Here is a 67171-nt window from a genome sequence, read left to right on the forward strand (position 1 = left end):
GAAAGATGAGTTTAGCTGCAGCACTCAGGACCCCAGTCTAAACCCAAGATGTTCTTCAAAAAGTGGCATAAGAATGGTGTCTGTCCAAGGGAAGTGAAACCTCTTCGCAACTCAGACACCTTTTTACTTTCTCTTCTGTCTGTGAAATAGTGTTGTGCAGTCCAATCTGAAATAGCAAAACTTATGATGGAGATGGTTTTTTAAAGATTTTATTAGCTAATTATTTTCATTGTTTATGCTTTCAGAGGTATATTTCATCAATCAAACAAATAGCATTTGTACATGAAATGAGTACTGGAGTAGTTTACAAGATGTAGAAAGCCAGAATGATCTCTGTACCTCAAGTGTACTGACCTTCATAGGCGGTGTACTCTGATGTTAGGCACTAGATAAATAATGATGATACAGACTGAAAATAGAGCTGCACAAAACATTTTGTTTGTGATAAAAGCTGCTCAGTGTGCCAGAAACATAAGTGTGATCACATTCAGCTAAAAAATATCAGGATTCGAATGCCCTGCGCCTTGATTTTGATGAAAGACTTTTTCATACCACCAAAAAGAGAAATAATCAGTACTGCCTAGGGTCTGGCATCAATCAGGCTCAAAATTATTTCCTTGCCAAGGTAAATACCTCTTCCATATCTCAGGATAAGCTGGATGGCTGATGTGTTGGTACTAGAAGAAAACAAAAATTGGGCATGTTTAGACCCAGATGAGAAGTTTGAGTCCTACATGACAAAGAAAAAGGTGAATATTCTTGCTAACTCTGAGAAGTAAGATTTGAATCCTCATTAAATGTAAGAAAAAAATAACAATGAGGAAAAAAGATTAGCCAGATCATGCATTCGTGCTATTTTAATATGCCATTTAGTAGAAGAAGGAGTATTAACACAGTCCATGAGTAAATATAATATATTGCACTGTGGCTAGACATATCAGGCACAGATTTAAATGGGGAAAGGTGAAGGAATGAGTTATCAGTCTTTCTCTACCATGTGCATCATCACACTGGGGAAAATGCAGACAGCACAGTCAAGATCATGCAATTACCTCCCAGATCAGACAACTGGTCCTCAGCACTTGCTCTCCAACAACCTTCACCTCTCTCTGTCCCAGCACCACACTGCCAAGTGTCTCCTGCTTCAGCTCCACATCCACAGTATGGAAAGGCTTTGTCAGTCCCTCCCATAGGGGCACCCAAGTTTCAAAAAAAGCATCCAGAAAGGCAAAATTACCCAGCTACCATTAGCACTACTGTCTTTCCCTATTATGAGACCTGCCTGTCTATGGAGTGATATGCAGGATCTCACACACAGGCAGAGAACACCTTTAGCCACTGGATCATATTTTGTCCTGGACTTTCCTGGTGCTCCTCCTGCTCTGCATCCACCCCTGCACAAAACACTCTGCACAGTCAAAAGTTCTTAGCCTGGCCTGCATGGACACAAGAAGCATACATTTGGGATAGAAGTGACTGAAACTAATGAGACTCAGGAGTAAAGAAAACTCATGGGATCAAGGCTGAGAAAGGGTCTTACCTCTCAGAAGCAGATACTGCTCCAATAATTTGGGGATTGGGGAACACAACTGAGTGGTGAGCCTTGCATTGCCCATATCGCATAACTCAGCCCTAGACTGTATGTCAGCAGATAGCCAAAGGATGATATTTCACAGCTCTGCAGTAGCTAGGCTGACCTTCTGCAAGGCTCTTAACCTTGAGCTAATAAGTATTGTCCTTTAAGGGGTAAAACATTTAACTGCAGCTGTTTACTATTTACACAAAGGGACTGACATGTGAGCCTTCCCGTCATGCAGTTTGGCCCATGTGAACTCTGTTCAAAAAGAAAGGAGGAAAAAAGTTCAGATTTTATTACATTTGAAACTTACAGAGGGCAGACTGTCCTCAGCTGTCGCCTGTGAGCTCTTTCTTGAGCTTTGCTCATTGTCAGAGACAATATTAATTTTTTCAGTCATTTTCTTTTCCATTTATTGTTCAACACCAAACCATGAAAAATGAGCACTGACGTAATGATTGATCATGGAGCTGGGAGTTGAAAGTGAACACTAGAACTGTTGGGCTGTATATGAAAAGGGTTTAGGTTTTTTTCTTTTTTTTTTTAGATGATAATATATTGTTTGTGAATGGGTTATTTATTAGAGCCATGTGTAGCCTAAAAGGTTTGTAAAGATGATTACTAAAGCATATCCATATGTGGAATGTGTGTGCATATTTGTAAACCTGGCGATTTGTCCAGAATTTTTTTTTCAATGTTTGTAGAAAAAAGGTCTCTGAAATGGTGTAGGGTTATTCTTTTTCTTAATAGCAGGCAACATATTTTCAAAACTATTGTGCTTTGTACAACTTCTGCTTTAGTTCTGACAGCAGATGCATATGTAGTGTTGTATACTTCTAAAATGATGAATAATCTAAATATTTGATAGTCTGGCATCAATCTTAGCAGAAAATTGCTTCTTTGCCAGCATATTGTAGCCTCCAAATACTGTATTAGATCAGATACAGACCTCTTAAGGCATCTGTGTTGGAAGGTACCAAAAAGTGGACATGACTAAACTACTGTCAGAGATTTGAATGCTTTATCACACTGGAAATTGTCACATTTTTTGTTAAATTTTGGAACCCTGGAGCACTAGATTTTTCTTAAAGAAACATTTGGCCAGATCACACTCCCATGAGTTCTGGAAATGGAAGTGGAAGCTCATACAACAAACTAATCCTCTTGTTTCCTGCTCTTAACTAGTTGGCCCTGGTGGGGCTGAGAGCAGGACTTTTTCTGTCATATGCTCCAAGACACCCCAAATGTTAGCGGGAATGGGTTCTGTTGGGTCTGACGGCATTAAATCAGGCTTTTGCAAGATCTAAGCATTGTACAAAGAAGAACGTCCTGCAGCGCACCTCAGATGCAGGCTGCTATCTATTAATCTCATTTTAAAGGAAATGAGGAAAGCGGCACAGACAGGTGCTCCCTAGCAAGGCACCACAAACATAAAAGGAAACCCATGAGCTAATACTGCAGAGAGGAAATGGGCTTGTAACTCAACCTTGACAATAGACAACCAGTGGAGAAAAACTCAGGTACTTCTGTATGCAGCTAAATTCAGGCCCAGGGCTTGGTTGGAACTCTGCAGCCTGGGGAGCTGTGCCATTATCTTCAGTAATCTCCTCCCATCTCTGTTTGGAGCTGTGAAAATGCAGTAGGCTTGTCTCTCCGAGGTGGCCATAGCAGCAGTATGCTGTCACTCTGTGAAGTTCATGTCTTGAACTTCTTAGTGAATCTTTTCCAGTACGTATGTAAATTTCAAAGTAAGAAAAGAAGAAGGTAAAAGCAAGTTGGGAAAATAGTCTCAGATCCTTTCCATGTAGTTAAGAGTTTATATTTCAGGAAATAGGGATGTGATTAAATTATACATTTATTTAAGTGCCTTGTTTTATTGAGGCATAAATATTTATTTACAATACTCATATAAATGAAGGCAAGGATCATTTAAATTCACCTTCAGGTTGCCAGAATGCCTCACTGATTTGGACTGGAATTAAGAAAGATCAAAAAGTCATGTCACAAACCCACCAAATATATAAAATACAGGTTTACTAGAGAAAAAGATCTAGTAAACAGAGCAGTCTGAAACTAAATGAGAAACTTAAAGGGATTTGGGAAGTCAAACACTGGAAGCTATGATTTGCTTCTCATGTTAAAAATAACATCTCCTTCACATCTCCTTAGGATCAGGCTTATTTCAAACAATTCTAGTTTATGGAGACTATTCTATGGAAAAAATATTTAATATATTAATTTTCCTTTAGGCAGACATTTCAGCTGCAATAATAAACCATACCTGAATTTCATTAATAAATTAATTTTACATCAAAGCTATGGTTTGTGCCCATAAAAAGTTTTGCCTTATAGCCCAATGTGGAAAAAATATTTAAAACACAGAGTCATTTAATTCCTAAAATATGTGATAAATGTCCTTGAAAAAGGTATACAGTATGTTGTCAGTGATGGTATTATTTATCTTTGAGTAACTATTATTTTAGGGAGCAATTTAAGTATTTAAATAATTGTATATTTCTTTAGCTGCAAGTTATGGAAATATAACTAGGTTCTGATGTTTCAGTTTGGTCATAACTAGTCTCTGATTGTGTACCAACACTTTTATGGAGGAGAGTTGCAGGGGGCAAGGGGGGAGTGGTTATGATAACTGTGGGTTAGATTGATGCCAGTTTAGAAGTCTTCAGAGCTGGCTTGTTTCATTTTCGTCAAAGATCAGCAATAGTTACACAGGGTTTAAACCATTACTAAGTACTCAAAAATTTCCTACCTGATGTCTGTATGATTGTGTTTTCTAGCCTAATGTTTAATTGGGCATCTAAACAGGCCCTAGGATTCTTTACAATATTTTGTGTTTGCAGAAATGGAAAGTAAATCCTTACTAAATTCATCAAATTAAATCCTTGATACATCCCATTGCTTGGTGTTTTGCAATGTGGAAAATTTCTGTTTCTGTCTTAGATTTTTCTTTCATCCATCAGCATTTACTTTCGTAACTTTTTGCTTTGTGACTTGTCTAGGGCTTCATTAAATCCTTTCAATTCTTTAGACTCATTTATGTTAAAATTATTGCAGCTTGTCCTTTGTACACTGTGATGTGGACTTACATAAGACATATTGGTGGCTACTATACTGTAGTACTTGATCGACTGCTCCTTCCTCTGGGCTTTTGTACCTTCTGCATGAACTTTTATTACTGCCTCTTAAATTATGGCAGCCCCGTTAGTACCTAACAAATGTCTTTGTTCACTATATCTTGGTGTTCTCCTGGCTGCTGGTTACATAGTTCCCAATTTTGCCAATTATGTCAGATGCGGGTCTCACTTTGGTTAGATGGAGCACCAAAAATTCTCTAGTATATATCAAGGTATTTTCCTGTCTCTTCTACATTGTTTATTGAGTCCCCATTTTTCCTCTTGGCTAGTTGGCCTTGTATGCTGGGGAATGGATGTAATAAAGATTACTTTAGAAATGTTTTCACAAATTCTGTTTGTCACCCATCCAGATTTACCATTGTTTCCACTATGAACTCTAATCACTATATCCGTTTCTCCCTTACATACCACTTCTTCAGTACAACATGTATGATTTATTTTATTTGATTTGCTGACAGTTAAAGAGTTTTGGCATTTGAGAGAGTAAGTGTTGGCATTCCCAACCCTGTGATCATCAAATACAGATAAGTATTCCCCTGCAGATATTGTGTTGCGAGGAGAGTTGTTTCTTGCTACCTGAGTTGATAGGGTTGCAAATATAAATGTAACATAAATACAGGTTTTGAAAGAACGAGTGAGCAATTTCTTCCTATTTCCACTTCAAACTGTATGTGGGAATGTCTGTGCCATTATGAGTAGCTTTTTCACAACAAATACCAGACTTTTTTTTTAGACAGAAGTGGTATCAGGTAAAAAAAATCATTGGGTAGTGTCATAATCGAAGAGCGCTTTCTAAAGCATCATAATCAACATTTCTTAGAAGAATGTGACATTATTATAAAGTACCTTTTGGTATCTACTGTATTACTGGTAGGCTGCCTGTCCTCTTGCTGTGTCAGTAGGCAGTCCTTTTTTTGCAGAACTGCATCTTCAGCAGAGTAACAAACACCAAAAGTAATGAAATTCAAAACACATGAGATACAAATGTCTTCCCAGAGAGTTGCTTTACTTTCAGTGTCTACAGTCTTGTTCCTGAACCAAAGTTATGTGGCCAGGCTCTTGTCCATATATTGGACTGATGAGGACAGGTCACTGCAGAAGCTAAAAAGCTTGCAACTTTTAATTCCTAGTTACTACATTGTGATTATTTGCTCTGGCTGAGGTTTTTTTGTGGTCTTAGTACTCAGTGTAGGTCTTGCTTGGCTGAGTATTAATGGCATAATTTCAGGGCCACTGTAGGGCTGGGGATAAGAGGGAGTGAGACAGAGGAAAGAAGGAATCATTCTAAGCCTGTAAGGGATGCATAGTCATCCAAAAGGTGAGGAGAAAGGAGTGAACTATTTGCTAATGTCTAAAAATAAACATTTGGATGAAAGCAGAGGAGGATAGTAAGCTTCCCCAAAGTATGAGATCACATCAATGGTTTGATAAACAGTGCACTTTGCATCTTTAGTGATGGACTGTTTTGCAGTTGTCAAGTAGCCACAGAGTGTGAACTCACACTTGAGCTGCGCCACACTATTCTAGACACCAGTATGGGCAACACTCATTTAATTTAATTTAATGCAACAAATCATATGGATAAAATGAACATGTCACCAGCCTTCCTGAGAGACAAAATATTATTGACCCTCTCACTTTCTTTCACATACTCTAGTGCTAGTCCAAACATCTCTTCTCCACTTCTCGAGCAATAATTATCAAATTGTAGATAAGGGAAAGAGTGTATCAGGCCCGAGCACACTTCATATATTTTGTGCAAATGCTGGAGGGAAAACTAGAGAACACCTGAATGACTGTTTTATTACTGAACAGGACTCTTTGTCTAACCTGTCAACTACCTGGCTGGGAATCTCTGATTTTGACACAATAACAAGAGAACCAGTTTTACAAATGAATGTTCAGATGCTGAAAAAAGCAAGTCCCAACTCATATGCTCCAAATGTCACCTTTCTGTTTAATAAGGTGCAATTTAGATGCCAGTTCAGTCGATGTTTCACCCCTTGCTTTTTCACTTCCAGTTAAGCATGTCAGCAGGTTGAGATGTACATACCCTGCAGCTGTGGCAGTCTTCCCTGATAATAGCACAGAAGGGATTAACCACAAACACGTTTTCAAATAATTCCTCCCCTTGGTTGGTTAATTTTCCATTTAAAGTTCTCATTTTATTCATTTGACTTGCTCACCTGGTTTAACACTGCAGTAAGACGTAAAACTATCTCTTCTGGGAAGTGTGATAATATAGGTCTCACCATTGCAACACTATCCCAAGTTACATTTCCCCAGGCTCTGTCCCTTCATTTTCAGGAAGTCAGACAACAAAACTGCAGCTCTTTTCTTTTAAGCCTGAGGAGCCCTATGCATGTGTCAGTTGTCTCCATGTTGCTCCATTTAAGTCTAGCATTTGTACAAATAGCATTTGTAGTCTTCTCCAGAAAAATTATCTTACTTGTTCTGTCTGAGGCACCTTTTATGGCCATGGTTAGAATAGGTGTGCATGTGCAATCTCTGCAATTTTAACTGTCAAAGAAGAGAGTTGTTGGATGTGGGCCCAGCTTTAGAAAAATTAGCTCTTCAGTAATTTGTGGTTGCTTATGAAGGTTTGACAGTTCTGCAGCCAGAGGCCAGATTGTGGCCACTGTACACAGAGATGAATGATGCAAGAACCCTCCATCACCCCTGCCTGAGGCACTGAACAGTGCCTCCATACAGTGACAGTCCCCAAGATCCTTGAAATCAGGCAGCACTCCTCCCTTAAGGCATCAATTCTTTATCAGCAAAACAGGTGAAGGTATAGAGGGACCAAGAAAAATGTGGGAAAAGCTAATGGTGCTGAACATAGGGTCAGTTTCTTTGCTACCAAACAAAACAGGTCAAGAAGGAGGAGACAGTAACAGCAGCTTGAGTCAGTGACTAGAGTCCAGACAACAAAGAGGCACAAGAAGAAGGTGACAGGTGAGGGACGCTAGCAAAAATTGTGTCAAGACCAAAATGTCAGCATGGACAGTGGGGAGGCACACCAGCCATCCAGGAGACAAAGAAGGTCTGTTTAGTGGAGTAGGAGAGGAAATCCCAACCCTTTGAGAATGACAGACTCTTGGTGACAGAAGCACTTTTCCTGAGGAATTAGTTGATCAATTAGGGAGCTTTACTGCAGCTTTTCTATAGATGGATGAAGCACTAACCCAAGGTAAATCAATTCCTGACAGAATCCATGCCTTTCCTTAGATATTGGCACACATAGCTGTGCCCCAACAGGGAAAGAAACTTTGTCAGCATTTGGATGAAGTCAGTGGCCACCTGTTTCTCTGAGACCTTTCTTTGTTTCAAATATGGCCTTATTCAGTTTTATTCCCATCTCTCAAACTTTATTCCTTGCTGTTCCACTGGCCTGCTGTTTGGTCTTGGACACTCTTTTTTTATATAAATACCTCAGTTTGTACATCTTTACATTAAGCCTAAAACAACTTGTCCAAGGATGCTCTATCCACTAATATGTGGGAGCTCTGAACTTATAAGAGAGAAAACATTTTAATTATACTAAGTTACCTTTATAACAATAAAAACATTCTTCTAATGCATTTTCTTTCCATTTGAAATCCATTTTAACAAGTGTTGCATACAATTCATTAGATGTGCGTTGTCACTTATCTACCTCATTGTAGTTTTTCCTTTATTTGACCGCAGAACAATTTGAATAGAATCCAGAGAATATGTGGCTTATCTGTCTCTGATATTGAACAGCCACATTACAGGAGTTGTGCCTAGCCAACTAGGAGATGTCTATAAAGCTGACAGGTCCTGACTTTTTGAAAAACAAGCTTTGCATATCTGACAGTAAAATCTCTGGCTTTTACACCCAAAATTGAGAAGCACACTGAATGTCTGAGAAGCATATGTTCCAAATCAGCTGTCAGTAAGTGACCAAGCAAGTGCAGGGAACAACTTAGACATTCCTTGCACTTTGCAAATGCATATAGACTTTCTCTTATTTTTAAGTTTTTCCTTTACACTCATGTTCAAATGGAAACCTCTCCAAAAGCCAGGTAATGTGGTGCACAATGGGAAAATAGCACTGGGAGTGATTGATTGCAAAAAATGGAAGATGTATTGTGTAATCATATGCCAGGAGAAGGAGCAGGCAACATGACTTGGTTTCCATTTCAAATAGACAGTGGAACAGTCAAGAAACTGCCAAAGTAAATGAATTCAGCATGGTTGGAACACCAGCACATTGCTGCTTCAGAGAAGGTTTCTGTCACAGCATCAGTGGTGAAAGACACAGATCTTCTGTTTTATTTTTCACTTCCTGAGCCACACTCTGCTCTCTGTTATTTTAACTGACATCTGGAGGAATGCCGGTGAGTTCACTCAAATTAGTCATAGTTTAAATTATTGTAAGCCAGATCATATTCCTGCCCACTGTCCTTGAACCCCTGAGATATGCAAAATGTGTGATGGACTCTTTCTCATGGGGATTTACACTGATTTAACTGCTCCTGGCAGCTTCTTTACCACATTATAAGCTTTAGGGGAGAAGGAAAAAAAAATCTTCTAACTCTGAAAAAGTGATAGAAATAAAGAAGAATTAGTAGCTTTTCATGGAACTTGCAAGAGGTCCCAAGGCCATATCAAAGCACATTATTTAAATTCTTTAACTTTCACCAGCAGAGCAGAACTTCTCTTCCAACATGTCTGAATCCGCATTTGATCTTGTAATTTGAGATATGTTAAATGAGAGGTTATCATGCTCCTTTACTTTGAAATCTGTCACAGTGCATTTTGTAAAAGGCTTTGACTTTGCATAAGCTGAATATAAACATCACAACACACACAGCCTTGACTTGCACCAAACACTATATCTTTGCAAACTTCAACAGTGTTGTGCAGGTGTGTGAGCAAGGATTTACCAACACACCAGGTTAGGCACAGCTTGTATCAGAAGGACAGAGTGCTCAAACAGTATCACAGTCTAATACCTAACATGCTTTATGTGAAAGCAGGGCACTCCTTCATTAGCTGAAGGTCACAGATTATAATAATGCTTGGCACTTACAATCCAGAAGGTGTTGTACTCCATCTAATTAAAATTGCCAGATATGTAGGCTTTTATGCATAGGGAAAATAAAGTAGAGATTTCCCTAAAGGCATAGAGAGAAGAGAAAAGAAGTCATAAGCACAGAATCCTAATTCTAATTCAGTTGCTGGGTACCAGTGCTTCCTCAGATTCCTGACCCCACTTTCTAATAATAAGGGAAGAATTCGAATTTCATTTCAAAAGAAAAAGATGAAGTGAGGAATAAGTAACAAGTCTATCGTTTATGCTAAGCCATGGCACAATATTTTGAATAACAAAGAGTTTTTCCGGGAGTATGAGTAGAAGAGCAAAGCATAACACCCACTGGTGTTAGAATTTACAGGATTATTGCAAGCCCGAAATCATCCCTTATTTCTCTTGCTACTTCACATCTTATTTTCCAGAGCAAAATCTTAGAGTATCAGTGGAAGCTTTAAAGAACTTGATGCATTTGAGAACATCTCACACATTCATCTTATAAAGACTTTGCATGTAAGTGCATTTATTAAGCTGGACACCATAATATTACTGTTTAGCTTATATTAACCGTGTAAGCAGAAGGAAAACCCAATCTGACCAATTCTATTTTTATATTTTAAGAGTTTTTGTTCTTTTTTCTACCAAGTTTTACTAATAGATGCATACTTCATAATGAAATATCCAATTCTCCAAAAATTACATTTGCATGAAGCTCACTTCAGCTGGGAGTACAGCTATCTGTAATTCTTCACACTGGACTATGTGATGGGAGAGGTGTCCACAAAAGTCATCTCTCTTGGTGCTCTCCATCCTCATTTGAGGTTGGCTGTAAGTAAGAATGTATGTTAAGGCCTATGCATCTTATTAATCAATAAAGAGAGAGGCTGTAAAGTACAAAGTACATGCAGTTGACTTGCTGTATCTTGCAGCTTATAAAGTGTCCTTCCCTGATATCCTGCATGGCAACAGCATTAACTAGAAATGTTTAAGTAACCACATGTATTTTAAATTGTCTGCTCTACTGCTAAACTGAACACATGTACAACTCTTCAAAAGAAGTTTCTCCATCTCGTTCTATATTAGCCTAGAGAATGTCTTACCACTTAATAAATACTATCAACTTTTCAAATCATACTTCGCACTCTTAAACACTGTGCAAGCATTGTGTAGCAACATCTGAAAAATAAGCAGAGATCAGCATTCAGTAAAGTGCATTACATATGCCTCCTTATCTTTATTCACTGGCTGTAATTTCAATCCTTCGGAGCAGACAGAACAGGCTGCCACCACCTCTGTGTTATTTTGTTGCTATTGTCTTGATTTTTTATTCAAACTGGAGCAGTCAAGAAGGTCATTATTAATAAAAGTAGCAGCTATGGACAAGGTGAATTGTATCGAATAATTAATTTTTCAAGAAAGCAGGATGTTCTCTCACAGTGTCTTGTATTTCTCATTGTTTTTAAAACAGATCAATACACTGGAATAACTTTTCTTAATAGGCTACATTTGCTTTTGATAGATTGAAAACAGAGAAAATGATAGTGTAGAAAGTTGAGAAGTTTTTCTCCTCAGAGCACTAGCCAGAGAACAGTGTGGAAGACATTTTCTGGAGTTGAATAAACAAGCTCAGTTATTTATACTGAAAAATTCCAAAGATTAGGCTTCTGCTTTTTAATGTCTCAGCCCTAAAAGGTATGTGATGTATGTGTTCAGTTTGTTCCTTTTTACATTTGCCCTTTAAGCACAGAGTCCACTGATAGCCATTTAGAAAGCACCTAGGACTTGAGTGCCATGTGTTTAAGCAAAGCTAACAAGAGAGAGATTTTTAGATATAAGGACTAGTGTTTAAAACAACCTCATGAAATTGCTGGTTTCTATACACTGCCAGAAATAAACCTGGGGTGGGAGGGGAGCAGAGAAGCTTCAGAGGAAGTCTTAAAGAAATGAGCCATAGCCAATGTAAAAGGCTATTGTCATCTGTGACAATGAGACTCAGACTGGCAGTTTAATCAGGGTTAAGCTAATATCTGGAATTCAGATACCCCTGAACACAAATTCTTAATGCCAGGGAGCTCTGTAGCTGACTGGCACTTCAGCCAGCAATACAGACATGGAATGGCTGGCTATCCTGCTGTGGATGCCATGTTCAACCTTTGGAAGGAGTAAGGGCTCGAATTTGCATAGAGATGACAACTATTTGCTTTTTTCATCCTGTCACATGGGATGGCCAGAACCACATTTGTCCTTCCCTAGCAGTGGATTCACACATATTTTTTCATACATCTTAGTCCTGCAGGAAGTCATCTTTGCTGCTGAACAAGGCAGGATACTGCAAAATTATTCAGTACTCCAGAGAGATGTTTAAAATGTAAGCCACCAGGTTAAATGAGGGGACAGGTCTTTTCCAGCACTTACCAGGGCACTAGAACTTTTTCTTTACTTTCTCTGAAGCAATACGATTTTGCTTAGCCTTGCAAAAGACCTTTTTACGGCAAGGGTTGCGTGTAGCGCTAGAGTTTCTGGAGATGAATGCAGTGCCAAATTTGACCCACTGCTTTGATTGGAGTGCAGTATTCCTGGAGACTGAGGATGCCTGAAATGCCTGAAGATGTAGTTATCTTCTGTGTTACTATCTGAATTGGACTACCAAAGTCATGAAATTGAGGGTGTGAGTTCAGTGAGACTTGCCAGAGGCTTTATCAGCTGCTGAGGAACAGAGTTCCAGTGGGATTGATGGGAATTGTTGGGTCTCAGAAACAGATCTACCTCCCTTTAGGAATAACTATTGTTCCATTATTGATACAGCTTTCAAAAATTTAGACTATATTTGCATCCTTTTTTTTTTAATCCAAACTACAGTGAGAGCCTTGGTCTGGAGCACTTCAATAGCATGAGAAGCTGGCAAGAACTGGTGGTCTGGGGCACAAATTTGCACTATTAACCTCTGACTCCCATTAGTTCCCAAGAAATGCCTAGTGATCAGTGTTGCTTAATCAATTTGTAGTGAACTGACAGGAAGATGTGGACCTGGTGTCTCTTAATTGTGTTACTTTCTAAATTGTGTCCTTTAAAAACCTTATTCATGTTATTCTTTAGACTTTTGACCTTCCATTCATCTTTCTTCTGCCATACAACAGATGGACTGGAATCTAGCATGAATGATGACAAGTCTTCATCTAGTAGGAGCTCTCATCAGCATTGCTCCTGCTCGTTCTGCCTTGTTAATACCCTGTTTCAATAGAAATGAGAAAAATGCCTTTATTCTCATTTCTCTGTGAAATACCATGTATTTGGAAGATAAGCCTAGACCTTCATGCTAATCATAAATCAATTATGTTTATCCTAAACCTAGAAAGCATGAAAATACCTTCTTTCCTTATTGCAAAATCCAGTAGGATATTCACAGTAATTATGGCACTTTTTGTACAAATCATAAGCTCATATCATAATCATTAGAGCTACAACTGAGTAGTTGCCTATCTTAGAATATTTGAAATGTCTGTTTCAATTGCAGTGGACATTTGGGAATTTATTTGTTTTTAATAGCTGAAGTAAATCCTTTCATAAACTAGTTTTCCCCTTTTTATTCCTCATGTAACCTTTTGAGTTTAATGAAGAAAATGAGAAGGGAACTAAGAGGTTAAGCCTGTAAAATACTATCTGTGCCCAGTACCATTGACCATTGATTTAGCTGATAAGCGCCCTGCAAGATCACTCCTTACACCCTGAGTTTGTAAATAGATTATGTCAGTCAAGCTGTCCCCACTGTTTGTTATTACTATCACTTGAACCATCCAATGTGTTTATCAGATGGAAACCTCTCAGTGTTAAGGGATGTACAAGGACAGTATTAACATCACAAAAGGTGGGAAGAAAGAAATATTCTTATTTCTGCTATATGCATAAGTAGCTGTGATACAGAGAAAGGAAAGATAATTCATTGTCTTCATGCTCCTAATTTTTTGCAGTTGGGTTTTTGGAGGGTGTTTTTTTTGTTTGTTTGTTGGGTGGGTTTGGTGTTTGGGGGGGGGTTAGGGCGTGAGGAGGCGTCAGAGGGTGATATTTACAGTTCTGATCCCACCTGGTACACAGAGGTTCCAGATTATAGGAAAAATGGATTAATCCACAATCTGTGGCTTGCACATACCATTCTGTTCCCAACCATGTCTAAAAACTGGCTAGGTTCATCATGGGCTCTCAACTCCCTTAAACCAATTTACCCCATGTGATACTAAGGTTCTGGGTTTGGCTCACATTGTGACTAGCAGTGCCAGAGAATAAATTCTTTGCACCTTGCCTCACAGTTCACTTGACAAAATATCAAATAAGCACACTTCTGCTTAAGAGAGTGCACATTTAATTGTCAGTGTCTAGAACTCAACCACCAGAAATATCCCATTATTCTGTGTGCATTATTAAATAAGTGCCATGGACTCATTTCTACTGTTGGTCTTGGACTCTGTGGAATGTAAGCATGATCTTATGGTCAGGCCCTGCTGCCCTTTCCACATTAAGTACTAAACTGTCAGAATGAGTGGAAACAGGTGTATGCAGAGAAAGAAAGATGGCTATATCTGAAAGAGTGATTTTGATTGTTGCAGCCATGGTTGAAATTAAATCTGGCTGAGAAGTGCAACCAAAATTTTTCAGGCTCTTTTGTGCACCTTCATGACTAATGACCATTGTGCCAGCAAGCATGTTAATAAAAGGGCACTTCAAAAATTCTCCCTTCATGGCAGTGCCCATTTCAGTTGCACATTATTACTTTCTGAAGCCTCTGAAATATTTTGGCTTTGTTGTGTCAAAACTTCATAATGAGTAGGTCAAAAGATTCAAATATACCTTTTGTATTTCTTTCACTTCTGTAAAAATAGGTGACTAAAATCAGTCCCAGTGAGTTTGCATGTAATTGCCAGTGCTGGAAAACAGACACCTGAAATATTCCATTGTTTCTCATGTACTGTGAGATAGGCAGGGAGGTATCTGCTCTGCCTGGCTCAGGCACTCTAAGTGTAAAGTGCACTTTGAGATTACGTGCTCTTCCCAAAGGCTGAGGCTATTATGGCATCATGCATAAAAGCAGCTGCTATTTGTCAAAGTGAAAGTATGATAATTAATTTTATAGGATATATAGCGTAATGAAGAATTGAATCTCTACAAAAGGGTTTAAACTGACAGTCTTTTGTTATCATTTTGATGGGGAAAGGGGGACATCTGGTGGGAGGTCTTCGTAAAAATTGAACAAGGCAATTTCCTATTTGCAGCAGGATACAAATCCCTAGGGAAGTAGTATATTCTCAGTAACCTTTAGATTTTGCGTAATTTCTGTCTAAGAGGGTTGATTAATTAATGTGTATCAAAACAACAAACCAGAATGTTTTGCAGTGGTGCATACTGTAAAGCCCTCACATCCCTTTTATTCAGTTCACAAAGTATAGCTAAACCTGGATGAATGCCCAGTACCCTCTTGTAATGAGATTCTTACAAAAGATCTGGAAGAAAAGTGGTGGGATGAAGACTCATCCAGAAAAAACACTTAATACTTTTTGCTCAGGATTAGAAAATAAATATTAGAAATCTGCCAGCATTGCCTGAGTACATAAGAAAGCAAGACGTTCTGGCATTACTAAGCCTTAAGCAGACATCTTCTGAAGGATTATAACCTGCTTAATCAAGCCTTGGGAATGCAACAAGGCAGGAGGCAAAACATACAGCAATACTTGAGCATGACACTTAAAAATAAATTGCAGCAGATTAAAGGAAGATGTAAAAATGTGGCACATCCCAGGATACAATGCCCAGTATACTTTGGCCTGTCATGTAAATAATAAATAATCATTGCCTTTATTGATAAAGAAGAGGACAACTACAAATCTGTGTTGTTTACATGTTCTCCGATCCTTTCCTGGCAACAGTCAATCTGGAATAAGCAGCTCTGCTCCTTCTGCTGCCATTTCATAGCTTCTGTCCCATGTTGTGAATGATCCCCTTAAAAAAGCATCCTATGGGGAGGCAGCTCTGGGGTCACAGAAGCCACAGGGAGAGACCTTCAGTCTTGCTGTGGGAGAGGCAGTGCTGGAAAATCATTCCCTGTACAAGCATTGCTGCACAGGGCTTTGAGGAGAAGACAGCCAGCATGATGTGAGACCTTACCATGGCTGCTCACTCTGTCAGGCCTTCTTGCATTGTAGCTGAGCTATCTCACCCACTGCAAACTGGGTGAAGTTAATTTCCCGGGAATTCTATGGCAAACATAGAATATGGCACATTTCTTTTCACCAAAATCAGCACAAGAGATCTGTTGCAAGCTGAGAATTGAAGTGAATGTATTTCTTTTTCCCCTACTCCACTGCCATATTTCACTTCTTTGTCTAAATCATTCCATATTCTGTGTCCCATGGCAACGTAGTACACTTTTAGCCCATCACTGCTACAAATTTAGATTTTTTTTTAATATTTCTCTGTTCTTACTAAAACATTGTCTTTGAGCGCATTCCAGATTTATCTGCAGTCTTTAAAGTGCAGTAAGAGACTATCAGGGCATCTAATTTATGCCTGCATTTGTATTTAAGTTATCATTAGCATAAGGTATTAAATCAGATTATGATTAACTTGCTTTTGCAAAGCTATAGCAGAACTTTTTGCAACAAAATGTATCTTACTGCTATCTGAAAAGTTATTTCCATATAAAGTGTGTTTATTTAATGTGATGAGCTGTTATGTAGTTCCTCTAAATTTATGAAAAGACTCAAAAACTGCTTGGCAAGAATACTTGAAATGACAGTATATATCATAAATGCCTTTCATACTATAGGAAGAACAGCATGCAAAAAGAACAACTAAAAAGGTTTAGCATGTTCACTTATGCTCTGAGTATAACATAAGCCAAGCTGACCTCATTTTATATGAGGCCCTTTTTTACTCAAATATATCACTAAGCTTTATTTTATCTGTTGTATTTTCATTATTTTTGGCCAAATCTGAAGTGCAAGCATTCAGCTTGCCTGACAGAGAGGAATTCTAAGCTGCCTGATAGAGAGGAATTTAAAAATGGAACAAGGTTCAGAACTGACTCCTGTGATGGATACGTAACTTATTTTAAAAGATAGGCTTCTGGGCTAGCACAAAGATGCAATGCTAATATTGTGGTCCTATATGGAATACACATTTTAATTGTTTGGACTTCTACTGCAAGTGGAGTTTCAGTTTTCTCTCTCAAAAATTATTGATGTCATAGTTTATTAATTTTGGCAATCACTCTGAGTAGTTTAGTTTTGAAACATGCTACAACTTCCAAGTTAAGCCATTAGGAAAATTATTAGAGCTAAGTGCCCTTTTATTGTCAAACAATGAAGAATAAGATTTCTTGCACTAAATCTTCAATTTCCATTGGTTCCTGTAGGGTTTTGTAGCAGTGATGCAAAGTCATTTTTAAAGACAAGGTCTCACAGCTGATGGTGGAGAACAAAGCACCTCTGTGAAGCACCATTACTTGACAGTTATTGCACTGATCACTCTTCAGAGAGGTCCTAGTTGTGTGACTAACTTTTCCATTTAGAGATACGCCCAAACCAAGATTCTGGATTTGAATGACTGTTAAGCAGAGACTAAAGTTGTAGCATTGAATCTAAATTTGCTTCTGCATTTAATAGGTGACAAAGGGAATGGTAGGTCATCTGTGCCTTTTTTGAGAAAATCTCCATGAGATTGTTCTCAAGGGAAGTGTACAACTAAATTTTAAAAAGAACTGATGTGTTCAATTGCCTGTAATCACAGAGTTTAGCATATTCAGAAAGGTAGTCGAATTTCAGCATCAGCCTGGTATGTTCTTCTATTTCTATACCATATTAGTCTGATGGGATTTTCAACTTTTCTGTGGGGCATTTATTATTTACTATTTGCAGGTGAAAAATACCAGCTTTGATGGAAATATCATCTGATATCTTGTGATAGATACTGTCTTTTTGAGAGCCACAGTAGCTTAACAGCCAGGGTAAGTGCTTGCACTACCAAAAGTCCAGCTGGAAAGTCCAGCTTGGCAAGGTGTACAAACAGCATCATCCCTGAGGATTGCTGGGAGTTTTCTTACAGAGACCAAAAATTAAAGGTTTGCATGACTCTCTGTGTATGCGTGAACATACTTATTTTTTTAAATACCTTCAGATTATTTTTGTGGAAATTAATCCGTCTGTAAACCTGTTCTTTGTCTGAGTTGTGCAATTTTAATTGTCCCAGACTGTTCTATGAAATAAACAGGTGGCTGAGATGTGGTTGCATTAGGAAAAATTAGGTCCCTTGTGGTAATAGATTGCAGCAATCTCCAGCACAAAAAATAAGTGACAAGTGTTCGCAATAGAAAATTTATGGACATGTAAAAAAGATATTGTCAGTGATTTGGGTTAAAATTATACTAGAGTTAATGCTTATTAACAGTGAAATGTTAATGCTCAGGAACAGTGAAATAAAGAAGATATGTCTATTTTTTAATTAAGATTATATGTCAAATCTTGTAGAAACAAATCCAAACTCCCTTGAACTCTACAAACAGAATCCATGCCCGAATAATTTTGTATCGTTGCTTACAAACATCATACACAGCTGGACTTTCTGTAGCAGAGTGGCTCCCCAGTGTAAGTCAGTTGAGAACAACTTACATGACCTGTGTGCAACATATAGACAGCCGAAGGTGTGCAATGCATGCATACATAGTTTTCACTATGAACTGTGTGTAGGAGTCTTCCACCTTCCTGGAAGATTAACTATTTTTCTTTGACTCTAGAGAGGTAAAAGATACACTATGGGAGCATTCAAAAAAAGAAGCATTCATTTGAATTGAAAACACAGACAGGGAAGTACATGACATCTATAGAACAAGAGTTTATTTCCAAGGGATTAGCTGATGAGATTTTTAGGAATAAATACAATGTACATTAGGTTTAGGAAAGGCTTTTCCCTAGATTACTATAAGAACATTATGCCATTGATTTCTGACACTGGATTTGTAAACTTAAAATGTAGTGCTGAATCAGTAAGCACAGCTTTCATGGAACTTAAAAATCATCTCATGCAGTAATTGTTTCAGCTGTAACACTGACACCAGCAGAAGTGTGGGAACTTTGATTTCTGTTTTAATTGTATGAGGATTGGGCTGAATTTATTAATTTCAATGTAATTCCATTGAATTAATGAAGCTACACTGGAAGAAAATTCTTTTCTGGTCTGATTTTCAGCTGGGTTTTAATTCTTATATATTTTTACCCAAAGATAATTGTGGATGGCTGTACTGGTTGCATCTGTAAATGCTCATGCTAATTTAACACCTGTATCATCACCTTGTTTAGGTGATCAAAATATTTATAGACAGGAGGAGAACTCAAATACCTTGGAGATAGCCCTATGGTCATCGTTTGTCAGAAAATAGGATTGACACGTAAGATTCTTTGTGAGTGCTGGCATGAGTGTTTATGAAAACATCACTGAAACTTGTTCTTGATTAAAACTGGAATAATATTTTGCAAACAAGTCTGCTTGACACATTTTAAGCTCTCCTACTTGGCAGGACAGGAACCCTCCCTGCTTGGTCTTTGTTCAATTTTTTTCCATTTTAAAGAAAAGAACAGTCATTTCCACATCTTAGAACAGTCGTTTCTACATCTTGTGTGGACGTAGCAGTAACAATTCAATATTTTTAGTAATACTAACAGCTAGGGAGATGCAGGAATGATATACTGATACTGAAAACTCTCTAAGATGATTCTGCTTAGAGAGTGGATAGTGGAAAGATAAGGTCAAAGTACACACACAGTTCTCTTCCTGCATAGAAAAGCTAAACACTCACTAGCCTGTTTGTTGGGCTTATCTTGTATTGGAAGAATATCAAGGAAAATGTGCTGTTTAAAATCTTTGCACTGATTCAGTGAAACAAAAGCCTGATGTTTCCTGATGCTGCGAAGTCTTCAGTATTGTGAAGATAGAGTTGACCTTCAGTGAGCCAGAATCTGATCTTTCATCATTTATTGAAATATTTCTGCTTCTTTCATTATTTCTTCTTCCTATTCCTTCTCTTTTTCCTTTGTCCATTGGAGAAACAGATATCAGTCTATATTTCTACATATGTACCTTAGCCAGCTGAGAAGGCCAGTGGTATCCTGGAGAGCACTAGGAAGAGCATTGCCAGCAGGTCAAGGGAGGTGATCCTGTCCCTCTACTCAGCCCTAGTGAGGCCACATCTAGAGTGCTGTGTCCAGTTCTGGGCTCCTCAGTACAAGAGAAACATGGAGATCCTGGAGTGGGTCCAGTGGAGGATCTATGAAGATGATGAGGGGACTGGAGCATCTCTCTTATGAGTAAAGGCTGAGGGAGCTGGGCTTGTTCAGCCTTGAGAAGAGTTGACTGAGAGGGGACTTCATCAATGTCTGTAAGTATCTGGAGGGAGGGTGTCAAGAGGATGGAGCCAGGCTCTTCTTGGTGGTGCCAAGCAATAGGACAAGAGGCAACAGGAATACACTGATGCACAGGAAGTTCCACTTGAATATGAGAAAGAGTTTCATTACTGGGCAGGTGACCAAGCACTGGAACAGATTGCCCAGTGAGGTTGTGGAGTCTCCCTCACTGGAGATACTCAAGAACCTTCTGAATGCAACCCTGTGCAATGTACTCTAGGATGACCCTGCTTGAGCAGGGGGTTGGACCAGATGACCCTCTGTGGTTTCCTTCCAAACTTAAACATTCTGTGATCCTGTGATATGTGTTTAAATCTATGTATAAACATATCTATATATAAATAACCTTGCAAAAGAAAGCCATCATCAGTAACTAAAATTCAGTTCTCTGGATCAACTCTACTGAGTACCCACCAGGAATGAGAGAACCCCAAAGCGTAGAAGAATTCACAGACTCATTGAAGGCAACTCAGGCAAAGCAGGCCAAGTGCTATCTTAGGACCAGCTCCCAGGATACAGACAGAGAAGATGCTGGAGTGCCTGGCCCTTTCTCAAGATGCCACCAATGCTCTGTGTCATTCTGACTTACCACTACATTGTTAGGAAATATTTATATTTTAGTAGTGCACAGGAGCACAACTCGAGATAAAGCCCTACTGTGCAAGACTCTAAGGCAAACTTAGTAATAGCCTACCGACTGCTTAGGAAAACTCACATCAATTTAGAGAGCCCTCAGGAAAGTCACTCCTGTAACAGAAATTGCTCATCCTCTGAACACCAAATGCTCGGTTAAGCTCTGAGATGTGCAGTAAGATACAGTAATCGCATTTTGCCTTGAAGCGTTTGGGAGTTAATAATTCTTGTAGAGAAAATCCACCTCGTTCAATTCTCAGAGGAACTCTGTCCACACAGCCATCAGATCAGTCCAGTTTTCATCTAGAGATGTTGCTTCAAAGGGACAGCAAGTATTTCATGCTGTATGCTGGAATGTAATTCTGCATCACTAACTCATAACATGATAATAATAAACAGTGACATAAGTGACAAGGACTACAATAGCGATGGATAATATTTGGCCAATACAAACTGATAAGCATGTGGGGGGTAACAGAAGTGTTGGTTGCACTCTGCTTTACATGTACACAATGCTGGGTCCTGTTTCTGACACTCTCAGCTGCCCCCCAAGAGAACTGGGAACCAGGCACCAGCTTGGGGCCACTCACATCTCCCATTTCACTCATGCTGGAAACATGAAGTGCTTTCTCTCACATCCATGCCTCTGAAACAGTACCAGCCTACTTGAAGGGAAATGGAAATCAGGCTTTCACTCTCCCTGTAGCTCAGTTCCTTCTCTTTTAAAATATTGTGAAGGTATATTTATTTAGTATTGTTTTAAAGTTCAGGTGCCTTAGTGACACAGGCCTTTTACACAAATATTTGGAAGCTGTTCTTATGCAAGCTTTTAAAACTTAACTTCTCTGGAGTAGTCCAGGGGTCTAGACAGATTTATTTTCTTCACATATGCTTTCTTTCTCTCTCTTTCTCTGTTCCTCCCCCCTTCCCATGTTCTGTAAAACATATTAACTTCTTTATCCTGAAAGGTATTTACTTTCAACTTTTTCAACAGACGGCCCCTAAACTCCATAGTTACATGAATTAAACATTATCCAGTCTTTGGAGCTGCAAATGTTGCTATGCTGCCTTGATTCTGTAAGCGGTTGCAAAAAGGATTTTTCCCTCTTTTTCAGTGACTCATTGGACATTATTCTGTATGAAATACTTCTATCCACTGATCTGCATGTTTTATCAGTGGTTATAAATATGCTGAATAGGTACAAGCCAATCAAATAAATAAATACAGCTGATTGCTGGCTCTTGAATGAAGCAAAAGACAACTGTAATCAACCACTTTAGGTTTATGCAACTAACTCTTGAATTTTTGTTCCAATATATTTGTTAAAGAAGAGGAAGTGCTTTTAAGTCCTACCTTATGCTGCCCAAGTTGTAATTACTGTACCACTTCCTTGGATTTTAATGATGTTTTATGTCTCCATGTATCTAGTTCATAAATTCCCAGACATTTTTTCCCACTTTGGATAACTTTACCTTGTTTTGGAATGGCAGACCTCAGTACCATGGAAGTAAAAAATAAGCTGTTTCAGAAGAGACTGAAAGATTGATGAAGAACAGGAACTAATAAATTACATGGAGCGAGCATATCCTGCACTTATTTCACATAATTCTTTAAAATTATTATGATGTAATGATTTTTTTGTTCCATAAAAAGGGCTTTTGGCAAGAACTTGCCTAGTGAATACATCCTAGCATTAAACCTACACCCTTTTTTTTTCCTGACAGGAACTGGCAAAGAAAAAAAAAGCCCCATAGCTGGGAATGGGTCTGCTGGAAGACACCACTATGACCTGATCTGCATGCTCCTTTACTGAGGTCATCATCATTCAGGTAACTCTCATGATGTTTAAAAGCCCTGCCCCTGAAGAGCTGTGTTGAGTTATTTCACTCAGGTGACTGTTTCAGAGCATTCACCTCAGTAACTTGGTACCTTTCAAATCCAAAGCATCTGATCCTGACAACTCCAGGAACCAAAGGAAATGGAGCTGAAAAAAAACTATAGAAATATCAAAAGTAGGTATCAAAATTTATTGTTTTCAGGCATGGAGTAATCTGTAATAACAAGTTAGACTGACAATTCAACACCATTAACAGGAACTGATCCTTGCTAAAACAGCAGTGGAAACTAAGGCTGAATGGGCTTGTTATTTTCAGTTGCAATTTGTGTAACTCCATAACCAGTCTCTCTAATTTTGGGATAACTATCTCAGTTCTTCTGTCAATCATGCATACCAGGGGCTTTGCATTGTTTCTTATTAAAAAAGCTTCACACATTGTGTCACAAATCTCACCTTTGAAAAAATTATGCATTTAAAGGCAAGCACAAAGGACCTCAGCTACAGAGCTCCGAACAGAAGGTTTACATTGAATTAAGGGTGGAAATGGTTTGGACCCTTCCAGAAGCACCATCTGTTTCTACGGCTGGTCATTGTTTGGATTATTTATGACCATAATTTTAAATTTATCTGGTTAACCTTTGGATAGCCTCCTAAAATAACTATTAACTCTTTGAATTTTCAAGGTAATATATTAAGATGCGAGGGTTTAATATTATTATATTATGGAAAGAACCACAAGCCTTTTCATGTAATATATCAATACCTACAAACCCAGGAAATAGCTCTACTATCACATGGCAAGAGGAACTGCAGCATCACATATTTTTCACACCATGGCCTATGCAAGCTGAAATTTCTTCATAAGAAAAAGCAAAGGATAGCTTTTTTTTTTTGTAAAACTTCCCCTCCCCCCACAGTATCCATCTTCTTGTTACAGTTCAACAGAGAAGGGAGTTACATGGGATGAAGGTCCTCCAAAAATAATAGAAAAGAAAAAGGAAATGGGTCTTGAGGATTCATGACTTGCATCAGGCTTTAAATGGATGAAAGGAGATGAAAAAAATTCTTTTACGTATCAGCTTGTATGACCTCATCCTGAACTATTAGAGGTGCTGGGAGTCTTTCCATTTTCCTTGAGGGATCAGGTCCCACAATTCAAAATTACTGTGCAAAAATAAAAAATGGACATAACACTGGTTGGTTTGGCAAACATTCATCGAGGATGGTTCAAATTTAGGTTGAAAATAAGCTAGTAGAAATCAGTATCTGTGGGAAAGGTTTTGTAAAACTAAGGTAGGTTTAGTGGGAGTATGATTAGAGTTTTCATGCTCACTAGTTTATGCATACCAATATATAGACTTCAGAATTAAACAGCATTAACTTTCATGAATTTGTTTGCATTTAAAGGGCAGAATTCCAACTAAATGAGAATATTTATAGAATATATTCTTCAAAAAAGGTGAGCCCACAATCTCATGTAGCTTTTGGCTCCTCTCTGTATAACAGGCTAAAACAAACCCTGAGATTAAAACACCTTACTGTTTCACTTTGGACTTTATGGCTTATGTCCAGTTTTGGTTTAAAATTCATTTTACAGTATTCTGAATCCACACAGCACTGTACAAAATGTCCATTAATAAGGATGTTGGAAACCAGTTAAAAAAAAACCTCTTAAAAATATGCTGTAAGGGAAACTTAGTTTTTTCTTAGCAAAACAAGGATAAATTGAAAAAAACTTTTTAGTTTTCCTAATAATGCACTGCATTCCTCTTCTCAGCAGAGGAAATAGTCTTAAATTATGAAAATCTAAAGAAGGCATTTTTCCTGATTGTCTCCTTGTGTTCCTCTATCAACAAAAAATAAATCCAAGAGAGAGATTCCAGCACAGTGCTACGATAAACAGTAGCCTCAGCTATTTTAGAAGGAACTATAGGTATCTGGTAAAACAAAAGAATATTAGATGAAGATCTCAAAAAAACATGAATTCAGGTAGTACTGAAGGTACTCCCAGGTAGTACTGAAGAACGATCTGATTGTTTCAATTTTGTGAAAAAGAGCCAAAATGCTGCATACCTGGTCTTTTTGTTACTTACCCAAATTAATTTTGGCATTTTTAGCAATCAGTGAAGGCAATCAATCACATTATCACATGCACTGCTGAAGTCAAACAAACACAGCAGATGTCGTGAACCAGGCTGACTTATTTTATTACAGCTGGGAGCTTCCCAAAATTTAGTCAGTATTTTACTCTGTAGTCACGGAATCTTCCTTTTTATGGTTCTAAACCTATAAAATCAATTCGTCACATGAGACCCAAATTGAAATTTCCATATTCATCTTAAACACTAGCAAAAATTAAACTAAATTGTATCGAGGTGTATAAACACCTAATGAGAGGGAATAAAGAGGGAGCCAGGCTCTCTTCAGCCATGCTTACTGACAGAACAAGAGGCAATGGGGACACAATAAAAACCAGAAAATCTATAAGCAAGGAATTCCTTTTTTACTCTGCAGGTGGTCAAACACTGGCACAGGTTGTCCAGAGAGGTTGTAAAGTTTCCATCCTTGAAGATACTCAGAATCCAGATGGACATGATCCTGGGCAGCCAGCTCTAAGTGGCCCTGCTTGAGCAAGGGGCATGGACTGGATGACCTCCAGAGGTGTCTTTCAACCTCAGCCATTCCATGATTCTGTGAAAATAGGAACTTTTCCTATAACTAGTTCACCTAATTCAGCATCAGTGTAAGATTGATGTCAGAGTGTGAAGAATTTGATCATATTGTAGTTTTTTTTATTCTAAATAAGATTCAACAATGACTAAACTGTATTTAATGAACTTTGCTGATCACAAACAGATAAGGTGAAGGAAAAAGATGGGTAACTTATATGTACCTTTTGTCTTTGTGGTTCATCAGCTTCAAAAAACACATTTGAACCACTGGTAAGTGAATCTTGTGAGACATATTTTTGTTCAGCATCTTGCTGATTTGATAAGGAAACAGGAAAATGTTCTACAGTATTTCTTATGGTACTGGCACGTGTTTCGAAGTTTGCTACAAAATTAATACAAAACTAACAGATATTTTTATATGACCTGATCTTATACTACCACCTAGTGGGTAAGATCTAAATGAGTTGTTGTGCAACTCCACTATGGATGGGTATATAGTAGTTGTGTATGTTATAATATTATTTACGTCCATTTTTAGAAACTATTTTACATATATTATATGTCCACACAGTAACAGCGCTGCCAGACATAGTGAAGAGGAGAGAAATTTCCATGTTCAAGGACAATAATATTCATGTTGAGCACTACTAGTGGTCGAGTGCCATCCTACTGTCAAGAGGACCTCCATTTTAACATAGTTACAGTTTGAGATAGAATTACTTTCAAGATGAGCTTTAGTGAAGGACTTCAGCCATGACATTTGAGATATCTATCAGTTGTTATTATTAGAAAGAAACATTCTTGGGGTAGATTGTATTAAAAATGTCCCATGAAGAGTCTCTTGCATTTTCCTGCAAACTCTTGTGGCCCAAATATGCATGGGCTTGGTGGTGAATAATTTCTTGCTCATTTGAACACATCCACCTACATTAAGTCTTCAGGCATCTATTTCCCATTCATTGTTGTAATTCGTGTACCTGGCTAAGATCACAAAATAAAGCCCATTACTGTATTTAGCTTGAACAGGTCAATCATTCAGGAGTTCCATATTTTCCCATTTCATCCAAACCCCATACTGCAGATCCTAGCAGGAATATATGACTTGGCAAAAAATTGGGCTCTTCCAGGAGCTTAGAGGAAAACTACTAATAAAAACTACTTCGGCAGCTAACAGTGACAACAGCTAGTTGGAGGAAAGGATTCCTCCTCAGGAAAGTGAGTTTCCAGCTGCTTGCACTAAATGGCTTTTAATTCTTGGCATTCTATATCCCTGCCACAGAAGCTGCTCCTGCTACAATTGTCAACCCTCTTTGTGAGGGCAGGAATTATGGTGGCAAGGAGCAAGAGATGTGCACATTGACAATGTCTAAATTTTTTTTTTAAATCAACATATCTATATATAGAGCTAGATCTATAGAGATAAATTTAAAATTAATTGATCTAGGTCTCTTCCCTAGAGGCTTCTGTAACTCAGGTCTTGATGGAAGGAGAAATTTTAGTACACAGGTGAGGACAGAATAAAAAAGTCATTTTGTCCACAAGGTGGCACTTGGGCATCGGGCTTCTAGGTTTAAAAAATCACCTGAAGGCAAAAATAAACTTCAGGTTATGATTATACGAGGTGTAAGGTATTATTGAGCAAGGATCTGTCTGTTTCTGTAAATGTAATCTACCTAGATCTTTTCTGGAGAGGTCATTTTGATCTTAATAAAGGAAATGGGATTTCTGTCATTGACTTAAAAGAAAAGTGACTTAGCCTCAACTAGGTGGAAGCATTAAGGAAATAGAATCTCTTTGAAGTGTGCAGGACAGAATATTTTTATTCTCTCTGGTTGTTAGAAGAGCCATATGAGTGATGGTGAGTGAATTGTATCTAATTCAATAGAGAAGGGAAGTGGAAAATATGACAGTCACTGAGCGGCACAAACTCAAGAGTTTTGGATGATGAATAAGCCAAGCAGGCAGTACAATTCATTCTGCAATAGTTTCCTGCACCGATGGAAAACACCCAACTACAGAATTCATAAACTTTTTTTTCATGCAGTTTTAATCCAACACACACATTGCCTGAGGTACCTTTTCCACCATACCAGCTGGAAGTTAGGCTGCAGACACTGGTATACTGTAAAGACATTTGTACAGTGTAAATAAGAAAAAAAAATATCTGTGGTGGAGCAGCACAGCTGGAGTTTGGAAACTGTCCTTTTACAAGTCATCTGCACAACAACCTTAGCTGAATGTTTTTTAAAAATGTTTTATTCTATTCTGCAGTTTGCGTGATTACATATGAGTATGTTTAGTTAATGTAGAAATGTTAAGTGTATGTAACATGCAATATACTGATGGAAGCTGAAACTCTTTCCTCAGTGGAAAAGATCCACCTTATGTGGCAGCAGCCAGTGCACCCCAGTACCCCTAATCAATACAATCCTGGACAACTTCAGGCCCTACCTCCAGACCGTTTCAGTCCTTTCCTTGCTTTCTGTAGCAGCTCTCTGACAGTAAGAACTTTCCCAGAAGCAACACAGGGAGATCATAGAGAGGAACTGCCAAGGCTTTTGTGTTAGGACAGGTCTCTGACACTGTCTCAGTTGCTGATGAAGGAATATTGTATTGATGACATAGAACTAGTGAAGAGCTTTCATTTCCTGACTAGCCAGTTCATATTTTGGCCTTATATTTCTTATATTTGTTCATTTTCCATCAAGGGTCATCTAGAACCATTTGTGTTTTGCTACTCCATTTACTTTCCAGGCTTCTCAGGGACTGCTGAAAGTGCCTCAGTGTACACTACTTCTTGTTAAAATAAAGGAAGTTCCTGTCTCCTTAATGCAGTACATGTACAACTATTGAACATTTCCTGAACCCTGTCTAGTGTTGTTTTGCTGAAAAGCAGGTTTTCATTTCAACAGCTTGTAAGTGAGCTGGGAAAGGGACAAGTAATGATTTTAAGAGCACTTACAAGAAAACAGTATATGAAGTATCTAGTTCTCTTTCTTAGAAACAATAAAAGACTGTCAATGCACAGAATTGGCTTAGAAGTCCCATTTGCTATGACCAATTTGTTTCTGCTAAGGAAAACTGTTTCCAGGGTATTTGCTTAAATCAACTTTTCTAGGAAGTGCAATTATGTGCTAATCTACACCATGCAGTAGGAATCTGCCTGACCCCATACCACCACTGGAAGAAGACACTGCACTGGAAATGATAGGTCCAATTAGTTTACAATTGTAGAAACAAGCTGCTCCAGTAATAAGCAATTCCCAGAAACATAACAGCATCCTGGAATCACGCTGTTGCTATTTTGGATCTGAAACATGTTGCTAGTGTTCTCATTATGAGTTTTAGTTGAGTTGTTAAAGACAAATACTGAAATGAAAACTGACACTTCTGTCTTGCCTACAGAGATAAGCTTCTTCTTTTAAAATGTGCTCCATCTGCTATGCCTTAGAACCTCAAGATGTAGTTGTATTATTCTAATTGTCCAGCCACATTGGAAGTGTTTGAGGGCCTCTGCACAGATCTTCATTTTACATCTCAGAGGAACATCTTCTGATGTCAAACCTTTCTGCAAAGGAAAAATTTCTAACCTTCTCTTTGCTGTCATCTCTACCTCCCTTACTACCTCCTTTCCTGTTAGTTCCACGCTACTTCTACTTCTCCCTCAACCCAGAATTAATATTGGAAAGCTTTACAAAAGAAATTAGACAGGGAAGTGTCTTACCTTTACCAAATTAATTCCAAAAAGTACTACAGGAAAGGTACTCCAAAACTGAGAATAAGACTATACTTTATCACTGTTGCCATGGTAACCAAAACTAGGACAGTAACCTTTTTTTTTTTTTTTTCATTTTTCAGCCTCTGCTTCTGATATGCTAAAGAACTTGGTTCCCAAACAGGGGTCTGATTAACTGCAAAATAGCAATCTCTGAGCCATGAAAAAGAAAAAAAGTTAAATGGCTGAGAGTTTTATGATTGTTCCAAAGAGGAAAGTGAAAAAAAAAAAGGCCAGGGATAAGAATGTGCTCACATGTATACCATAGCCATCACTAAATAATTGCATAAAACAATGAAGACCATAGTCAAAATTCAGTGCAGCTTTTTAGCACACAACCTCATAATTTTATACTGTAGTTTGCAGAAGCACCTCTCTATAAAGTTCGTCAAAACCTCTCAGCTGATATCAACACAGAAGAAGCCAATCAGACAGGAAGGACAGGGAATTCTATTTGAAAAACTAAGGACCATATAACTTGATAAGAAATTCAAATGAAGAAAATAAGTGGGAAAGGCATTGAATTACACAAATAATTTGAATTTGAATGGGGTTTAGTTTAATTCCACAGAGCTTGCATTTCCAAATGTAAAGATCAGAAGCTTTATTAGGTAATACATTTAGGAACATTTCAGCATAACCATTTCTTAAAATTTCTCACATTTTCTCTCTACAAAAATTCTTCCAAAATAAAGGATTTTTTGCTTTACACAATCAGGCTTTGCTGCTTTGGATCAACACAAGTTCGCATTATTCTTTCGCTTGATCATACCCTCACTCATATGATAGTGATGAAACTGGGAATTTCTACAGTCGGTGAATTCAGGTTGAGGTTCCACGTGTAGTACTGCAGGTAAAGTAGGAGTGTTCAAATTGTGAGTTGGAGTGTCAAAGGTACTGTAATGTCACATCAGACTTGTGCAATGCACCTAGCTTTTAGTTGTCAGTTCTCTTTTCTAACAAACACGCATCAAACATTTCCTTCAAGCCCCAAAATATAGTGCTGTTGCCAACCACCCCTCTGATTGCTGTTGCTGCAGCCACGTCGAGCATGAGCAGCACGGTTCTTCCTGGCAGCTGGATCTCCGGACGTACTGGAACTGCACTTAGAAAGAAAGGCTACAGGATGTGTCCAAGAGGGTCATCATACACTTTAAACAAAACTTTGGGTTCAAAACAGGCAGGGGTTCAACAGCTTGCCTCTTTTTTGACTGTCCTAATTTAATGAGCGTCTCTCAAAATCACTGCCCTCAGTTTGTCTAAATTGAGTGGCTATTTTAGCACCTGTTAGATCAGCAGAGCAGGTCTGACAGGCTGGTCTCCGTGAGATTGACTGGATTAAGCTGTCCTACTATGAATGTTCCAGGACAACTGTCCAGAGTGGAAACTCCATTAAAAATAAATAAAATAGCTTCACTCGAGTACTATTATGAAGGGAATAAGGACATAAATAAAAACATGAAATAGCTTTAGAAGAAGGCTTTCAGTAACTTCCTTTTCCATTGTTTTTCCCCCTGGAATTAGTCATTTTCTTTCCTTTTTCTTAACAAGCAAAACAGACATGCAGCACTGGAACAGCCTTACAATTCTTTGGTAGCAATTAATTTGCTTCCTTCTGTTTGGATGTCTCCCTGAAGTACAAAAATAATCTGATAAGGGAAAAAATCCTAGGATATTTTAAAAGCTAAAAAATTCAGTTAGTTTTTTATTAACTATACCAGCTCTTCATAATTAGACAATAAGTCAACTAGGCAGGATAAATCTTTCTATTGAGTCTAACTACAACCTTCATTGAAGCCAAATCATGATCCCTGAGCAGCTTTAAAGACTCAACAGCTTCTATTTTAAAGTAGGTTCATAATAATCGTTTATGGTTACTCTCCAACACTGGTGTGGAAGGAAAAGTTAAAAAAATCTTAGTAATTTCAAAGCAGAACTCATTCAGTATTCTCAGTATCTTAGTAGGTAATATTTAAGCCAATTTGCTCAGAGATAAGGAACAGAAGGCTTGACAGCTACGAAAAACTCAGTTATTTGGGATTTGTTTGGGGACGGTTCCTTCATATGTCAGTTTCTCCTTTCCCACTTACTGTGTTTGTCTTTTGTTGCCCCAAGGAGAAATTGTAGTAGCAATAGTAGCTACTTTGCATTTCTTTAATTAAGTTCTGAGAGGCACCAGATGCTTCCATTTGCAATCACCCTTTCTCTTACTAAAGCACAGGGGAGTTAATCATATAGTAGGCTTTAGTTTATTCTAAACCCAGGCTGGGGCAGAGTTAATTAAGTCTTGCCATTTAGTTTAAGTATAGCCTGTCATCGCATCAGGTCTCTGTTGCATTGCTTTGTGTTGTTTTTTCAATCCAAAAGAGAAATCTCAGATTTTATTACTCTCTGTAGTTTAAATTATTAAAGACTTGATCTGTAATCATTTCTTCTTGTCCAAGAACTAAGTGTTATAATCTGGCCCTTAGGAAGAGCCTGGTTCAGTCATACTGAAATGTAGATAGCTTAAAACACATGCACACACAAGCCCCCCAAACAGCAACATACTATTCTGGTCTGCCCTTACTTGCACTTGGATGAATGACAGCACATTAAGGAAAGTTTGGGTTTTATTTTAGCCTAACAAATTTTACATTATTAGCCCATACTTTTTAAAGTGTCCATTGTCCGAATATTCTTTCTTGTCCTCAAAACAAAAACCAACAAAAAAAAAGGCATTTTTTTCATGTAAACACAAAGAGATTTTCAGTGGAGGAGAGGAAGCATAATTAAATGTTGGGCATGAGGTCACAGATCCACAGTATAAAGTGTTCAGCATCAGTGCTTTATTAAGGAGTTTCCTCTCCCTTCTCTTTCTCATGCTTCAAGCTGTTTTTTCTGTTCCTATGACTCAAAGCACCATCCTGGCTTAGTGGCACAAAAACTGTTTGTGAGACTGGGCTAGGAATGATCATAAACTCTTTGTCATACTTGTCCCATATGTTTCTCTCCAGGCCCACATCAGGGTCCTCTATGCACCTGCAGCTGTGGGAGGGCAATGGGCCAACAGGATGGATGAGGAAGGGAGAGGCCGGGAGGGACCTCTGAAACTGGCATGGTACTGTAAAGACAAAACATCATATTAGTAACCCATCAGACTTATTTCAACTTACATATGAACCATTGCTATTTGACACTGCAAAAAGAAAAGGCTCTAATCCTGTAGAGAACTGCTGGAAGCACAAGACCTTTGTGAGTGGCAGCAAGCAGCAAACTGGACCCACACTTCCATCATCCTGAAGTAATAAACAAATAAATAAATACACTGCTGTGAATTTGGACTGTCTATACATTGTCAAAGTACTTGTTTGCCTGCTCTGAGGTTATATGCCATGGAGTAAATGCTTATAAAAGGCTCATGGCAAAATAAAAATATAAAACTCACTTCTCAGGTGATAGCCAAGAAGAAAGGTCATAAATTAAGAAAGATCAGAGCAATTGAAGCAAGCAAAATTAAGGTTTTGTTTTGAAAGCTTGCTAATCCTAATGGGGTTAGAGGTAAATATTGATCATGCAAAGAGGCTGTGCAGAAAATCAGGCTCTCATCAAGGATAGTAAATTAACCTAACTTAAAAATAGAATTAAACAAAAAAGGGAAAATTTAGATTTGATATCCAGGGAAGAGCCTCTTGTCAAATTTTTTTATACTGTGAAATAATTTCTAAGGAAATGGCAGAATTCAATTGAAATGTTAAAAAAAAAATTAGACTGGTAAACGCATTAGAAAAGGTACTACAGAAAACTACCTTGCAATGCCTAGTACTGCTCCAGGTGACCTTTTTTAATAGAACTTCTCCATGACTGTTTTGTTTCTCCCTTTCTAAGCCCGTGTATATGAGACCATGTATATTTTGCTTTGACCCTTAAATGAGATTGCATGATACATATCAACTGTTGGAGAATAGATGTTGCTAATGCGAGGTGATCTTCAATGTCCTTTTGTCATTATACATAGAAGAAAAAGGAACCAAATTAATTGTTTCATTTCATTTTTATTCAGTATACTTTAATATATTTTCATGGTTTGAATTCCAATTTCTTCCAGTTCACTTTGTATCCAGTGTTGGAAAAGCCATATCATGTATTTCTTAATATGCTTGAAGGATCTAAGGAAATTACAGAATTTAACAGCTTTACTTCAAATATCCATGTAAAAGCTACAATGACCATCGTAAGCTGCATGGTCATACTGGGCAAATTGTCTGAGAGTTTAGAGAATTTACTTATATTAACATCTGGAATATAAAGTAGATAAAACCCATCAGAGAGTTAGAAATGTTCCATTTGTCAGTAAATCCATTATCCTATATAAAACCACATTGACCTCTTTCCAGTTAGGACAAAAGTTTCCATTAACAGGGGTTTAAAGAACCTCTGTTTTTTCCAAGCCTTTTAATATTTAGATGAACTCTAGAGCTTGAAAAGGTTCAGGATTAAACTGTGCAGTCAGCAATCTGAGTGAATCTGATACTGAAGTCAGTTACATCTATTAGATGCACATAAAGAGGGGGGGGAAAAGAGGTTGGTTGTTTGAGTTTTTTTTCCCTGAAGTCTTTAACCACCTACTTATTAAAGGAAGTTAGCTGAGTTGCCACTGATAGGAAGTGGCAGGTAGCAAACAGGTGAGAACTCTGGACATCCATTAGATCTTATTTCTGCCCCTTCTGAGTCCCCACAAGAACAAATTTTGTGTTGGGAATAACCCTGAAGGCTTGGTCTGGAGCAGATGCAGGCACACAGTTGTGTATCTGTTGGATTGGATAGTACATGGTGCCCCATTTTAGGTTGATGGTGGGTGTTCATGCCAGCTTTCTGTCAGGTAGGACAGAAGACACAATACCAGCTCTGGCTAAGACCTGTATACACAGTGCTAATCCATCAAAAATGTTTGACCTGTTTGAACAGACACAGGAAGGGGTGTGTGTGCTACACGGCGATGGCCTTTTCAATCTGGAATTAAACAGCCAAAACCTGGGTTTATTGTATGGTCATACCAAAGCCTGCACTCTGGCAGGCTTCAGTTTTGCCTTCGTGCCCTCAGGCAGGTAGCTGAGATGGGGAAGTCCTGAGAGCAGGAGCAGCTGACATCCCTGGAGAGGGGGCTCACTGCCCCAGCCATAACAGCAGTCTAAGGAGGCATTAATGAAGGCCAGGGACATGAAAATAAAATTGCAGGATGAATGGGATACATTCCTCTGGGCAACAAGACCAGTATAAGCACTCTGTGTGACTTGGCTGCATGTGATCCCTGTGGTAGAGGGCCTTCCTCTGCTGCCTTTGAAATACTGTTCTCACTCTCCAACCTGGAGCCTAGGCTCAGGAAGTCTTTGAACTTCAGACTACCAGAAGCCACAAGAATAATCTCAAGAAATATTAAGAAGTTTCACTGCAGCATCTATTACCCTTTCCCCAGTACCTACTATTGGCTTTGGTTAGAGCACAGATACCCATCTAGAGGGAGTTTAGTCCCACTCACTCCAGCTGTGTCTACGTTTTGCAGTCTTGTTTCAGCACTTTGTTTCAGCAAGGCCAGTGGGCTCAGCCTGTCCTGGCTCTGAGCAAAGCTACAGCATTTAATCTTCCTTCTGCTGCAAGTAGTTCTTTTTCCCAAAAACCCATTAATTACAGATTTTTGCATGAAGTTCTGACTCTCTTTAGTGACCCCCAAATAACAGACTCTTGCAAGGCAACCTCTCTTTATTCCTTGGGAGATATTTTGTCTGCACATGTATTACAAATGGACTACAAGTTGCCTTGTGAAACAGTTATTGTGCAGAAATCTACCCTTAAACTTGCATTTTTGCAAAATTTTTTGGCACGTGGTTTTTTTGCCTGTCACTTAAGTCATGCTGGGGATTATGCTGGCATTTTCTGAGAGTATTGCTTCTGGGAGAAGACACCATCAGCAGAAGGTCAGCCATGTCCTGAGGGCTTTGAGAGTGGGAAACTTCACTCAGACAGTGATCTTGAAAGGAAGGTTCCTAAGTTGTGGTGATCTCTTTTGGTGATATAGATCCTTGAGCTTGTTCTTGTGATTAGATCCTTATGAAGCTACCACACAGTCATGAATGTTAGGAAATAATCCTGATTTCAGTAAGACAAAGGAGATACATCACTCACTCAGAGAAGTTCACAGCAGGTCAGCTACATTCACAGACTCAGGGACCAGTGTGCAGAGCACATGAAGCCTCAAAAAGTTCATCATAAGAAGAGCTAGAGGTTGTGATGTGATTGTGGCATTGCCTTTACTATGAGTGTTTGCTATGAAGGGGAATAGGTTTCTTTGAGGTTACCGAAGTTGCACAGGTGAATGCATCCTAAGAAATCTCAGTGAGGGCTTCTGAGTCCCTGTTCTTCCCCTGGTTGCTGAGGCTATTGCCCCAGAGGTGCTTCCCCACATAGAGAGTGCCAGGGACCCAGAGGCAGTTCCAGTGCACTGAGTTGCTCAGTGTGTGAAAAAGCAGTCAAAGGCCAACAGCTGCAGTAGGGAGGATTGTGACTTACTAAGAAATATGATAAGCTTTCCTTCACTAAAGAAGCTCTGGAAGAATATTCGTCTGCAGGGAGATCAACATCCAACCAGTAGGACTGCAGATAAGTGAGGATGAAACCATAGCACCAAGCCAGACAGTACATATTGTAGTACTCCTGGCAGAATGGTTGCTGATGGCCAAGAGGCAGCAGGGATCAGAGGCTGTACTGTGAAGAACAGTGGTGGCCTCAGCATAAACTTTCCCTAAAAAAAAATTCTAATGCACTTTTTTGTGATTCACAAATCAGCAAAGGTTTAAGTGTACTAAAAAGCTCACTGAAAGGGACACCTAATCGGTACTTCAATTAAGACTTTTTTTTCAGAAGGCATTTACTGAATGTCACTACTATATGTGACACTTTATTTCTTCACAAATCGCCCACAGAGCAGAGAACCTCGGGGATGTTTTACAACGCGGCTGCTGAGCAGTCACATCGTGATATATATCACCACAGCCCTTGGTGGTGAAGTCCATAGGATTTTTTTCTTGTGTCCAGTAATTTTGCATGCCAACAAGACTGCAGTGGTGTATGGGCACTGTTTCAACAGCTTGATACTTCATCAAGCTTATCCCTGTTCCTAAGAAACACTACTAAGAAAAAATGGGCAAGCAGTTAGTCAGGTCTTCAGGGCAAATTCCTTTTGGCCACCCTGTACCTCATGGAGCAGCCAGGTCAGCTGCTCCATTAGGATGAGGAGCCACAGCCAAGTGGAGCCCTTAGGGCAGAGCAGTGGCCCCTTCCCCAAGTGCGCAGTCCCAGCTGTCCCACGTTGGCCCTCAGCCCCTGCAGCCAAACTGAGGGCCTGGCAAGTGCTGTGGCTTGTTTATTGTTCAACACTTATGAAGAATACTTGCTTGTAGCCTGAAGGTGTGACTACACCATAGTACCCTGAGCAGTTCTTTTTTATGGTTTTAGGTTTGCTACAACTATTGCTGATTGTTGGCAACAATAATGACAGAAAAAGCAAAGAGCAGGTAGAATTCACTCCAAATGACAGTGGGACCTACACACAGTCACCAAAAAGCCATATAATATTAATCTGTCTGATTTGCACATAATCCTACTATCTTGCAACCTGTTAGCACCTCCAGTAATTGCTTGTGCAAAGAAAACTGAGCCAAGCAGACCCGCCACCCGTAATGCATGAACTGGCTTCTGGATGAGGAGAAAAGATGCGTAAAGGTGATGACAGTGGTCCCACTAGAGTTTGGGAATGCCATGCACTGAGATCCAGCTGCACTTTCAGGCTCCGTCCTTCCTGTGCTGTGCTGGGGTTGACAGCATGGATAAGATGTGCAGGGCTGGCAGGAACGAGGCCTCTCTATAGAGGTACAGTTGTGCTTGGAGCGGGAACTGAATACACCCCTGTGCAGCGGCACTTTATTAATGTAGAATCAGAGGATCATTTAGATTGGAAAAGATCTTTAAGACCATCGAGTCTGTTAACCCAGCACTGCCAAGTTCACCACTAAACCATGTCCCCAAGTGCCACATCAATGCATCTTTTAAATACCTCCAGGGACAGTGACTCCATCACTTCCCTGAGCAGCCAGTTTCAATGCCTGACCATACTTTCAGTGACGAATTTTTCCCCAATATCCAATCTAAACATCCCCTAATCTAAATCTAGTCCTCCATACACCAAGCCTCATCTTCTGGGTTAGCTGTTGTGTTTCCTTCTTCCTAGCGTGTGTTAGTTCCTTCTAAAGAAAGAGGACCTGATCCAGGCACCTTCGGAAGAGCGAGGCCAATGTTTCCTCTTTCCCGAGGGAGGAACAGCAAATGCCACACCTCACACTGCCAAGAGGCAGCCGTTCCTCCCCAGGGACATACCAACAGGGAGTGGTGCTAAAATTAACGCTTTATTAACACCTGGCGCTTCCTGGTTTTAACAAAAGCTTGGGAAAGTGGGTGTTTAGGTTTCGGTAGGTTTGGGGGGTTTTTTTCAGCTTGAACTAGCAGCAAGCAGCTCTGCTGTCCCACTCGGGACCCGGCAGCAGGAGGTTCCCCGCCCCGGGCCCCCCCAGTCCCGGCGCGGGGCCGTGCCAGGGGCCGCCCCTCGCTCCCCGCGGCGCCGCCCTCCCGCCGCTCCCCGCGCCCCGTGACGGCCCCGTCCCGCCCCGGCAGCGGCGGGAGCGCGGGCTGCGCTCGGCCGGAGGGGCCATGGGCTCGGCGGCGGAGCTGCTGCCGCCGCCACCACCGCCGCCGCCCGGGGAATGCGAGCGGGAAGCGGGGGCGGCGGCCGCCCGGCACCGGCGGCGCCCGGAGGAGCAGGTGGGTGTCAGCCGGCGAGGGGGCTGGGAGGGCGGCCCCGGGGCTGCCCCGCCGTCGGGCAGCGGGAACCCGTGAACGCCTCTTGGTTCCTCTCCCGTGGCGTTCCCGGTGCAGCCCACGCGGGTGAATCGCTCCCGGGTAACGCTCCATTGCGGCGGGGCTTATGCAACCCAGCCGAGCTGCGTGGGGCTGCCCACGCGTGATGCTGGAGGATCCCCCCGGTGGGCCCGCCTGAACCTCCTTCTTCCCTTCGGGACGCTTAGTTCGGCTGGGAGAGGGTGGGAGCAGATGGTTCCCGCACGGCATCCACGTGTATCTCGCTGGAAATAACCGGGGTGCTCTTGTCATCCCCGAATTCCCCAGTAGTTTAGCTCTTGTGTTCCTTCACTTGAATATTTTAAGCTTTTAGTCTTTTTATTGCTCCTGAAATTTAATAAATTGTAATTGGAGAAAACCACCAACTCTTTTTTTGCTTGCTTGGTTGGTTGGTTTTTGTCTGCTTTCTTCAGAATTTATGTCTTTATTGCACGGAAGTGGGTTTTTTGCTTAGGGAATGAAAGGACCGTTTCCCTATTGTTAACTGTAAACTGGCTTTCCATGTACCCTTTGTTTTGCAGACAGCATCGTCCCGGTGTTTAGACAAAGGCAGTGCTCTAAATGCACCTCTACTGATGTTTTATTTAAATAAAAGAAGAATATTTTTTGTTGAAGATTCTTTTAAGATGCTCTCCCCTTAACCATGAGTGAGCCCTTTCACAGATAAAATAGCTTAATATTTGGAAGTGTCTGGTAGTACTTGCCAGACATTACATCTAGAAGTGGGCCAGTGAAATATGCTGGTACTTGAGAATTCACTGGGTCACCATTTACGTAAGTCAGTGCATCTTCTTGTCCCTTTCTCTAGAAAAATAGTGCAGAGCAGGACACATACCTGAATGCAGTGTAAGGACAAACTCACCCAAGAGAGGCTCAGCAGTTCCCGTCTCTACATCCTTAAGTCCTCCTGCAGGATATCACAGGAGAGTCAGGAATACTTGCTGGTTCTTGTTGCTGTCTTCCCTGGAAAAAGACGTTAAAAAGTTGCATTAGATCATCTCATCTGTTCTTTCTCTCAAACTGGTTGTAACTCTTTGCTGAGGAGATTGCTCCCTGCAGGTTACCACTGCTTCTTAGTGACCAGTGTGATGGTGTTTCTCGGGGATGGTGCATGCTGAAGAACTGCCTTCCAATGTTCCCTAAACACATTTTAAAATGAAGTTGGTATAAAGGTACTCCTTGGTTGGACACAGGCACACGTGGTTGAGAAACTCTCTATTGGCTTTTCTCAGATACAGGTAGTGATCCTGGCCCTTTCTGACAAGTTGGGGCATAACAATAGGATACCAAGGCAGAAATTTTAAATAGACCACAAGGAAGGAGGAGAAAATCCTTCCTGTTTACTGGAAATATTTCACTGTTGTAGCATGGAATAGTTTTTCTGCATACTGAGGTGCCAGCAGCTGGGCAAATAATAAACTAGATTTAGAAATAAGGAATATGAGTTCCCTTTATTTAATATGCATAGAAAATGTCAATGTTGTATAAAATAGCAGTAAAAACTAATCATAATTTGATAAATAAATAGGAGTATTTTATTTTTATGTGTGGGGAAGAGCAAAGCTAGGTGAGGAGTTGGTGGTGCGTTCACTTGCTGCAGACTTTGACAGAAAGTCCCATATTCTCTTGTTCAAGAAAAGAACAGACATGGAGCTTGACTTGGAGGTCTCCTGTGTCACCGAGGCTAGTCACGTGCTGTACTTCTTTTGCTTTCATGAATGTGTTGATATTTCTCTCAAAATAATCAGTAGCCCCTGCCCTTTTTGTGCTCTCATGGAAGGGCTGTTGCTGAACACCGCTGTTCCAGCGGGCAGGAATCCTGTTTCCAGGCTGAGTCCTTACTAGAGTACCTCATGGAGGCCCAGCAGTGTCGCTGTGTTTGCTGAGGGTGTTTGCACTGTTAACAGACTCTGATCCTCAACTCATGTTTTCCTGTTTCACATTCTCTCCTGAAGTATAAATGCGTGCGCCGCCTTAGTGGTATGTGCAGTGCAAAAGAAAGGAGTCAAAATCTGCTCTGATGGTGGTGTAAATTCTTACTTCTCTCAGCTGGTGTGAAGTAAAGCCTGCATGAGAGCAAATCCTTTGGCCTTATTTGAGAGGATTTTTTAGGTGAGGATCTGAGGCTACAAACCTGGGTATGATTTGTTTTTCCCGTTTCCTGCAAAATAAGCTCAGTTTGTGTAAGATCATATCTTGTAGCATAATGCTAAAAGAATACCTTCCTGACAAGCAGGACCTAAATAATAATGTATACACCTTATAATATTTTCTAAGAGAGAGTATTCTGTAGGAAATGTCTACTTATTTAATGCCAAACCCTCTGGGTTTAATTTTTTATTTATTGTGTCAGCAAGGACGTGCTTAGTGAAATTACTGACATGCACTTTTTTAAAAAAATGGGAGGATATGTAACTAAATTTTATACATAGCCTTTGGAATTCATTATTTGAATAAACTAGAATTACTTCAGTGATTAGATTTGAGAGCTGAACTGGATGCTAATTTGATTAATATCCTTTGTAGGTTTGCATGCAAAGATAAAAATAATTACACTTACTGTAGTCTTCAAAGCACTGCAGAACCTGGGTAGTTTCTTCCACCTCTCCTTTATTGCACTGCTGGGCTTCACAAGTGGTACATGAAAGCACCAAAAGCTTTAGCTGTTGCTGAAGCTGTGGGAGCAGATTGCTGCTTCGCCCTGCAAGTTCACAATTTTTTCCTAACTGTTAATAGTTATTAGTCAGACACACACATTGTCCTGTATTCTCAACATCACTACAGATAAGGATCAAATCTCCTTCCCTAACCCACTTTCTAAAATAGGTTAGCCACTGTCACATTAGTGCAGTCTAAATCTCATCAACACCTATAAATTAAACCATGAAATAAGAATAGAAAAGTATGTGTTATAATAATAAAAGGTGATGCAAAACTCCTGCATTTGTGTCTTCTGCATCTTGCACATGCCATACAGCAAGGGATGAGGTCGTGTTAGCAGCAGACACAGCACCTGCTCTGTCTATAGGCAATTTGAAGCCAAACTGTGTCACAGCAGAGTTCCTGAAAGCTGTGGCACTGTGACTTCCTTCAGGACTGAAAACTGTCTGTCTGGGAAGTAATGGGATTTAGTTTCTCATAATCAAAGTTGAAGGCAATGGCAAAATCCCCAGTTGCTTCAGTGAGGTTGGGATCTCCACCTCACACTGGATTTGCATACATAGAATCCAAAGTGCTGTTAAAACGTAAACCCAATGCTTCTAGAAAATGTCTAAGTGCAGAGTTAATATGTGATACATGTATTCAAAAGTAGATTAAATTAGCTTAGATGATCACCTTTTCATTAACCTGAGTTTGTAACTCTTTGGTATGTTTTATTATTATTTTTAACAGTGTTTTATCTCTATAAGCGGAGTATTTTATCTTCTAATAGATGACATCAGATTTAGAGGTCTGTTACAAAAGGGCTTGGGGGTTTCCTGTTGAGAATTTTGTTGAGGAGGTTTGGGTGTCTTAACTTTAAGTTCGAGTCCTGAACTTTTTGTATAAGTCTCGAGTATCACTAGTATTTCTCCAGTATGGGAAGAATGACCAGAAACAGAACTAGAGGATAATATCAACACATTTGTGGTATCCCTTGTGTAAATGCCTAATTGTTCATCAGACTGTAGAATGGATGTATGCTGTGTTGCACAGAATGGTATAGTTTGTCATAAATCAGTAGTGGCCGAGAATGTTTTAACGTGCACTTGTATATGTGGAAACTGATGCCTAAGGCTAGAAACCTATTCCTGATTTATTCTACAATGAGATAATCTGAAAATTGAAGTTTTTTCCTGCTTGCCATTTGGGATTTGTTTCTGAAAATAGTCATACCAGACAGGGAAGGCTTAATCCCAAATTTGTTCAGGCTCTACAAATAATTTAAGTCTGCTGCAGAGGTTCATATCTACAAAATAATAAGTGATAGTAACTTTCTAAAAAGCATTAGTCGGTTTTCTGAGGCTTGACAGCATTTGAAGAAAAAAAAAATCCAACGTTTCAAACATAACTGTAATAGTAAGCAGGATAACGTGCTCTGCTTGAATGATGTGAAGATCCCATTTTCTTAAAGAAAAAAGTATTCTGGAGATAGAAGCAAATAGAAATCCTTTCTTTGTAAGGCAAAATTAACAGCTGTTTCATTTTAGCAAACCAGTGCATTGAAACCATGCTGAACATACAGGGATTGAAAGCCTTTTGCTGGGTCAAGCTGACCAGTTTTAGTGGGGGAACCCTGATAAACAAAATCCTATGGAAATTTAGTGTTGCAGGTGTAAGGAAAAGATGAATTAGTACTGCATTTGATCTCTAAAATTGCAGCATGGATGGGATCAAGTTACAGGGACAGTAGTAGGAGCATAAGGAGGAGCATAAACAGCACCCAAAAATGGAGAAGAGAGACAGTAGATCTTAACATGGAGGCAGGCAGGTTTCCTCTCCCACAATGCTTCTGTGCTAGGTTCCCATCTGTACACTTTCTTATCTGGTGCTCTCTTGGTGGGGAAATTTACTCCCAAAATTATGGGGCTCCAACACTTATTTTTGTGTTTGAGAGAAGCCTCTTTTCCTCTTGAAGCCATCTCTGCTCCACCCATGCACAAGTTAAGTATCTGGAAAAGCCTTTTCATCTCCTGTGCACAAAACCTCTCCTGGTATTTTGAAGTTTGTTCCAGCAACTGTTGATTCTAAACTTGAGTTGCTGTAAAGGCTGACTAAGGGGAATCCAGTGCTGTTGCTTTTCTTATGTTATTGCTTGTTTCTATAGAAACATCTTGTCTCAATTTTATAAATGATGTCTAGATTCCTGCTGTAAAATGAATGTTAACCCAATCTTCGGTTTGGAATCTTTCTATTTAAACTTCTTCTAAGTATGTCACTTTTATTGGTAGCTGCTGTACAGTGCTTTTGGTATAAAGGTTTTTTGCTACTTTTCTTGCATTTGCTTCTTTTTCTCAGAGGAACAAGTTAAACTTAGTTTTTTTCTATCTTGTTTTTCATTTGGAAGTGAAGTATGTTTTTTTGCTCATTTCCTAATCTATTAATCTTTTCATACTTAAATATCAGATTAAAATTAGCCCAGAGAAATGAACCTTGTTTGTTGTTTTTTTCCTCCAGACAGTTGAAATTGATTTTGTTGTCTTAATAGTCTGTTGGCTGAATATCAAGATCTTTTTACTGCTTACATTTCCAAGGTTAAATACTAATTGTTAGTTTTATGCTAGCAAAGGATACAAAGGGATACTGGTTTTTTTCCTGCTGTAGTGGAAGAGGAAGAAAATCAGAAACTTTTCCAATAAAATTATTTGCCCTTCTTGGGCAAATTTCACTTTCTTTTATTTGAACATAAGTTACCTTTTAAGTGTAGGAAAGCAGGGTGAAATCCTGATCACATGCCAGGTGTTACTAGTAACGAAACTGTCTCTTTTGCATATGTGGAGGAGTAGGAAGCAGAAAGCCTGCACCCACCCAACCAGTGCGTTGGCAGGGTTTTGTGCTGGTGCCCTGCGATGGGATGAGGCGGTGGCTCGGAGAAAGAGGAGGTCATGACCTGGGAATTTGCTGTTCACTGCAGATCTCCAAAGCCTGTCCGTGGCAATACACTGGACAGTCAGATGGCTGAGTACCAGCAGGATTTTAGTACCAAGTGATTCGTTCCTCCAGGACTAAAATGGCTGGTTATTCAACTATCAAATACTTGTAGCTGTGTGTTGGCTGATACATATCCCCATCTGCACCCAGCAGAACTTGGTCTCTTTGTTTTGGAGGGGAGGGAGCTTGTGGTTTCTTCCATCCTGGTCTCTCTCATCTGCTCACTTTCATCTTGTATTTTCCTTAAGGTTGGTCCTAAAGTGCTTTCAGTTTTAATTTGCATCCTCTAAAAACAGATGACTCTGTGATGCAGTCGCTTCTGAACATTAATGTCCCAGCTTTCAAAAATATACGAGTATTTTCCAGTAAGTTAGCATGTCCATTAAGTCGTATCTCACTGGCTTTTTTGACATTTAAATGTCTGTGGGCTTCAGCTAGCAGACACACCACCTGTTCCCTGGAGTAAAAATAACCACAACTGGAGTAAAATAGATAGTGAGCAGTTAAATCGTGCAGAGGAAACCTTTTACTTGAAAAAAAAAGGTGAAATGTGCATGTGGGTATGTAAATGTGATATCCCTGTGTTTTCTTTATTGCAGTTTTTTCTTAAGATTTCATTTAGATGATGTTAAACATGTTTACTACAAAACTCAAAAGGGGTTTCTTTTCTATCTAATGTGGAAATAAGTCTCTTAAATGTGCCATTCCTTTTTCTTTCTTTTATAACTGTACATGTGATGAATTGTGATCTGAGGTACGTCAAACAATTTGGAGATGCTGCTACTTTTTTGTGTGGGAAGATGGATATTGTATATACCTTTGTGTCCTCTCTCTTTACCTTCTTTGCCCAGCAGCACTTTTTGACTGTAAAATAATGTTTTTACGTGGAGAGTAATTATTTTCCCAATCCATCGGACATTTCTCCCCCATTGTTGGAGTTCACATTTGTCTAATCCTGTTTCAGGCAGATGATGCAGGAAAAGAGAAAATGATGGACTTGTACTCAGCTTAGTGCTATTGTTGAGTGTGGGGGGGAATTTTTCAAGTGTCTGAGCAAGAGAAGATTGTTGAGGTTTCTTCAATTCATTAGTCATGAAAAATAGAAGAATGCTATTTGGTTTGGTTTGATGGATCTTATACCTTCAGAGTAGTTGAATGGATTTTTATTTTCTTTTTCTAACAAAATACCCTGAATCTTCTAGTGGCACGGGTTTCTTATGTTCATCTACTTCCTCCCACAGAACAAAAGCAGTTGAACTTTATCCAATTATTTCACTCAAATCAGTTACTTGGTTTTTTTTTTTCCACACGCACAAAAAAAATCCAAACTAAACATGCCATCACAAGATCCTTAGGCTGAGTGTGGAAAACTGTGGACCAAGCTGCTGCTTCATCAGGTGAAATACCCAAAAGACCATAACCATACCTGTTCTCCCCACAGCTAGTGCAGTGATGAGGTTACAGGACTGAGACTCCTTGTGGTTACTTTACAGCTGTTCAGTCCTCCCAGCAGAAAAGAATAAATGCTAAATCTGGGCTTCCATGCTCTTTTTGATCTAGCCACAGGAAAATAACTTCCCAAGTGAGGCTCTTGTCCCCTTCAGATCCATTTGTGTTCTGCATCCTCCAAGAGCTTGGCAGACTTACTTGCCTTGGTGTGATCTGCAAATGGTCTGAGGCAGGAACTGTGTGCTCCCAGCAATTTGAGAGGAAAAGACCTTGCACTGGTTACATTACACTTAGGAGATGCAGACAGGGATCAGTCTTAAGCCATTGTGAAAAGTTCAGTGCCTAACTTTATCCTTCTCTCCCACTTAGTAGCACATGACTCCTTGCAAAGATGGCTTCTTTCCAGGGGGACGATGTTCCAATGGGATCTCATGTGTCTCTGCATGATCAAAACACCCCTTGATAGGAAGGGAATAAGCAAGAAAAGGATCCTCCTGTCAGACTGGTGTGAAGCAGCCTCTGCTCTTGACATACCATGTGCTTTCCTGAATTTAGGAAGCAGTGACTTTGCGTGAATGTGGTGGAAGTTTGCCATAAGCAAGGGTAGTTAGTGGTCAGAACACAGGGAATTTTGTGTGTTGTGTTGATGACAAACATAACTGGTAAAGCCACAACCGGATGTTAGTTGGGTTCAGCAGGATGAGTTGACTTTACCTTCTCTGTTGTTTTAAAGCTAGTCAAGGAAAACATTCAATTACATGGGGGATTTTTTCAGAAGCACTTCAGGGATGTAGGAACATCAGCTGTGCTGGAAGCAGACAGAACTTGGGCTTAGTATCTCCTCTCTGACATCCTTATAGAGTTTAATTCTGAAAAGAAGGCGATTTTATGGCATCCTGCATCAAATCTGAGAGGGCACGTTATGGTTTTCCCTAAAGTATCAAAGCCCCTAAGCCATTTGGCCATAAAAACTGGGAAAATTTAGTTACCAAGTTCCTGTATAAAGTTTTTTGGAGTTTGGACCTTCAAGTTCTGACTTTCTACCAGTAAACAGTGGAAGACAGCAGATAATGGCTTTGCTGATGAAAATGTGCCATTTCGAATACGGAGGGAAATTTTATAATACCAAATATCTGAAAAGACAAGAGGAAATGGGGGGCTTGATGGGCACATTCGTGTACCAGCAGGCTTGCAAAGGACATTGTGTATGCTAAGCAGTAAGGCAGATCAGATTCTTCCCCTTCTGTTCCATATGATAACTCTGTTTTTAAGTAAAGTAAAAAAACAGAAACCAAATATGAAATTGAGTATGGAGTACTGCATCCAGCTCTGGAGCCCCCAGCACAGGAAAGACATGGACCTGCTGGAGTGAGTCCAGAGGAGGACCATGAAGATGCTTTGAGGGCTGGAGCACCTCTCTTGTGAAGACAGGCTGAGAGAGCTGGGGCTGTTCAGCCTGGAGAAGAGAAGGCTCCAGCGAGACCTTGTAACACCTTCCAGTACCTAAGGGAGGCTACAAGAGATTTGGAGAGGGACTTTTTACAAGGGCATGTAGGGATAGGACAAGGGGGAATGACTTCAAACTGGCAGAGGGTAGATTCAGACTAGGTGATCCCAGTAAGTCTAAAATAAAATCTTTGATGTAAAATTTATTTAAATTACAGTAAGAAGTAATTCATTACAGTAATTTGATGAGAAACATTAGGTTAGGAAACAAATGCAATCAGCATTTCTAATACATTTTTATTTAGATTTATTCACTCAGGAAAGCCCCATTCTCCTTTATCCTTCAGGAATAATACTATATGTGTGTATTTAGTGTCTTTCAGCCAACTGGAGGAAGGAGAGAGAAGTTGGGGAGACAGAACTGCTCTTTTCAGGAGATATTTTGGGCATGCATTAATCTATATCCATCTATATCTCTGGCTGCACTTCTGTTCCCCAGTCCCTTTGCATTTCTTTGTCGCTCCTGTGTTCAAAGAGTGAGGAAAGGCAAACAAACTAGTGCAGTTGAAGTGTCTCTCTCCTACATTTCCTCCTGCATTGTGGCAGATGAAGTCTGGGGGTGTCCCCTGCAAAGTACATGTTAGCTATAAGGAGAAGAGCTGCTGGGAAGGCCTGGAAAAAGCATGCTTTCTCTGGAGCTACTTGCAGGCAAAGAAATTCCCTCACAGAAATAATTCTTAAAAGTTATGAAGCCAAGGCTGGGTTGTTGATTTTTAAAACTAGCAACTTTGAAACAGAAACTTCTTGTGCTTTTAAATGAGGAAGTTTTGTTTTGTAGGGGCGGGGGGGTGGGGTGCAGCTGCTCGGAATGGGTACATTTCTCTCTCAGCATTTTTTCTTTATGGTAGTGTCTGTCTGGCTTCAGGCTGATTGATTCAGCAAGATTTAGTATGAAAATAGCCCTGTGAAAATAGTTCTGTAAAAATTAAGAGTCAACTGGGAACTGCGTGTTTGCTAAAGATGGTCAATATCTAAAAATGTTTAGAAAAGTACTTTTGGGGGAAAAAAAAAGTATTTGGTTCTGAGGCTATGGTTTGAGAGCTACTGGCACATATATGGGATTGTGTGCCATTTTACTGTTGCCCTGAAAATTAGTGAGAAAAATTTTAGCTGCGGTGTTAAGCTTATTTAACAATCTTTAGTGATCTGGAGTATTTGCCCTAATAGCTCTATTTTAGCTACACCTCAGAAGAAAGGTATTTGCTCAGCATGTAAATTATTATGCAATAGCAAAGAACATGCCATCAGTGTTTCACGGCTAATCATGTTTTCAGCTTCGCTTGCTTTTTGCTGAGTTGCCTGAAGCAAGATGTATTCAGCCTGAATTAACTGAAGCAGACTTTGAAGTCTTGAGAATCTTCACGATCATTTTGAAAGGTTTTATAAGCTATTGAAAATATTTGGGAAAATTTGACACTTGTTCCGTAATTAAACACGTACTTGTCAGTCTCTGCACCTGGAAGCTGCCTTTGCATAATCGCTTTAGGAATTAATGAATCTACCCTTGTTTGAGAAGGCGAGGGTGAGGTAAATAAAAAATCAAAAAGACCTGGACTGCCTAAGTGAGGTGGAATTCACTCTGTACCCTGCTTAAGAGACTGCGTGCAGTCCTTGCTGTTACCTTATCAAAGCAGGAGGGGCTGCAAGCGAAATCCCATGTCCTACAGTTGCCTCGTACCAGGAGAGATGTTGTCAGCGTGGTCACGTAGAGTTAATCATGCTTAGCCCAGTGAGATAGAGCTTGCAGAGGAGCTTGCAGACACATTCCTGCTGGTGGCCTCCTGGCCAGTGCTGCACTGGGCTTGCTCTTTGCAAAGGCTCCCAGGAGCCTTTGTTAGTACCACTAGCAATCCAGAGGCAAGGAGGTGATGCATTTGTTTCCCTCTCACTGGCTACTTTGCTAGAAAATGTAGTGATTTCTCCTGCAGACTGTTTCTCTCAGAAGTGATCTCTGCAGCACTTGACACGAGCTGGGAGCTGCGCTCTGATCCCCTCTGCCCTCATCCCACAGGCATATGCTCCCGCTGGTCTCTGCATGCAAGATGCAAATAAATATATTTTCCCTTCCTGGCACATCCTTTCTCTTTTCCCTAGTTGTTTTGATCAAAATACCACTTAGCTTGTTTGGCTCCCTGTGCTTTTTGGGAATGGAGAGATGAGAGTTCCTGTAGTAACATTGTGTTCCCAGCCCTGCCTAGTCTGCAGGAGCTCACAGGAGGCTCTGCCTTTCCGGAAGAGACTAATCTTGAAACACTGGAATTAACGAGTCAACATTTATTTGAATTAAATAAAGCACAGTTAAAGCCAAAATGCTGAAAACTGGAGTTTCCACACCCAGTAAGGAGGAGAAAATGATCTGGGTTTGAGAAGCAGACTGAAAGGAGACGAGGGGGTGTCTGGCTGTACGTAACCTGCAGTCCTGCAGTTCTCCACACTCAGGCTCTTGTGTAGAACCGCAGAAAGAGTGAACACAATGTTAGTTATGAATTAGTTATGAACATGTTACTATTTAGGCTTCTGCACCCCTCCCTTTCTGGGATTCTGTACTAAAGCTTAAACCAGACTCTTTATGGATAAGCACAGAAAAAAATATCCAAGCACTCTCAACTGAGGGACTGTTGGGGTTTTGTTGGGGGTTTTTTTTCAGTAGCAGCTGTGGAGCTTCACCCAGCCTTCACTCAGCAGGCAGGTTCTGCATCGTGGCCTAAAGTCTGGCCTAGAAAAACAGTAGTCTTCCTTTGGTCTTTGCTGGATGTTCTTCTGTGGGAATGGGAATTCACTTTGTTACTTGCTCTCTAGTGGAGAGCCTGGCACTGCTGTGGGAGGGAATTTCTGTTTCTCTACCAAGGCCATGCCGTGTAACAAGGGATGCAGAATAGCTTTCATCCTTGAAGACAGAACATGTTTGCTTTGAATCTGGGAGTAGGCTAATTGCCCATAGAGTTTGCAGGCAATTTGTAGGACCCATTGATCAGTCGACTGAAATATTGATGAGTACTTGCTTCATGTGCTTTCATTGCTGCCTAATGGAAACATTAGGAGACTTACGTTCATCATCTTTAAAACACGTTCGTCTTGTCATACGCAAACACAAGACAATAAGGTTTTGTGCAAAGGATCTCTGGACACTGGGAAATGAGAGATCTCAACCTCTTATCTAGTTGCAATTTACATGTTGAAACATTCACATTTTCTGAAGTGATATTTAACTCTGTGATATCTTCATCTAAAGATGGTCTTCTGCCTTCCTATGCGTTTGTTCCACCACTGTTCACTTTGCAAAAAGTCCAGCACTTATTTCCCCTCCCCTTTGCTTTTTTGTACCACTACTTTGCATCTGTGCAGGCCTTTGGTCTGTCTTCCTTTGCCTGACTTGCATGGCTTCTTACATCAACATTGGGATAGATGTTTGTCACCTTGCTAGTTGAGTCCTATGCCCTTCTTTCAGCAGTGATAGTAGCCCTTCAGTTCCCTTGTGCTTCGGTGTGAAATACTTCATAGTTCATGTTTAATAGTTTTGTATCATTCTTGTGGTTCTGAAGATATTCTGGAAATAATTTATAACAAATCTACTTCAACTAAATCCCCTCCCTGAAATTACTGGCATTTCATTCCACTTTGTTTGTCCTGACAACCACAGACAGGTTGCACAGACAGGTAAGATGTGTGACCTGCAGGAGAGCTTTACCCCTCTAGACTGGTGTCTCAAGGGGAGACAGGCTATCATATGTTTGTAGCAGTACTTTAGTGTCCCAGGTTTGGAAAAGTGACATCGTTAACATTGTGCCAAAGTCACAAGCTACACAGCATTTTCAATATCTTGATTTAAGGAATAAATTTATTGCATGTGTATCTTAGTTTTATGCATTCAAACAGAAATAGATGAGACTTGTTCATAATGAGACAGCAATAAGATTGTACAACATATTTCCTTATTTTGTCTTCTGTCTACAGGTCCAGCAAGAGCAAAGGAACCACACCACAGAACCTGTAATAGATGACTATAAAAAGATGGGGACTCTCTTCGGCGAACTAAACAAAAGCCTTATCAGAATAGGCTTCACAAGGATGTACTTTGGAGAACGGATAGTAGAACCTGTAATAATTATATTCTTCTGGGTTATGCTCTGGTTTCTTGGCCTACAAGCTCTTGGACTGGTTGCTGTTCTGTGCCTTGTCATTATTTATGTACAACAGTAAAATTTTATATAGATACTGTTCAGATTATGTATTTCTACACCATCACTATGTCAGTGGATTTATGTGTTTAAAGTAAATGGGCAGCATATCAAAAGCTGCAATGCTTCAAATTGCTGAAATTCCAACATTTGAGGTGAGGGGGACTAAAATTATGCATTTTAAGCCAAATCAGCAGTGCCCTCTTACATCTTTAGGGGGTATGGGGAAAGGAGATGTTTGTAATATAATGGTGTCAAATGTACTGTTTTCTGCACTCTTGGGGCCTTAGCCCAAACATTGGCTTTTTGTTGTCCACTCTCGTCTCCCCATCTTCTTGCTTTGTATAGTGAAAATTTCCTGCTGATTTTAAGAGGATACTCGATGTGAGTGTCCTCTTTCACTGTTGGGGGAGGCTTATGTTCTGTTTGTTCCCTGAATCTGCATAATTTGTTAGTGTTCTGCTGAAAAGCTGCGTCTGCACAAGGGAGGTTTAGTAACAAACTACAATGACAAATATTCACAAAAGCATCTTTTGTTTGTATAGTTTATAGTAAGCTTTCCCCTAAGAAACAAGCTATACCAGCAAAATGCTCTTATACTAATATTAGTGACTGCACACAAGGCTTCAGCTGTTGTTAAGGAGAAATTGCAGTCCTACATTGGCCAAGTGGTCTAATGCAGCTCTGCCTTGTTTTTTTGAAATGTACTCAGCTCCTGCTGCTATTTTTCTTTCTTTATTTTTTGTACTTGCTCTTTCCCCCAGCCCTCCTTCTTAACATAAATATTTGGATAATTCATGGAGTTTGTAGGTAGTTTCAGCTGCAGTGTTGGAGAGTTGCCATTCCAGACAGCAGTGCTAGGATGTTGTCTGCTTCCTCTGGGTGGTGTGTGAAGTGTCTGAACAACCAGATATCAGACTAGATCTCTTAATGCTTCCCTGGTTTTGCAGTGTGGGCCCACATCAGCTAAAGCCTTGCTCACGTCAGCAAACCAGATCTGTTTCCTCATGCAGGGCAAGAATGTAGTTGAAACCAGGTGGTCATTTTATTTAGTAGTCTTAACTGATTCATTTCCACACTGGGCAACAAAAAATGCCTACCTATAGGTATATGTCATGGGCCACACAAATTAGGGAATAGGGTATATACTTCACTCTGACTCCCCAGAGGCCACACCAGGGGTGTACTGAATATTTCCAGGTTTGAAGAAAAACAGTAAAATGAAACAGAATCTTTAGTACTTCTACTTTAATACTACTACTAAATAGGCTGCCAATTTAATAATTGGTATACATTACTTTTACTAAGAAACTTAAATTGCAAAATTGACTTAATCTATGGTCCAGTGAAATTATATATTTACTGAAAGAAATGTAATAGGAGATGTGAAATTTACAGAAAATTACTTAAACTTTTGCAGTGACTTTTTCCTAAAGAACAATAAATTAGATCAACAATCAATTAGTTGAAAATGCTGTCTTATTCAGAGATTTTTGAAGTTAGGGGAAGTTTCTGTATGGTCCCAGTCCTGCAACTGGATTCTCAAGACCAGCTTTATGCCTGCATGGACCATGTTGACTGCTAGGCTCTATTTCCAGGGCCTCTGGCCCCAGTCCTTATGGACTTTCCTGTTAGGGAAATAATTGTTATTTAGGGCAGTAAACATGAAGGCCCAGCTCCTTTAAAGTCTTTATGTACTGAAATGCCATCTGCAGACATGTCTCTGTGCTTTTCTAATGAACATGTAGTTACCTTCTGAGGAGCCAGGTTACCTGTCTGGATCTTCAGATGACCTTGACTGTGGATCTGAGAGGCTTTGCTGAACCATCAGAACTGCAGGGAAGTGGGACTGAGGCCCCAGCTCTGTGGTCAGATGGCAACCCGTGTTGATTGGCACATAGTTAAATAGTTACACTTGTAGCAGGGAAATGTTGGACAACAGAAGGTGTTTCTGGATGCAGGGATTTGTTGTTCTCATCTGGAAGACCCAAAGCAAACAGCAGGTACAGGCTGAACTCAGAGGCAGGAGCTCTGTGCTCTAAAGTGCCTAGGGGTAAACTTTGAGTTTGTTTCAAGTCCCCTAGAAGCAGAACATCTGTTTACACCTCTGCGTAATTTGTATAGATAGAATGGTGGTTTTATGTGTATTCTTCTCCTGTGTAAGGACTGTACTACAAAAGCATCCTGTCATTAAAAGTAAAAAAAAAAAAAAATGTTCTTTCTTTCTTCCCACAATCCAGTTACTGTTCAGAGGGTCTCATCTAATTCCTTTCATCCTGTAGGAAAAAGTGTCTCTGTGATACTCTTTTTGCAGTAGTACTCTTGTGTATAGAGGCTGTGCTGTGAGATGGCATGTGGTATTTCCTTGAGGTGGTGATCTTGCTCTGTACATATGGAATGGGGAACGGTGAATCGTGAGTGTGACCAACAGGTTCAGTGAGGACATTGTTTATATGTGTGTAACCTTTTAATATATGCATAACTGTGACTGTTGCACTCATGAATTCATTTCAGTTGGTTGTTCACTGTTCATGTTATACATGTACTGTGGGGAAAAGTAGCTTTTGGACTGAGATTGTGTATAGTGAATGTCTTGTGTGGTTTCTCTTAAGGGTAACTTGCTATGTCTTGTTCTTCATGGAAGTTTTTCATTTTTAAAAATATGAAAAAATAATCCTCCTAATAGTGTTAGGTTGACTGAAAGTGGAAAAAGAAAAATAATGTATTGCATGGAAAATACCCCTCTTCTGTTCATACATTCCCTCATATATAAGAACTTATACTGAATTGTCTGTCCTAATTTTGTGCAATTACTATATTATCTCCCTCTCATTTGCAGGAAAGGAAAGAGGGGCTAAGGAAAAAGGGGGACTGAGTTAGAATCAGACATAAAGAGTGCAAAATGGAATGCGGTGAAACGATGCATATATGTGTCCAAAAAAATCTGGTCATAAATGTGTGTCAAAACAAAGAGGAAATGGGTGAACAGTCATTGCCTTGTATTCTTCATTCCATCCAGATGTAGCTGCAAGGCAGAGGAAGCACCAGTGCTCAAAGGATGTCCCTAGCTAAAAAGCAGAAGGTTAATTTAAAAAAAAAAAGTCAATTTCACTGTTGCCTATAGAGTAAAAATTGATAATGTTATTTATGATGTTAAATGTTATTGTTCTTGATAGAACTGAAAGCACCTTTATGCATCTGTGTGTAGGACTGTATGAAGGAATTATGTCCCTTAAATCTGTGTTGAACAACAAATGATGCAGTTTCTGTTGGTTAGCGTGACATGGAAAGCGTTTTACATAACCTCGTTTTTTTAAAGGATGGACTCTTCAGTACTATTTCACACCTACCAAATGCATAAATGTTTGAACTACTGTGTACAGAGAAGAAACTCCACGTGCAGGAGAATCTTGGAGAACCCTGTTTGCACTGAAAAATCACATCAAAATTGTCCATATTAAAAGGAAAAATCATATTTCTTAAAAACTCTGTATTAAGTGAATTCTATGGAAAGCACTTTGTTACTCTTTCTAATAAAAAGTATTGCCATCAATGAACCTGTGAATTCTTTATGGTGATTTGTTCAGTGTTACATGGCTCCTTTCAAAATTTCATGTTAGGCCCAGATGGAATGGGTCAATGTTCAGATAACTGCTGAAATCAGTTCACTTGCAGCTAGAGGAGAAAAAACTGCAGTACAGGAGCTGAATAAACTGCGTCAGGTCTGTATGGTTGTGTCCAGCAAATTATGCTGAACCAAAAAACAATAAATAGTAGAGCAGGATGTTAACAAATAATGGTAACATTACATTGTAAAGTAGATTTTAGTTCACAGCATATCTGTTTTGCATCTAGAGCAGCCTCTGAAGGAACCAGATGTAGTCAAGGATGTGAAAAATCCTTTGAAGTGACAATTGGTGTGCCACAGAAAGGTTTGAGGATTTTTATTGGTTTTTTTAAATATGTATAGAACAGTAAATGGTTCAAAACAAATCTACTTTTAACTGTTGTTATTGCTTTTTTCTGCAAGTCTGAAAGGTGTTCATTCTGCCAGATCCAACAGATACTTAAATGTATCTGTGTTGTTCAGGATGCACAGTGAGTTAACCAGTTTAGGGTTTTTTTAAGTAGCAAAGTTGTATTTTGGTCCTTCAGACTCTCATTGGTGGATGTGCACAGAAGAAGTAAGGCTTATTCCTGAATGAATTCAAGCCTTGAAGCTTTATCTCAGTTGAAGTATCTTTGTCGGGCCTTTTATAGGGTGCATGCAAATTCAAAAACAATCTCTATTTGATTCTTTCCATCCTGGGCTTTACTCTAGGTTTTGGGAACTTTATTTCTTAGCCTCTCCCCTCTGCCAGAACTGTCAGCTTCATCCCCTTTATACGTTCCTCCTTTCACTCTGAGATGTTGCCTTCTCTAGGGGTGTTCACTTTGAACAGTCTCTCTCTGTGCCAGAGGTTCAGGCTTTTTCATCATTCAGTCTTCTTAAAAGCTACCTAGACAGAAAATCTATTTTCAGATGGGTATTTGTTTGTTTTACTGTGTGCCTGCTTAACAATAGAAGGGAGGAAATTAGAGGATTTTAAAAAAATATTCATAAGCTGGTTAGTCACTTCATTTTTTGCAGTGCTTATCTGCTGGTTTAGGTGATGGTTACCAAACTGCGATGTGCTGTTGCCAAAGGTCCAAGAGAGTGTTGCAAATGTGTAGGGTAAGGAGCTGTTGATAGGTTGGCATCAGGATTTTGAAAATCGATGGGACAAGCAGTGTGTGGCTCAGGGTTGTTTCAAGCTTAAACAGGCAGGTAGACTTCTAACTTCCCGTAACTCCTGCCAACGCCTCAGTTGTTTCTGGGAATGTCTCCAAATGCATATAAAATCATCAGTATTCCTTCTACACACTGAAGAAAACTGAGCTTTCATCAGCTCTGTTTTACACAGAGGTGCCAAAGAGGATGAGAATGGGAAAGGGGAATTGGACTTAGCATTTTTTAACTTGCATGCAAGCTTGTGGTCTTTTCAAATTAGTCTTGTAGTTTGTGTCTTGTATGCAGTTGTCACAAGTCTTTTATGCCCCCCAGCCTATATGTGTGTTTTCCAATTAATACGGAAATAAAGCAGCTGTGATAATACATGCTTTTTCCCAAGCAATTTATTGAAAACTACACGTCCCTTCTCAGGTGGCAGGAGGGATGTGACTGGATAAAGCCCTTCTGATGACAGGAGCTGTTCTTGGTGCAGCCTCAGGGGCACCATCTCCCTCCCAGGTAGCACCTACAGCAGGCTACCGGAGTGCTAGGGAAACATCTTGCCCAGTCCCAGGCACTGTTGAAATATCTGGAGTTCAAGTGGCATGGAAGGAGAAGGACTGTTATATACCACAGTCCAAGGGATCTGATCAGACAGTGTTTCAGACAAAGCTGTTACAGAGTACCGTATCTAGATTTTATATTCATTAAATGAAATTTAATTAAGCCCCATTGTTTCTTGGCTTGTCCTGGTGCATCACCTCGTGTTCAGAATGAATGTTGCTTGCGGCAAATGGTTCTGCTTCTGGAACCCATCTGTGTCTGTAGGCATATTTTATATGTACCATTTAGCATTAATTGCATTTTAAAGCATTACAAGGGAAAAGGGCTCATCTTCCAGTCGGCATTTGGATGAGGGTTTAATTAATATATGTGAGAAGGGAGCCAAATTAGTCACTGACACACTGATGAGAGCTTCCTTTTAGAGGATAAAGCTGCTAACTGATGTGTGGGTAATGAATGTACGAGAGACATGGGTTTGCATACTGTCCAGAATGGGTGGTAGAAAGTGACCATTTTTCTGCCCTAGTTCACAAATTAATTATCTGTTTTTAAATGTAGCTATCTTGCTTAAGTAGCTGGAACATACTTCCTGGGTACAAGAAGTCGATAGCAAGGAAATGAATTATTAATTAAGGAAAACCCTTGGTCAACCAAAATCCTGGTCTGTAACGGGAAATCTCTTCTTGACTTGAATGAAATTTGAGTTCTTCAGTGTTTGGGGTTATTAATTCTTTATCTTGAGTATTTTATCTGGTTATTGTTTTAAATCATTCTTTCATTCATGTTCTTTCTAAAAGTCGTTAATATCAGTCCAAAATTCTTGAAAGTCACTTCACTGTCAATAGCTGTTACCAGTAGGGCTGTAGGTAGCCCATGCATGTGGAATGGCAGGTCACAGGGAGAGACTGGTGTGTCTTTAGTGCTACCTGGCTGGTGTCACAAAGCCTTAAAGCAGGTTTTCAGCGTTTTCTTTGCTGTCACTTTCTGTATGTGTTTTGTTAGGTGCTGAACAAGAGCTCACATTAGCCAAGTACCTGATTTCCTTGGGCATTTCAGCCCTCTGAGCTTGGGACTTTATGCTGCTGAACAGACTCACTCTGCCCAACTATACACAGCTGGGCACTCACATAACTGTCCTTCATTCCTGCTGAGAGTGGAAATACTGTCTCGCACATGGAGTCATGTCCTCGTCCTAATAAGATTAGGAAAAGTGTGATCATACAATTTTCTGGACAGAACAAACATTTCTGTGCCTCTCTGTGAAGCTTCCTGTTGCAGAGAGAGAAAAATAATTAAGTTTTGAGTCTACTGCCCATTCTTGATGCTTAGTAGATAAGAGAACCAAAGGCATGCAACTATTTGAATATTATTTTTTTTCCATTTTGATATCCAGTTTCTTCATTCCATCTGTGATTAGAGAGATAAAAGAGTATTTGTTTGAGCTCTGTTATCAGTAGAGTTAACTTGGCTCTTAGTTAGTCTTATCCCAAGGTCTTCAGCAGGTACATAAGAATTGCTGTATTTTTTATGTTCAGTCTGTTTTTTCTTGTTCTGATGCATCAGCTTAGATTTATTTTTTTATTATTATTTTTTTTTAAAGAAAGCCAGGCATGTTTTGGGGAGAGTCTGTTCCTTGCCATGGATATACCTCAGTGGTGATAAGACTGTTGGACTATTTAGTGTTATGACCCTGCATTTGGCAGGGGTTTTGTCATTATTGAGACCTGCCTGTCTTGTCACCTGGGCTTCACCATCTGTAGGGTGCGAGGGGTTCTGTGCTAAGAAGCAGGTAGGGTTTAAACTGTAGTTAAGGCTTGAGATTATTAGTTACTTGTGCAGCGAGAGCTTTGCTGCAGTTTCCTGGGAGACAGTTGTGTTGTAATGACAGTGTTTTCAAGGAACTCAAGAAACTGAGCTAAAGAAAAAAAAATTCAGTGCATTTCTATATCCTCCACTTAAATTTTGAAACTGGTAGCACAGATCCTTTTTGATGTTACCCTTCTCCCATCGTTTCTGAAAGCTTGCTGATTGCCACCTTTATTTTTCCACTTCAAATTACTGTGTAATACAGAAAGTAGAGGGAGAAAAAAGTGTAGCTATTCCCAAATAGAATGCACTTGCTTCCAGTGTAGTGGTAGTGTGCTGATTTTTCCTCCCTAAGTGCTTCAGAGTTCTCCTGGGGAAACTCAGAAACTATTTAACTCAGAATCAGCTCTGCTTCTGTGTCATTGTATGTGTCATTTCCTTTTGCTTGCTTTGAGGAGTAGCATTTTAAAGCAGGTTTCTGACTGAGCTTATTTGAGACTGCTGATGAAAACTCCCTTTGAATCTTCATGATGATTTTGCAGAGAAGGGGTTTGGGAAGAATTCCTAAAGAAAAATAAGAGGACAAGACCAGTTAGAGCAGGATCAAGAGCAGTGTTGGGGGTGGGATATGGGCCTTCCTTTGCGACTTGAATTTGACCCTGGGGACTTTATCTGAAAGCCACAAAAATCACTGTGAAGATTCAAAGGGAGTTTTCAGGCTGCAATAACCTTCCCTGTAACACAAAGTCATGAAGAAGCGTGTCAGAAATAAGATGCTTAATTATCATGGGAACTGGTAAGATACAAAGGGGTTTTTTTTGAGTTTCCCATAAAACACTGAAGTAGTGAAATATTACATTCTCTTCACTTTCAGCACTGTTAATGATTTATTTGCTACATGCCTGGTGGGTTGTTGGATTTTTTTTTCCCCACACTTGTAGTCAATGAACATTAGAGTTAAATTTCTATCTCCTGAGTAGTGTTGAGCTCTAATATTTTCCATCTTGACATTTTTGTATTATGTTTTTATTCAATCCATTGTCATTCAATCCACTGTCATTCCTAAGCAGCTGAAAGCTCCTTAAATGCTGCTGTTGACACCGGACAGAGGGCAGTCATCCTGCTCAGTAAATTGTCCTTCTGTTGCCCTGTGTCCTGGAGTCCAAGTTGTGTTTACAGCAAGGCTTATGCTGTGGTGGATTTGAAGCAAATCTATGTCCTGGCTTTTTGACACCCCAGGAAGAAAGTCATCAGGACAGTCTCATGACAGTGCTGCTCTGAAGGCTAATGTGTTTCGTGACAGAAGTCACCTGCATCTCCAGTGACCTTAAACAGGGCAGGCACATGCTGCCTCTCCTCTGTCTCTGTGCTGGTGCGTGGGCAAGGGTAATTCTGGCCTTTACGGGATTGTAAAGCCTTTGCCTAGATTTCTGGCTGACAGTTTGTTTAGGTGGAATGCTTTGCCAAGTGTGTAGTTGCATAGACTAAAATAGAACAGGCTCTGAACTTTAAAAACCAACTAAGCATAGATTTATGATTTTCTCCTTTGGGGCTTTTTATAAGGAATACATAGAATAGTTTATTTCTCAAATAGAAGTGGCATTTGAACTACTCTTTTGTAAAATGAAAACACAGCGAGTCTTTAAATAACACTTCTCATTTCACCTCCCAGGGCATCCTGGGGTTTCCATATGTCCTAGAAGTTGCCTGAAGAGCTGTGCCACAGCCTGTTTCCTTGTGGTGGCTGTGTTTCAGCAGCTACCACATGATGCCAGCTGAATGCATGTGGGTATTTTCTGTGTGTTCCTGAATCAACATTGTTTTGTTGCTGAGCTCAAAAGTGCTTTATCTTGAGGAGGAGAAATGGAGCTTACTCTATCAAAAATGTACACAGGCACAAGGGTCCATGCCATTATCACTGTAAAAAAATCACTGAAGCACTCCATGGAAAAAATTCACAGTGCCGTACATTGGGATGATTATCTTTATTCATCTTTTCCTGCTTCAATGGCTTTATTAACAGCAGAAATTTGCAAAGCCATTCTAGCATTGCAGTTCACAGACATGCAATATGTTTTACCTTCCCTTCTGGACGCAGTAAAAAAATTATTAAATGTCATTTCTTTTGGGAGTGTCTTCTTCATATTTTGCTACTAATAACATACACACAAACGGAAACTATTGTATTATTTAGAAGGTTGGTGCTACCCAGTTTGAAATGTCTTCACGAAGACTTTTTTAAAAGATACTGCACATAATATCTTATGTAGGATCTTATTTCTTGAAATATGGGTCTTTTTCATCTCAAGCATCTGCAAAGGGGCCTTCTCCTTCCTTAAGCTGTGCCTGGCATTTCCCTGACTCCCATTCCAGTCCCCCCCCATGACTATGGGGTTGTGCACTTCTGTCTTTATTAGTCATATAATATACTGTTCTTGAAAAGCATCTCACAGACACAAAACTAGAACTCACACAAAGATGGGAAAGAATTATCAAATTAGTTTAAGGATCACAAAGAGGAGCATTCAGCAATGAACGGCATTAACATCAGAAAGCCAATAGGTACAACTTATATGAGCATGTTAATTGCCAGTTCAGTTATTAGCTGTAGACAACTTCAAATAGGACTGGACTGACTTCTGAGTTTTGAGTGGCCTGAAGAGCTACTGGTTTTGTAACTAAATTGACCTTTTATTTGGTTTGTCTTTGCTCAGAGATCTCCAACTCTTCTCGGCAACGTACAGCTTGGACATGTGCAAGCCAAACTGCAAATCTGTCCTGGTACATCAGTTCAATCATTGTTTTCTCTAGAAATTAATGACTTAAGAGCTTTTTTTGAATACTTTTGGACTCTTAACAAGCATGTTTCTGCTTTAGCATGCTATTTCTGTTCTTCAGTGGGGCTTCCTGCTTGTTTATGATTAAGTGCAAAGCAGGAACCATGCTCTGCAGTAGCATTAGCTGGTGTAGAGGGAAAAAAAGGAATGTAAATTATTTATGTGCCTCATGGCTCACTCTTGAGCTGATCTTCAGCAAGCTTGGCTTTTTTTGAGCCTTTGATACTTTCATGGATGAGCCTTCTCCTTTAAGAAATTAAATAAAAATAGCTTTAAGCCTTTTCCTGTATTTGGCTTTTCCAGGAAGTTTTGCTTGCATTTCCTATTTTGCCTTTTGAACAGTGAAATTGTTGAACAGAGCACCTGAAGCCCAGACTCCATAGAGTTAGCAGGAAACTATTTCTAATATTGCTTACTTGACACTTCCCACCTGAGCATTCTAGGTGTTATTTCCATAACAAAAAACTTATGCACAAAATTAGATAAAATAAAATGTGAATTTATTTCTTAGAGCCATATACTTTTGATAACTCATTTCATAGCCAGGATATGTAGGATAAATGTAACAGACCTAGCTGACCTGTAAATCAGTATTTATAGGAAGAAAAGCATGATAAAACTCCAGCTGAGACAAGGGAAATGAAGAAAAGCTGTCAGACTGGAAGAAGTCTTGCAGGAGAATTCTTCACAGTGGGGTCTGTACACCTACTTTGTTTTTATTTGGAGTAGTGATGGCAGCACAAGAATTAGACGTGTAATAAACTTACAGAAACAATAGGAAGGATTATGCAAAATGCCTCAGCATTAAGGCCTGATGCTATGAAAACGGGGAAACTAAATTTCATAGTATGGTGTGCAAGATCATCATAGAGATCTAAATTCATAAAAAGGCTCTCTAAGAGCTCATCTTTTGAAACTGACAAAGGAGGATAGCTGGAATTTTAGCTGCATGCTGGGAAACAGGAGCCAAGAGTAAGATGTGGCTGTCAAAAAAATAAACCTAGGATGTTTTGGACAATATATTTTCACTAGACATGTAATAAGTCAAAACACTGCACTAAGTTTTTTTAATCTTTCAAACATTTTCATTAAAATCTTATGGAAGCTTGCTTGTTTGTAAATGGAAAATGAAGTCATGGGACAAAGCACAGGAAAAGTAAGTGAAAGGCTGTTGGCTGCAGGGTATTTAGGTAACAACTGTTAGTAACTTTAGTCCAAATATTAGGCAAAATTTCAAACCCTCATTTGAGAAAGATTCTGAAGGAGTAACATCAGTGACAACAAGAACTGGAAACGGCTTTTAGGATAAAGCTTGGTTGTTTCCAAAAGAGGTGCTGTGGGATGATTGCCTGCAAGAGGGAAAGACCAGACTCTGGCTCTGAAGCTGATTTTTTCCAGTTATCTGGTACAGCTACAACTAAAAGCTGAGTTGAGTTGCTTGTGTTCTTCTAGAGACATGAGTGCAAGGGGCCCACTTTTAAGTAGTCTGCAGAGATTGCTTTTTTGCTCATTTCCCCTGTTTTGGTTGTCAACATGTTTCAGTATTGTGTATCACTCACAGAGATTATCTAACCGCATCTTTACTCCAACTTTGGCTGGTTTAACTGAAAGATTCTTTTCTGAGATAACACAGTTTATATTTGCTTAATACTGTTCTCGGTTTCCAAATATCTGATTTATCCAGCTTGGAGGCAGGAGTGATATTCCTGTGGAATAACCAAGCTGATATGGTCTGTGTTAGCCCCATTGCAGTGGAAGAAAGAAAGGAGTTAAGTGATTAGGCTCTAAAATTATTGCCAAATTCTGCTCTCTTGCATTTGATTTGCTCAATAAACTGTACATTGTAGTAATGTGCCCCCAGCATTCTGGGCTGGACATTCAATTACTTGTGACCATAAAAGCTGATAATCTCATGGCCAGTGATGTGAGCAACACTTCCCTTTCCAGTGTTAACAGAAATTGCTCAACAGTTACAGAACCTTCCTCCCCTTCCATGTACAGTTTCAGCAGCACATGGATGCCTTTCACAAGAGTCATGGCATGAGGGAAACCTTTGCAGTTCTGGCTAACTATTCAGAGCTAACCCAAGCCACCAGGAAAACCACAACTGCCACCACCTTAGGAATTACTGTAGGGCTTCTGCATTTGGACTAAATTACTCAAACCCAGTCAGGAAGGCAGTAATCCACAAAGCAACCGTCACAGGTGGCATTATTTGATGTATGTCATCATCCAGCGAGCCAAAAAAATAGAGGCTTAGGGAAGCATGGAACCTGAATTCAGCTTTAAAGGAGGGGTAGCCCAAAGATTACAACTTTGGATAAATTTTTCATATAACTTGGATTAATTCTTTCTTGCCTCCGTTGAAGGCTTTATCTCCCCTTTTGTAAAGGTGAAAGGAAGGAGGGTGTAAATAAAACAGGCCATTTAAGGGAACATCAAAGTTAAGTGTGATGACATTGCCTCTTCAGAGTGCGGAGTTCCCTGGAAAACCCACCACAGCAATGCAGACCTGTGCTTCAAGCCTGCTGGTAGGTGTGGTTAAAATGTGTATGCATACTCTCTTTAAAAACATATACATTTTTATGTCTTTATGGCTGAAGAGAACAACTTAAAAGATGTCATTTAAGAAATTTACATCAAAATATCACACTTATCCAATAAGTTATCAGATGTCAGCATAGGATCAGTGGTCTCCCACATTACCACAAAGACAGCATATGGTATTATTTAGTTTCCATTAGTACCTGCAAACCTCTATGCATCTTATGCTGCAAAATCCTGTTGTAAGAAGTCGTATCTGTTTCTAAAGGCTTACACCTAAGGAAATGAAAAACAGAAGAGGGTTGAAAACAGTAATTTTCTTGGCGAGATAGAGAGTGATTGTATTTGGTGGCTGAGATTTGTCTGAGATCAGGAGAGTTTACAGGAGAGCTGGGAACTGAACATGGCCCTGTGGAGGCCCAGACTCACTCTTCCCCATGTTAGTTTCCCACCTCTCACTTTTGCCAGAGGTCCACACTTCAGGCACTCATTTCAGAATCTAAAAGTATCAGTAACCATCTGAACTCAGCTCAGTAACAGATTATTTGTCTTAGTTCCAGTAAGAAAAGTAAATATTTCTACTGGTGTGGATTTTCCCTGACAATCCCATTAGAAACACCTACTTGGGTTGCTGAACCTGCAGGGCACACAAAGCCTGAACTCTGCCTGCCTGGGCAGCTGTTGGCAGGATGCCGGGAGATCTGCAGAAAGGTGGTCACAAGCATCCAACAGCATTTACATCCCATGCAGTCCTCTGTTTCAGGTTGTCTGGTGAGAGTACCTAGAAATTATATTCAAGTGTTTTAGTGCACTAATGGAAAAGTCATTATCTTTCACGTGGGAGCCTCATTCAAATACACAGTTCTTGCTCAAAAAAACAAGCTTGAATTTTGAGATCCGCTATTAGGTAAAGCTATACACCCTCAAAGCACCAGCCAGTGGGATGTGACTGAAATAAATGAAGAAATGCTGCTGGGAAATGTAGCATGAAGTAAAAAGAAGTCTGCCAAAACCAACTGAAGAAACAGGTAATCTCTACTGCCTGATTAAATACAGCAGAAGTTAATTTGTCACACTTTAGTGCTTTGTTAAAAAGTTATCACAACTGTGGCTGCAGCACTGTGCATTGTGCCATGTAACCTTTACAGGGAAGTCCAGATGCTGTGATAGAAATAGCATAGAGACCTTTCCAGAAGCTTGAGGGCTTCACCTAATTTGACCATTTCTTCCTATAGAGGTAAAACTAATTGACACCATCTTTGTGAATCACATCTGCCATCACTGCTGCCTCCCAGTGAATGCTGCAGAAGAGACAACTGAGTAATGAGTATGGCTGGGAGGATTTCTTTTTGCCTTCAAAGTGAATCAGGCAGGACAAAAATTAAACACACTCTCAAATTTGCATTTCTATGGCTGTTTTGAAATGAGACACATGTTGTCAAGCTATTTTTAACAGAATACTTATTTCCTAGTGTTTGCTATTTACTAACTGGAAAGGGTGTTAAGACAAGTAATTTCCTGTTCCATTGAAAAAAATCTTTACCTCGTTTAAAGTTGTTCATAAAAATCCCAGGCATAAAAAACATATTGATCCTAGCTCAAATTTCATAAGGGCTGGTTTGGGGTTTTTTCCCCCCTGAAATACACTTTTCTGGCAGGGCTGTGCTGCCCAGTGACCTGTCTGTGTGGTACCTCAGTGCTGTGGGGAGGGAGGCAACACACTGCTTAAAGCCAGAGGCTCCCAGTGGAGGGCAAGTGCCCTGACATGGCAGTGACCCACGAATCAGGCACCAGCATTTAACCACTGGCCTCTGTGATTCCAATCCAACCTGCAGCAGAGAGGCCAAAAGAAAGAGGGAAGCTCCCCACTGGGTGCATGGGGATAGCTCCACATGACATGTGCACCCACTTTCAAAACTTTTCACTATTTATACATTTTAGCAGACAAAGAAATAAATGTTCATTAGCTATAAAGTACATCATTCTCTTCATTAATTAGTGTTTTGTCTTCTATTGGTTATTGATTTCTTGCTTCTTATGCTAATTTTCAGTTATTTTTGTTATCTCTTTCCCAGATAGGGAAGGTTTCAGTACAACTGTAGAATTGTCTTTGTTAGTTTCTTCTTTATGTTGGGGTTCTCCAAAATGCCTTTGTGGTCCATAAATGCTGCATTCCCTGTGTCCGTTTTCAGCAATATGTCTCTCTCACAGGCTTTGTTAACCTCCTCCTATGTGTAAGATCATTGAAGTATATCAAGGTTGATTACAGTTGTTTTAGCAAAACTTAATAGTTTCAGTAATTTTTCCAAACAGTGTTCCCACAATAGCAGTTTATGACAAACCTTGCTTAATGCTGGCATATGACAGAGTGGAAAATTACACTGCTTATGATTAATTAAAGCAATTAATTAGAAAGGTTAATTAAAACTTTTAATTAGAAAAGTTATTAGGAAAGTTATGTCATTTACTAAGCACTATATGGTACAAAACTAAGCATTTACAAATGCAGGGATCAAACAGTATTGTGCTAAGGTTAAAAGAATTTTCCATCTTCCCCCACTGCTGCATAAACTCCTTTTTAAAGAAATATAATTTGTTCAGTAACATCAGGAAGCGCTTTTTGCCTCCCTGCACCCTCCTCAGGAAAAGCCAGGGGGCTTCTGGGCTGAGCCCAAACACATGGAGCTGGGACTCTGCTGCCAGCCCATGAACAGCAGCACGGTCCCGGTTCCAGGCCCCAAAGCACTGGGCTCTGTCTATGTTTCTGAGCACAGCAACCCAGGACTTGATCTCCTGTGTTCCAAGCCCTAGATTTGACCATGTGAGCATTGTTTCAAGCCCCAAAAATGCACCACTTTGTCCCTGTTTCTACATCCTCAAACCACAGGATTTAGCCTCAGTTTCTTGGCCTCTGAGCTGGCCAAATGAGCCTAGTTCCAAGCCCCCAAAAAACACATATCTTGGTGTCTGTTGCCAAGCCCAACAATGCAGGACTTGGTCTCCAATTTGCAAACCCTAAAACTGCCCAAATGAGCCTGTTTCCAAGCCCCAACAATGCAGGACTTCAATGCTGGTTTTCAAGCAGTAAAACACAGGACTTCATCTCAGTTTTCGAAACCTTAAACTGCCCAGATGAGCCTAGTTTCAAATTCCCAAAACACAGGACTTCATTTTGTTTTTCAACAACCTCCCCCCCACACAAAATGTAGGACTTAACTGCTTCCAAGCCCTAAACCTGTTCAGTTTGGAAGCTGGAGAAGCCTTACAAGTTGCAATAAAAAGCCTGAAAGGCAGATGAAAGGAAATGGTAAATTCAATTAAAACCTCATCTAAGCCAAATTCATCATTTTTAACACAGTGAAGAGAGGTGGGCAGTGTCCACCCTGCTGCTGCTCTGCCACTGGGATTTCTGTTTTCTGCCTCCAATGCTGCCTTCAGCTTTGATGACCCTTATTTGACGCAGCTCCATTAGCAGCAAATGTCAGACTGACTCATACAGTCAGTCTGTACAGGCCCGAGCATCACATTATCCACACTGGGGGGAATGGAAAAGCCCATTTAAGATTTGCTTTTTAAAAAGGAAAGGACAAAGTCACCACTTTAAAGCACAGCCTCTGCTTTTCACGTGTTACATTTTTCCAAGCCTCCAAATCATGCCTTCACATACCAGCAGGTTTCCTTTTCTAACAACATTGGAAGTGAGGAGAGTAACAGCAATTTTAATGACAAACACTTTCAGATGTGCATTTATTTTTAGTGAACAGAGTGCTCCTTCCCTCCCTCCTTTCCTTGCTTTCCCATGTAATTGGTACACAT

At 39.8% G+C, this 67171-nt stretch overlaps 1 protein-coding gene across 1 annotated transcript; it reads left to right on the forward strand.

The window, feature by feature from the left end:
• Window positions 1–37815: 37815 nt before the first annotated feature.
• On the forward strand, window positions 37816–54411 carry FAM241A (family with sequence similarity 241 member A). Its single transcript, XM_064652112.1, has 2 exons — window positions 37816–37994; window positions 50631–54411. The coding sequence occupies exons 1-2, from the start codon at window positions 37884–37886 to the stop codon at window positions 50874–50876; spliced, it is 357 nt and encodes a 118-aa protein (XP_064508182.1). The 5' UTR covers window positions 37816–37883; the 3' UTR covers window positions 50877–54411.
• Window positions 54412–67171: the final 12760 nt, after the last annotated feature.

The sequence above is a fragment of the Pseudopipra pipra genome, chromosome 4, assembly GCF_036250125.1.
Source record: "Pseudopipra pipra isolate bDixPip1 chromosome 4, bDixPip1.hap1, whole genome shotgun sequence".
NCBI lineage: Eukaryota > Metazoa > Chordata > Aves > Passeriformes > Pipridae > Pseudopipra > Pseudopipra pipra.

What these genes read in the sequence shown, in the direction of transcription:
- FAM241A (XM_064652112.1), top strand. Translation starts at nt 37,884, where the DNA reads ATGGGCTCGGCGGCGGAGCTGCTGCCGCCGCCACCACCGCCGCCGCCC. An exon ending in GGCGGCGCCCGGAGGAGCAG is followed by an intron (nt 37,995 to 50,630) that starts GTGGGTGTCAGC and finishes TTCTGTCTACAG; the next exon opens with GTCCAGCAAGAGCAAAGGAA.